The sequence below is a fragment of the Neopelma chrysocephalum genome, unplaced genomic scaffold, assembly GCF_003984885.1.
Source record: "Neopelma chrysocephalum unplaced genomic scaffold, ASM398488v2 Primary Assembly neopelma1_65, whole genome shotgun sequence".
Classification (NCBI taxonomy): Eukaryota; Metazoa; Chordata; class Aves; order Passeriformes; family Pipridae; genus Neopelma; species Neopelma chrysocephalum.
In genome coordinates this window covers 4,517,696-4,589,784 of record NW_020897722.1, presented here as the reverse complement: position 1 = coordinate 4,589,784, position 72,089 = coordinate 4,517,696, and the positions used below count along the sequence as shown (strand labels likewise).

The 72,089-nt window shown below is 42.3% G+C and overlaps 1 protein-coding gene across 5 annotated transcripts; it reads right to left on the bottom strand.

The window, feature by feature from the left end:
• Positions 1–16,336: 16,336 nt before the first annotated feature.
• Positions 16,337–61,522, bottom strand: CARD11 (caspase recruitment domain family member 11). Of its 5 annotated transcripts, none has more exons than XM_027683878.1 (24): positions 61,146–61,522; positions 40,604–40,816; positions 39,868–40,005; positions 38,901–39,226; positions 37,750–37,929; positions 35,727–35,879; positions 35,508–35,633; positions 34,822–35,019; positions 34,155–34,334; positions 33,070–33,124; positions 31,740–31,837; positions 30,473–30,576; positions 27,754–27,806; positions 27,074–27,206; positions 26,353–26,554; positions 25,794–25,920; positions 24,455–24,695; positions 23,945–24,041; positions 22,785–22,868; positions 21,694–21,826; positions 20,984–21,163; positions 19,706–19,830; positions 18,758–18,873; positions 16,337–18,207 (listed from the first exon to the last, which is right to left on the bottom strand). In XM_027683878.1, the coding sequence occupies exons 1-24, from the start codon at positions 61,156–61,158 to the stop codon at positions 18,003–18,005; spliced, it is 3,480 nt and encodes a 1,159-aa protein (XP_027539679.1). In that variant the 5' UTR covers positions 61,159–61,522; the 3' UTR covers positions 16,337–18,002. The 5 variants fall into 5 exon arrangements, with proteins under 5 accessions (XP_027539679.1, XP_027539682.1, XP_027539678.1 ...); XM_027683881.1 differs by having other exon boundaries at positions 22,785–22,880; positions 34,155–34,295; XM_027683877.1 differs by having other exon boundaries at positions 16,338–18,207; positions 22,785–22,880.
• Between the last annotated feature and the right edge of the window lie 10,567 nt (positions 61,523–72,089).

Here is a 72,089-nt window from a genome sequence, read left to right as displayed (position 1 = left end):
TTTTTTCCTGTTTCTACTCCGTTTTCCTCTTCCCCATCTCTGTTTCTTCCTATAACTCCTGTTCTTTCTGCCGAGATTAAAAATGCTTGTACAGCTCCTTCTGTTTCTCCTTCCTTCATCTCCCATAGAGAGAGGGAAAAGGAAGCTAAAAGATGGAAGAGAATAGAGAACTGAAGGATAGAAAGAAAGAGGCTGTGAGTGCAACCATTTCACTCATTGGCTACAAAGCAACTGAATTACGAAGAGAAAGACATGGAGCTCTTGAGGGAACAGGTAGGGAAAGGACTCCTGAGGCCCCGGCACTAAAACATTTCCAGATTAAAGCAGGAAAGCTGTATGGCAGTTGGAGAAGGTAGTGGACTGCTTGTACATGAAGAAGACCTGATTGCAGATGGGAGTGACATCTGGGCAACTCTGGTGAATAAAGAAGTTATGGAAAACACTGACTAATAGTGAGGCCCAGTCAGTAAACCCCAAATAAAGTACAGAAGAGGACACAGCCCCACTGTTAAATGCTGGCACAAAGTCTGTGGAATGAGAAGGGCTGAGGCGCCTGACGTTGGCTCCTCTTATCTCATTTGAGCCCCTTTTTTTTCTACCTGGGTCAAGCACAAAGCGGATATATGGATTTAACCCTTGAAAGGTTGCAGTGCTATCATTGCAGCGTCTTGATTTGTGCAGTTGACTCATTCAAAGGTCTTCCCAGGTCCCCACCTGGATGGTGATTCTTTATCCGGTGTGTCCCATAGCTTAAAGACTGTTTTTCCTCTGAAAGCATATTACCAACATCAGCAGAAGAGGCTCAGTTTAAAGGAGCTGCTACCACTTCAGCTGAAAGTGCACCTGATGGACCCTGTAAGTATTAAAAATGGACTGTTTGTCCATACCTAGGACACAGCTGTTGTTTTCCTGAGCACCACCAGTCACCAGCACTACCAGGAAGAATATTTTGCTCTGTGAAACTGGGAAGCAGATAAACCACCAGGAGGATATTCCCATGCTGCAGTACAGCACCATGCAGCAATACCAGAGCTAGTGCCAACAGAATCAAAACTTCAGAGTTTAGGCAAGAACCTGGTGATCTTAAGGCAACAGCAAGAAAAAGTGTTCACTGCTGGAGCCACCTGAGGTGATAAATCACCCACCTCATCCTGTCTGACCACTGCGCTGGATGAGCAAACTGAGCCAGAATATTGAGCTGTTGCTACCACAGGGCAGATGCACTCCTGGCTCAGCCTGGTTTATTTGAAGATGTCTGGGCCCTTGAGTTGCTCATTGTGCATTCAGGCCGCAAAGCTTGTAGATCTGAAGAACATTTATGATCTAAACTCCTTTCGCTGCTTCTCTGTTGAGACTGTGACTCTCTTTGCCTGAGGAGGTGCTGGAGTTTATGTGCACTTCAAGCCTTACCTAAGCTGGCAGTTTTGTCGTGTTAAAAGTGCCATGTTCTGCTTATTGCATTCTCGAGGTTTTATATGGCTTTTTCAATGGCCTTCTCCCTGCACACTCCCCGTGGCAGAATGAAAAAGTGGAGAGAGGCAAAGGGAATAATATTCTCCTGTGGAGGAACGAAACAAGAACAGTTCAAACAGATCAACCATTTTCTAGTAACATCATTAAGTATATGGGAACCTTCTGGTATGAATATATTAGTTTTTTGCTGTAGGTATTGAGCCCTTGGCTGGTTCTTATCTGCAAGGCTTTATGATCCCTATTGTAACATACTCTTTCTGAGAGGTCCCAATTTTTTGAAGTGATTGCAGTCTTAACTCCCATGAAGCCAAAGAAAACTGAAGTAGTTAGGCATCTCTCAAGAAAAAATCCACTTACTAGTGAATTTGTATCTCAGTATTTGCCTTGTCCCTTTTAACATCTCTGGAAAGGCTGAGAGAACTGGGTTTGTTCAGCCTTGAGAAAAGAAGGTCGACGGGAGACCTTACCACCATGTTCCAGTATTTAAAAGGTGGCTACAAAGGGAGGAGACTCGCTTTTTTACAAGGAATCACATGGAAAAGACAGGGGTAACAGGCACAAGTTATTCCTGGAGAGATTCTGATTGGACACAAAAGGAAAATTTTTCACAATGAGAACAATCTGCTCACAACTGGAATAATCTCCCCAGGGAAATGGTGGATTCCCCAACACTGGACACTTCTAAGGTTCAGCTGGACAGGGTGCTGGGCCATCTTGTCTAGACCAGGCCAAGAAAGGTTGGACTAGATGATCCTTGAGGTCCCTTCCAACCTGGGGAGGGATTCTATGATTTCAGCGTATTCTGATTTTTAATTGTGTTTTCTTTCTCCTTTGCCAGCTGTCAATACAGAGGATGCAGAACCTTTGGTTCATACTGTTTGAGAGTTCACAAATGTGGATTCTCTCACAGTGGCCCAGCCCAGCTGCCACTGAGCAGTAAAAATGGCAAATTACACCAAAGCAATGTATTCTTCCTTCTTTTATTAAATTGGTAGGCACTATTTTTTATTTTCCCTGTGATATTTTCATCTTCTGTCCCACAGAAGACACATTACTCATGTACATAAAATATGGGAGTCGTGACACTTCATGGAGTTAATTTTCACTATTTTCAGACTGCTTGACAGCAGCCTGTTCTCCTTCATTACACACCAGCCAGCGAATGAATTAGTTTACTTTCAAAACACAAAACCTCATATTAATCCCCAAACAATTAATTATTGAGAGAAGACAAGCATATTTTGAACCCAGCCTGTGACTTTTCTACTTATTTAATGCAATAAGGCATGATCTGTGTAATTCCAGGCATGTCCTGCCAAGCGTCCTGCAGTGCTTAGTGTGAAGATTGGATATTAGCAAGAAATTCTTCCCTGTGAGGGTGGTGAGGCTCTGGAACAGGTTGCCCAGAGAAGCTGTGGATTCCACATCCCTAGAAGTGTCCCAGGCCAGGTAGGACAGGGCTTGGAGCCAATTGGTCCAGTGGAAGGTGTCCCTGCCCATGGCAGAGGGGTTGGAACAAGAAGATCTTCAAGATCCCTTCCAACCCAGACCATTCTGTGATTGTATGAAGTTACTGTGATGACACAGGGGGATGATGTACCTTAGTTCTGAGAGTACAGAAAGATCAGAAATTAAGGTTCTGCTCCAAGGTGTTTCCTCAGAGGGCACAGAATCTGCACTTGTGGGACCAGAGCTGTGCTGCCTCAACAGCTCTTGCTTCCGAGTTCTAAATCTGGTGACACACTCCTATGGCACAAAGGGACAGAACAGGCTCCTGCTGCCTCGAGGACGTGTTCCTGGTGTACATAAAAAGCAGAAACAAAACCAGACATAAGTCCTGAAAGCATTCGGACCTCTGATTTTGAATACAAAAGGCTCAAGCACTAAGTAGCTCTGTCAATTTAGGTGTGTTTTGCTTAGTCATTGATGACATAAAAAGTCACCAGAAAGATGAGTGACATTAAGGGGGGAGGGAGGAAGGCACAAATCTATAAAGTGCACCAAAAAAGTCAAAGCCCTGAGAGCAGAACCTAATATATTTGCTGCCAAGCTATGTCCATTCTTTCTGTATTGTTTTTAAAATGACTTTTCAGCTGGTGATGCAGAGCCAAATATCTCCACGGGTAACATGTATCTCCCAAAACTCGTCGGAAATTAGCAAGCCTTAATAAAATTTATGCATGGCTTGCTATTGCAGTTCCACATCTAAAGGGAAAACAGATGTTCTCTTTAGTTATTCTCTTCATGTCCGAAGGAAAGCTGTTGGTTACAGTTTGTTTTTTAAAAGGCTGGTGCTGAAAAGGTTACAAATGATGCAATTTTTGCAATCCTACTCTAAGGCTCTCTGTGAACCTGAACTGCTGAGGTGACACTTGCAGATGCCTGTCACCCACTTACCAGCCTCATATTTCTTAACACCTACACTCCAGGATGAATAAATGGAAGAGAGTCGCCAGGATTTGCTGAGATCACTGGCAGGCTGGCGGGCCAGGCTCCAGCCCCTCTCTGAATCCACTGTGGAGTTCCTTGGCCCCAGTGAGTTCCAAAGGTGAGGCAGAATGGATGTGCATCTGAAAAGTGTTATTAGAGATGTCACTAAATGGGCCTCTCAAGGCTTCAGCGTGGAGAAGAAAAGCCTTGATTCCTCACCTCCTTCACCTGCCTCCCTTCACTGAGCATATGTGCATCCTGCCCACAGCATTTTCCACTCCCACTGCAGATGGGCAATCTTTCCTCTTCCCATTTTTACACAAATATTTTCAAGATGTGCAGAAACATTGGCACTTACAATGAGTGTTTGCCATCTGAAAAAGTTTGCCCTGCAAACATGGATGCATGCATGCACATATATCTGGGATTCATCCTTTACTTTGGGGGTGGGAGTCAAACACAGAGGCTTTCAAAATGCTAATATTTGTTTGTTTCGACAACATATTTATTCATTGCTCCCTGAATGGGGGATCTTAAGCCTTCTACATTCCTCTGCAGCTACCAAGTGGACATTAATACAAAAAGCTGCTCCCCATCTACAAAAAAATGCCCCAAAACAACAGCAAGTGCAATGAATTGTAGACATTGGCTTATAATAACCTTTATAAGTGTTTATCCAAACAATCCTTTTTTAGCCTGTGAATATTCATGGTCTTACAGGCAACATGAAGGGATAAACACACCACACCTAAATGGGACTACCAGCTAATTTAGGAATTATTACTCTCCAAAAAATGGAGAAGGAAGAGACTGTCATTTAAAGAAACGATAGCAAATGATGCAAACCCCAGGTGGCAGGAATGCAGAGAAGAGCTGGCAGGAGCTAACCAGATGAGTGATCAGCATTTTATTCAGACAGTGTTTCAGCGTCCACCCAGAGGAGATTAAGTATCCTGTCCTCTCAGTGCAAAAAAGGAGAAATAAATCAGGTTTTACCACAAGTAGGGTGGCAGGGAGTTAATTAGGAATGGAAAAAATATATTTCAGTTTGAAAAGGAATAAAAAATGGACAAATGAAGGAGCTAAAATACACTGAAAACATGTTGGAACACACCTGGGAAGCTGACTGAGAATCTTGCAGGGGGATCTGCAGCCCCAGGGGACTGACACAACAGGTGATGCAGACAGCTCAGCTGAAAGCTGCAGTCCAGCAGCCAAATGCTGTTGCTTTGAGTTGTTATATGAAAGCAGACATTTCCCATGGCCTGTCTCCTGTCAGAGTCTTTCCAACCACAAAGCATATAAAAAAGGCAAGGTTGCATAAAGAAATGAAAGAAGCTTAGTTTTCCTCTTAACGTAGTTTTTAAAAACCACAACCCTCATTAGAGTCCACAGGAATTGCTCCAGATCTCTTTTAATTTGCCTCCCAGGATTTGTGCAAAACTAGAAGATGACAGATTTTGCTATTAAAACAAGCAAAACTACACCAGAAAATTAGTAGAAACCACAAGCAGCAGAACAGTGGTGAAACCACCTTATTGCCCCGTGTTCAGCGATTTCCATTAATGATTTAACAGTAAAGGTCAATTAAGTGAGTAGCAGACACTGATACACGCTGGCTGTGGCTCTGCTCTGTGTTGGTGGAACACATGCATATGGATATGTTAAAGCAGGAGAAGCTTCCAAAGGCAGTGCACCATTTCTCCAGGGTCTGATCCGAGGTAGATGTGCCTGGAGCATGTTCCTCTAGTCCTAAGGAAAATCAGTTCCAACCTAAGAGCTGCCAGTCCCCGCCTCAGTCAGCTGGAGGACAGTGTTTTAAGGAGGGATGAAGGCTTCTGTATCCCACTGGATTTAAACCCTGGGTACCAGTGGCTCTGGGGGCACGTTGCCTTGCAGGAGGCAAAGTCCTGTCTGTCAGCTGATGGTGACAACATCACTTCTATGGAAAATGGCACAGGTCCTGCTGCATGCCATTCCAGATCCCTTTTTGCCAAGAATGCCATAGGCTGCAGAGCACTGCTAGAGGAAAGGCTTGGATGTGAATGAATGCATGAACATGACTCCTGGCTGAAATATTTAATCAGTGTGTGAGTGACTTTCTGCCACCAGTGAATATCAACACTCCTCATTTTGGGTAAAGGCTGGGAGTCACATTTCAACAGTGTATTCAGAAAGCACCAATATATTCAGATGGCACCTGCTGATGCAAGAGCACGGGCTGTGGTCAATCACCATTCCAGTAATTCAGGAGAGTGCAGAGGAAGGAGAGCTGGCTTTTGACTGTCTCCATGTTTGTTATTTATACACTGTCATCTGGAGCTTGTTGTTTGCTTGTAGCTTTGGGCTGACAGTTCCCTGATTCCAAAGGCAATTCAGCCCCTGACATAAAGCAGAGGAACAATGCACAGTTCCTGTAAAACAACAGTGCTCCCCCCGCCACTGTCAGAATGCAGGGATTAGATGCAGAATAATGCAGTCCCTGATCAAACCTGCAGCTGTAATTCAACCTCTGGACAGTGCTGATGCCATAAATTTGGGAAGAAAGTGCAGCTCAAGCGATTTGTGAACAAGAGCTGGTGAGTCCAATTGAATTACAGTTGTAAGAGCAGCCGGGATCCCCCTGCACCGAATCATTACTAATGAGAGCCAGAGAGTGATTACTTACAACTTTAATGAAATTGAATTTTAATTTATAACCTTGGCTAGAAGAAGGAAGAAACATACAATGAATATTTGTGGGTGACAGGGCAAAAACTACAACCAGAAACCCAAAATAAATGGATGGAGAATGCATTCTCCTGAAAGAGACAAGGTAACATTTTATCTTCAAAAATAAATTAATATTTTAGGAAACAGTTGGGATGCAGTGAGAATGGAAGAAAGCTACTCTATAACACAGTTCTGATGATGAAAGACCTCAGGAAGAAAATGTTCCAATATGTTTTCTCCAACCCATTTATGATGCTCAGAAGAAGGGGATCTGTTTAGCTGAATCTCAAGCCATCACTGCCTATTATTTTTGCATGAAATCAGCAGAATTGTAACTACAAGCACCACTGGCATATGATGATCAGATAATGCCATGGAACTCTTTCTGAGCAATTCTTCCAATTTCAGCACTGAGTGGTTATTCACTACTGGAAGGAAAAGCATAATCAACACTAAATACTGGTTTAAATAGAACAATGTTTGTTGCTGGTTCTCATGTTGGAGGCATCACTCTGCTATTTTAATATCCTTTTTGATATTTCACTGTTTCTACTGGGCTACAGTAAGGAGGTAAAGAAAAGTGGTTTATGAAGTTCATCCCAGATATGGAAATGTGAGGAGGGAGATGGAAAAACAGAGAACTTGAGTAAGGAACACAAAATGGATGAATAAGGGAGCACTTGTGGCTCACATCGCAGACCACACAAGTTTTGCCACTTAAATTGTGAATCTGCAATTTGGGGATGATTAGAAAGGTTTGGGATGTGTAGTAGAAGGTCTGAGACATGGGACTTGCAGCCAGGGTCACACCAATCAGGCAGAGTGCTGCAGAGGTGCTGAAAAACACTCAGACTTTTGACTTTACATTTATTTTACAGAAGGTAAATCAATATCTCCTCACCCCAGTGCACTTGTGTCATATGGCTTTCTGTTACAAGGTGACCAGGGCTCGGACATGTCTCTTCTGAACTGAAAACAGCTTAATCCAAAGGGATTTTTTTTTCTGAAGAATGTCTAAAGCACTGTATTACCTCATGCCACAGGGTGATGGGATCCAACCCAGTGTTTTATTGTGCAACTTGGGAATCAGCAAATAGAGACTATTACTACTCAAATAGTAAAACATGCCAATTGAGTGGGAATTCAGTGCTATTTGCACATATTAAACTATTTTGTTAAAACAAGCAGTATTAAATTGAGATTTGTTATAAAAGAGAGGATTTTCAAAGAGACTGGGTTCTACCGGGAGAAATGTTATAAAAAGAGGTCTCTAATAGTGAAGGGTCATTCCCTTCTTCAAAGAATTATTTTACATAAAAGTGTGTTGTCATGCTCACTCACCCAGACTCACATGCCCCAACTGATTTTGGGAGCCGAAGCTGATTCCCATCACCACTGGAGGGAGACATCGTTCCTTTAAAAAGCTGTAAAACTTCTGCTGTCATCACTGCACTTTGGTAAGAAAGAGTGAAAAAATAATCTGGAGAAATACAGCTGCTGAATTTGATCCAGGCTGGACACGGTAAATCACAGGTTCTAATAACAATAATAATGCAGCATGAATGAAACAGTGCCAGATTAACAGAGATACTTAATGTTTCCACTCTGATCAATACTGCTCAAGTGAGTTTGCTCCAGGTGTCTGAACTCTAGTCCTGGTTAAATCCACCACCAGTGTCTGACATATTCCCCTCCCTTCTTCCTCTCCTTCTCCCATCACTCACAATCTGTGCTTGCAGAAACCACTTGTGATGTTAAACTCTCAGGCTGATGTTTCCTAACCCTTTATCTCACTGTGACCTTAAGTGTGACCAACAAATGTTCCTGTCAATGGCGTTATTTTCATTTTCACTTAACCCCTAGTGGCCTAGTGGCCTATTTTACAATCATCCAATTACCCCCACTGCTGCTGAAAAAAACACAGGGAGAAAATAATTATTTGGTGCAGCTCAAGGTCGTCAAGCTGCAGGAGGACGGGGAGCCATGAGCTGAGCTCCAAGTCACTCAGGGACTGTTGGCCCTCTGACAACTGCATGGATGTACTTCAGAGAGGGGCCAGGGCACTACAACTCAGTTCTAAACACAAAAAGCTTCTGCTGGTAGGACAAAAGAGGCAGTTCTGCTAAAAACAAACAACGAAAAAGGAGCAATACTCTCCAAGGTCATGTGGCACATACCCAAAGAGGATGATGTTGGTCATGTATGGTGCACACAGATGTGTGTTTGCACATGCATACACGGTCATCCATTCTGCCTAAGTCACAAAACAGCATCTCAGCAAGATAAAACACGTGATAACAAAGAAATTCCTGTGTGAGGGACTCTCACATTCCCAGTAACAGTGACGGAAACTTTCAGCTCAGCTGACTGTCTGTGGTTTGTGTTTTGAGCTCCGCTGATGACACGTGATGCCACCTGTGAACTGCCTCCTCCTCACTCCTCAGCCAGGCTAATTCTAAAATTAGTACAGAAAATAAAGCTTTTGTTAAACAGATATTCTCATCACCTCCCCACGCAACTGCATCTCACACCTACAGCTGCAGCCAGCCATGAGTTTCCTGTTGTACTCACTGAATGGGGCAATTTCAGAGTAAATATAGTTCAAACGCTTATAAATCTCTAGAGTGAAATCCCTGCTGTGCTGAAAATAGGAGCTTCACCACAGATTTTGATAGTTTTTTCAGGCAGTTTTTAAGTTGCTTTTGGTTCCCAGCGAGCCTTGTTAATGGCAAGGGGATGATTAATGCAGTCTTACAGCCTGTGCCATCCTGTGTCTTTCTGTTGACCTGCACGTCAGCTTCCATAAAGCACCACGTGCCTCCTGACAGTAATCATCTGCTCTTCCCTGATGGCTTAGATGTGCTGGCTGAAGTCTGCAAGATCCAGCTTGTGATCTAAAGACATTAGAGACGAGCCAGGAAGGAGTAGGAAAAAACATCATCACCACCAGCCCCATCAATTTTACTGCAGGACAAAACCTCACCCTGACACCACCAGATTGTCCCAGCTTAACCATGAGTGTGGGGCTCTTCTCTCTGCTTGTACCTTGCAGGTGCTTCAGCTCCAGCAGTGGTTCTGGTCAGTGCTGAGGATTTGTAAGGTGTCATCTTGGAGAGCTAATCTGTGCTCAGTATCCATGATTCTCATGGATTTCCCTTGGACTCCACCTGCAGGACTTCACACACTGGTGGAGTCTCACTATCACAAAATCTCCATATGCTGTTTTAGAGCAGAGAAGGTCATGGCTTAGTTGCTGGAAGAACCCACTGTTCTGACTATCACCACAGAGAACAGCAAGAGCTAAAGAGAAGAGAAATTCAAATACATACCCCTACTGCACAGTGCAGTTCAATCTTCCCAAGGCATGCAAAGTAAATAGTGGTAATAAAATGTGATAGGAAAATCAATTGGAACAAATGAAGCACTGTCTGTGCTGTATTCCAGCTCCTCCGTCCCATTGTTACTGCTTTGATTAATAAACAGCAATCTGATAATGAGCAAATCAGCTCAGCACCAGGATACGGTGAAGGAAATGCTGCAGAGCTGCTACAGAGACAAAGCTGAGCCCCCCCAGCACCAGGTTGTGTTTGGAAGGTGCTGGACTGATCCAGCATGACCAGAGACACCATGACCAGAGACACCATGACCACTGCAGGGCTCTGAGGGTGGAGCTCCTTAGGAGAGAAGCTGCTGTAAACCTCTGGATTTGATATTTATAAATGTGCACTTTGAACCAGGCATCAATTTTTCCCGTTCATTTAATAGAAGTTTACCCCATTGGCTTTCTCAAGGGTGCAAAGACGAAGGCAAGAGCCCAAAATTGGCTCTTAAAGCAGTATTTTAACAATGCAGTAATGTTGGTATAAAGAACTCCAACTAGGTCAGAGTCGATATCCAGCTTAGTTCCTTCTGGTGCATATTTAGACAGAACTGAGGGCTAATGGAATTGTGTCCGTTCATGCCAGGAATAAATCAGTTTGATTATGAAATATTCTTTATTTCTTAGCGTATTTTTTTCTTTCCTGAACATTCTGAATGTCCCCATGAGCACAGCTAGAGATGGGCTTTGTGTAGCCCTTCCTGAGCACAGTCCTGCTGTGCCTTGGTGCCTTCCTAAGCACTATCAAGAGTTACTCTCTGAATACCAGTGTTTGAGCAGGGGGTTGAACTTCAGCAAGTGGCAGTGTCTGTTTCTGTTTCCTTGCTGTTTTGCTGATGCCTTGGTAGATGCAATCACTGCAGGCTGTGCCAGAGATCCTTGTTAGTCCCCCACCTCTGTGAGCAAAAATTATCAGATTCACTGACATTTCAGACACAAGGAGCAGCGTACATAATTGATGTGAGACCACTAGCTGCAGTGAATTTAAATCAGAAGTAGGGAAATGTTGTCCAAAGAACTGGATACACCAAACACTCGTCATCAAGAAATGGTTCCAAGAGCCAACTGCTGATCACCAGGAGGCTTTTCCACCAACTTGTGAAAAAGAAGTTAATGAGACGGGGAATAAAGAAAAAATCCTAGTCCTCAAGTGGAATTTTTCCAGATTGCCAAGGTGACAAAGTGGCTATGTTGGCAGTGCCTTGAAAACTTGGGATGGCTGCTGTACCTGAGAGAGGGACAGGGGGAGTGGTAGCTATTACTGTTCGGATTGTTTTGCAGCAAGGGAAGCAAACTGCATCCCAGGGCTCTTCCACACTCCATCCCAGTTCCACTACTTTGCACTTCTTCCCATTTCCCCTGGTGGGAGCAGCCTGGTCCTGGTCCTGGTCCCAGTTCTTCACCCCTAGGATGGTAACTCTTCATTCTGCACAAACTCCTGACAAGTCTGAAGTGGATCTACCCCATGTATCCTTCCATAACCTCTAACCTGCAGGCTGCTCGTACCACCCTGATGGAACTGGGGCCTGCAGGCACTTTACTGCTTCATCTTTGCCCAGGCATGATGGGGATCCTCTGAAAGAGCCATCTCTCTATCTTTGTCTTTCTGCATCTGCACTTTGGAAGAAAATCAATATTGCTGTTTGTTGCTAAATTGTCAGACAGCTTTTGATGCTAATATCTGATGAAGCAGACATGCTGTTGTAGATAGTTACTCTCAAACAGGTTCTCTATCATCTACCATCTGCTTTTAAAGGGTCTGTTTTTTCCCTTTTTTCTAGTGACTAATGGTGCATTTAACCCTGGAGAGTCTCTGATCTGAACATCAGACAGTTTCCACTGCAGAGAAACAGAAAAAAAGGAGGTGAGGGAGGGAGGGTGGGTGAGCTTCCTGTTGTTCTAACTTGGCTTACTGGTAGGGTTCTCAAATCAAACTAGGGATCTCACCACTTGGGGCAGGTACCACTCAAACCCTTGAGCAGCTGCCAGATGGAATCACACTCTGGTTCAGAACCTTGAGATAGAGCAGCATAGCCTGAGGGGAGCCAGGTTGTGTCACTGGCCCGTGTGGACAAGCCCCCTCAGCTCTGTCCACCTGCTCCATCTGTACCAAGACATTAACAGCACCTTCTTCATAAAGCAGAATTAGTTCTACAGATGAAAACTGCAGGGATGGGAGGCCTTCTGTTTGCTTTCACAGCCTCAGAGATGAAAATTTACAAGGCACCAAGGAAAAGTCCTGTGAAAAGGGCACAGGATCTTTCCTGAGGGACAGACAGCTTTACAGAGATATCAAGTGTGATTTCTGGGAACACAGCAGAATTCTGCAGTACCTGAAAGATATGGGAGGAAATTCCATGCCATAGTTTTTCAACACTGGGTTGGCTGAACTGGGATTTCTGTTCAGGAAAGTGTTGGACAGGATGGTTCCCCCAGTTCCTGCAGGTACTGTGTGGGCAGGACTCTGGCACAGCACTGACAGTGTAACTCCTGCTATGCCAGTGACTGTACAGCCATCCAAGGTGCCAGTGCTAAAGAGCCCTAGTCACTGTACTTGAACCAAAATGGACACTGGATTTGGTCTCCAAAGCTAAAAGGCCCACTGCCTTGATCCATGGGAGAGCCTCCTTTTCCTTCTATAGATGAGTCTGGAAAAGCCAAAGGTTTTTCTGCAATTACAGTTTCAATTTACAGACTTTCCTGAATCTTTTGGTGCACTAGACCACAGCACAGAGCAGTGCTCTGATGAAGGATCTTGGGGCTGCAAACCCTGAATCAGCCCTTGTGTTACACAGGGTGGAGGGCAAAAAACTCTGGAAAGTGAGCAAGTAGGAGAAATGGAGAAAACAAGGTAACTTATAAGAACTGAATCACAATCTCCTGGTTGAAATCGTGTATCTCTTTGTGAGGTACTATTCAATTCTCAGAACTGAATGAAAGCAAGGGAGGTGGAAAGTGCACCAAAGGGGAAGACACTTTCATGGTATAAGCTGATTAAGGCTGAATTACTTGGAGTACACAATATAAATAATTGCAAAATCCTAGAATGTTGCTCTCCCAGAAGCCCCCAACTTCTATGTCTTGCTTTTCCAGTCTCCAGGGAGCAGCATAATAATAAATGCTGTTTAGACAGCTCAGCCTGTGTGCCCATGCAGTGCTGAAACCCTCATGGCAGCTCTGAGGCTCAGCCCAAGCTGTGCCTCTGCCTCCATCCTTGCTACCGAGTTTTCCAACCCTAGGCCATGAAAATAGCTTGGCATAAAAGAAAACAGAAACCTCTAACAGGTTTATAGGCATTTTTCCAGCTTTGGCATCTATCTCCACTTAAAGTTTGTAGGCTCATGTCTGCTTTGTGTGTGTTCCTACCCCCTTGCAAATTGTGCTGCCAGAGCTGTCTGAGCTGCAGCAGGACCGATTGACAGCTTTGCCTCCAGCCAGATTTCTGATTCAAAGCAATATCCAATTCTGTGTAATAAAGTTTGCATGAAATTTTTACCTGCAACAATTCCCCAATGTGCTGAACTGCGTGATACCGACTTATATAATACATCGTTTTTGCAGCAGAGTTAAACAAAACGCAAAGCCAGACTCAGTTTGATTTTTCTCTTGTGATCACAGACATTATACCACGTCTGAGAGCTATAAGCCATTACCTCCATCATTTTTTAGTATATAAACATCACATACAACAAGTGTTTAAATCAAATCAAATGTTTAAATGTAGTCTTTTAAAAATATTTCAACTACAAAAATTAAAAATTAAAAAAAAACGCTTTCAGGTTAAAGATTGGAAGCATGTGAAATATTGAAAAGGACTCCCTCAGTATTATTGAAATACTTTAGATTTTTAGAAAACGAAATGTTAGAATGGAGAAATTTCCATAGACAATTGATTTAGATGAAAACATGTTTTCTAACAGAACAATATTCCATTGAAAAAATTTCCAATTGCATTTTCTAGTGGGCAATTTTTCAATGACATTTTCAAAAGAACAATCTACATCTGAAAAATTTTCCAACAAGCTCTTGTGAGCTCTTAAAGGCAAGAAGAAGTAGTTTTCAAATAATCCATTTTGAAAGGCAGTTATTATTCTGTGTTTTACGCCTCTTACAGCAAAAGCAGCAGACCAAGCACGGGGCAGTTTCCAGACTTTCCTTTACCTCCTTTCTGACTTAAAATACAAATTACTGAGAAATGTTCCCAGACTTTAATTAAGAACCATGAGTAATTTTAAAATGAGTTGTGCTGTAAATGTTGCTTACCTTTGGTAGAGATACACACCTGGGATCCAGAGACAGGTGTGTCAGAGCTGGGCCTGAGCTCTGGTGTCCAAGCATGGCCTCCAGTTCAAACTTGGGTCTGCAGTTTGATTTTCTTCTTTATTAGACTGATTTAGATTATAATCTGAACTTTGGTGGTACCTGCAAGTCCAGTTATTGATCCCAAATCTCATAGCAAGTGCTGTCTAACAGTACAAAATCACCCAAAGAATAACCCAACATAAAACTTGTCCCATCCTTATCCTTTGATGAGATCAGGTGAAGAATCTGCCTGGGATTCTGCTGTGACACTGTTTACAGGAAACATTTACATTTCCAATTCCCATTTTGTTTTCCTTATTATTGCTCCCAGTTTTTCAACCACACAATCCCTCCTGAAGCTGACTATGCCTGGCTGGGCATTTGTGCATTTGAGCCCAGGTTTGTGTGTATGGGATGTGTATGTGAGGAGGGAAGTGGCTGGTGGCTTCAAGTGACACCTCACAAGCGAGATTTAGCAGAATAGAAAATACCACAAGGATCTACAACCCAAGTGCCAAATTTGCACTTCAAATCCACCAGTTCAGGACTTGGAATCCATACTGATTCCAGCACTCTGACATTTAGGGAAAATCATGGCCTCTTTTCAAGATTTGAATATATTTCAAAATATGCAGAGGTTGATTTCCTCCAATTCAGAGGGACAGCACTTAGATCTAGACCAGAACCACCTCCCAGCCAGTGTAAATGAGAGAGGCCTCTTTCACTTTGTGGCTGTTCTGCAGCTCAACTCCAGGTATGGATCTGCTCTTTGAGTTCACACCCAGAAGTTAAGAGGGAATAGAGTTTTCAGTTCTTCTCCACTGTCACAGAGAGATGAGGGTTGTGCAAGCTACAGCACACAGCTGTGTCATGAACTTCACTTGACAGGGTCTGGTTGCTTTGCATCACATGAGTCGACAACCACAATGCCTTCCAGCACCTGCAGAGCTGGGAATTTACAGATGTACTCGGATACAGAGAAGAAAAGACTGTTCCATGTACTCATTCCTCTCTTGTTTCACAGAAATAATTAGATCTCTTGTTCTCTGCCACAATCTCTAGTTCCACTTTTCCCATAAGGTGGTTTAGCTGTCCTAAATTACAGATCGAAAAGCTAAATGCTAAAGGCCAGGTTAATTCTCTTGTTTCTCTGTGTAGTCTATGAAAACCCCAGACAGTTCAGAGGGCAATTCATCTCACCCTTAGATGGCCATCCCCAGTAAGTCAGAGAACCAGTTCTTTGGAGGTGTGTCTCTGTTCATTGCAGAAGGAACCTCCTCCAGAGTTTGACATATGCCTTTCCTGTACCGAAAGTGCAGTGGGATAAATCACATCCACAGCTGTTGTCCATGTATAGAGGGCTCAGACATAAAGCTGCGGTGAGATAAGATCACTGCAGAAACAACCGTGGCAGCCTGAGATACTCCATCCCCTCTGCCCCACCAGCCATCTGTTCCAGCCATTCCAGCAGATGGTACTGATCCCTGTGGCACAGCCAGTGGGACATGGACATCCTCCGGGTTCTGTCCGGTGAGCAGTCAGTTGGTTGCTCCTGGAGGCATCTGATGCTGACCTGGCTGAACTTTTTGCTGAAGCAGCTGAGAAATGTTCCTACAGTCCCTCCCATTGTTCAGCTGTGGACTCAAAAGCTTTCACAAGAGGGGCAGGAACAAACCACAGGCAGCTGTTCCGCAAGGTTGCATTATCAGGACATCAGGAATGAATGCAAAATGCTCCTGGAAGGCTTAGTTCTTCCAACTGATATTTTCTTATTTCTGCTTGAGCTACAGAGGATCTCTGAAGAATTATCCAATTTGTTCTATATATACCCCAACTGGTTGTTGTTCTTTGCCCTGGAGGGAGTTGCAAATTGTGTGTGCAGCCCGTACTTTCTGTAAGGAGATTGCACACAGAAGTATCCCCCTGCTTGCACAGTCCAAGCAGATGGCACCGGGCAGGTAAAGAGCTATTCTTTGAGAAGTGCCAGCTATGAACAGTCTTTCAAACATTAATAACCTGAGAAACACGGTAGCAGAAATTAGATGTAAAGTGACATAAATTACTTCTAGAAGGTTCCATTAGTTAAAAAATGATGTGCATAAAAGAGAAGAGCAGAAAAAGCACAATCCCACAAGCCAACAAGGACTGATCTAGTCTGAGACACACCCACAGCATCAGGAGCTCATTGCAAAGACAAGGGAGCAGCTAATCTAGTGAGGGCAACCAGGCCAGATGTTTGTTTGGATACTGATTGTATTTTCTTGCCAGCTGCTGTGCACCAGCCTGCAGCTCCAAGGTGGGGGACTTGAGATGAACAGAGAAGCAGAGGTAAATCTGTTATTAAATGCATCTTAAAAGGGAGGGGTATGGCAAGGAGTGAAGGATCTGAGGACAATGGGATGTACAACTCTTCATCTGTAGGTCAATTTTTATTGCATTTCAGATCAGCAATTGCACGGGTCGTTATTATCGGGTCAGTTTTATTGAACCAATTTGACAATCTCAATACAGCATCTAATGTAGAGAGGAAAAATGTTGAAAGACTGAAGAGATTTAGGAGTCTGAGCCCCACTCCTGATCAGTGCAACTTAAACTCTCCAAGGACTTAAGTGCTTTTGAAAATGGGACATGGTCTCCTTAGTCATGAACACACTTCTGAAAGAATTCTCCTCCTTGGCCCCAGCACAGCGTGGTGCTCGCTGGTCTCCTCGCTGTCAATCACGGCACAGAGGTCAAGGACTGAGTGGTTCACAGCAATTACTGGCTTATGAAATTCTCCTTTTCTTCCTCTCAGAACAGTCCCTCCTGTTGAGAGCAGGCATGTTGGCAGGCAATGATGGAGAGAAATATTTCAGTGGAGAAACAGAGAAACCTGTTATCTGGAGGAAGCACCATGGTATTTTCCACAAGTCAAAAAATGTTAAAAATTGAGAGATGTACAAATGAACATGATGCAGAGGCGGGGATAAACTAAATGAGACACTGGCAGATCTGGAAAGATCTGATGTGCCACTGGGATAGTGGAATCTATTTTCCTACAAGTGCCAGGACTACAAAGGAAACCTGCAAGACTGTTAAATAAAACTGGAGCTTTCATTTTAATTAATGCCAGGAAGAATAGCTATTTTCTTCTCTTCTGATTAAAATGGTTATGGAGAAACAGGGCTACAGAGCTGCTCCAGCTATCAGTAGTTGTGTTGCTGCTGCTACCAACCAACCTTCAGCTTCCTCAACTGGGTATGTTCAGAATCTCACCTCGGGGTGTGTGTGGGGCACATCTCAATTTCATATCCTGTAGCCCAATTCCCATGCTTTATTCCTCTCAGATTCCACTTATTTGGTCTCACCAGATGTTTTCACTGAGCCAAGTGAAATCTATACTTTTAACATAATAAATTACCCCCAACTCCCTCTCAGTATCTTTGTCCTCACAGGTTAAACAGCTGCTGTCCCTTAGGAGATGCTGGTGTATCAGGAGTTGTGGCTGTGGTCTGCCCCACAACCTGGATCCCAGCACCCGAGACACTGGCTCTTCAACACAGCTCCAGCTCCATTCCATACATGCATCCTGCCAGCAGAAGTCCTCAGCCAGCAAGGGTGAAACAGGAGTGAGCTCTGGGCACCTACCAGAGAATTCTGGTAGCCCCTGCTCCACCTGGATGTGTCCTTTGGTCGCCAAAGAGTTCCATTTCACCTATTGTTTTTTTTACAGCTGATCTTCATCCACCCAGATGGTTTTACGTTGCTCTTCCCCGATCCTGTCTTTTATTGTTCGGATGAGATCCTCGATGCTGCTCCAAGCATCTGCCTCCACGGAGGCATAAAGGCAGGGCAGTGCTTCCAGCTCTTTCTCCTTCAGACGGCACAGACGTAAAAACTCATCCTCAGCCTCTGGCTTTGGCAATAGTTTCCTGTATCAAATGAGCAGACCAAAAATAAATGTCTTACAGTTTAAGTTAATCCTGCAGTCCCAGCTGTCCCATCAAAAATTTATTGTCTACTAACTATGTACAAGCAATAAAAGCAGTGGAGAATGCAGCTACTCCAGGCCTACCCTCCCCTTACCTCCATGCTGCCCCAAGGAAAAATTTTTGCTTATGGGGAAACAATTTAAGAGGATTGAATGGAGGAGAGTGCAAGTGTTTACAACCTTCCCTCTTCCAGCCAGCACTGCCTTAAGAAATGCTGTGGGAGTGCTGAGCACAGAGAAAAACACATATTCTTTGGTCTCATCCTCCCACAATGCTCATTGCTACCAGTGACAGTGAAAGAGTGCTAGATTTGGGGAATTCCTGCTTTCTCCGGTTGTAAGATTTCAGGGAGGAGTCATGGGAGGAAACAGTGCACATACATTAAGAGAGATGAGGTCCTTTATTTCTCTCAGTGAGAACATTATTGGACTCAAGAGTTATTCACTGAATAAGATGGAACATCAAATATGTAAAAGGTTTGATATGTTACCTGAACCTCTTGATGTTTTTCTCTGAGACTCTGATAAAGAGAACAATAGGATATATCTTGGCTTTGATTAAATCCTTCGTGCAGCTTATTCCAGCCTCCAGGAGACAATGCTTGTTCTAAAAACAAAGTCATAACATTGTCACAAAGGAACATTCACTGCTGTGGAATCTCATGGTAAAGGTATCCAATCCTTATGGGGTCAGCTGGAAAGCTCTCTATTTAGCATTGTACTGATTTAAAACCTTTTAATCAAATATAGATTTGAAGTCCAACTCCTCCTACTAGTTTAAACTAGTCAGACAAATAACAGCTGAGCTTAACAGCTTTTTAAAAAGGTTTAAATAGAAAGGATTTGCTCTGAAGATGAAAAGTATGATAAAACACCAGTTTTACATATAGACACAAACACACAGACTTGCTCTTTGTTCAGAAAGAACATCTTACTGCAACTACTTGTGAGAGAAAAAAATATCACTTTAATTCTCCTTTTTTTCCATGCTGTGCATCAAATCTGCTCTACTTGACATCAGATCTCTGTCTTTGGCATTGTTATCTTTGTTCTGAACACCCTTGTGTCTGGGTTTCAGGCTTTCCTTTCCTTTGTCTAGGTCCTCGTATCTCTTACTCTCTCGTGTATTCATATGTGCTTATGATACGAAAAGGAAATGAATAAGGGATGGAGCACAGAAAACGAAAGGATATTTTGCTGCATCAATGTGGGTCATCACAGGGAATGAGCGAGAATATAAAAGGATATGGTTGAGGATGGAAAAGAAAAGGAGAAGCCAGAGCACAAATAAAAGCCATTGGGGGGAATAAATACAAATCTGAGACTGACGGTGGGCAAGAGAGAGAACATGCAGCTGTAAATTGGTCAGTCTCTTATTCAAAGCATTGCAGAGAGGTTCACAGCCAGCCTAGTGAAGGGACACTGAGGACTCTGCTCACCTTGGCAGTGACAGCCTCGATATTGGCAGGTACAATACATTCATACGTGTTCAGATTCTTTTCTCTGCTGAAGATGACAGCCTCTGTCCTTTGCTTCCTTAAGAACTCTTCCTTTGTTACAATATCTAGAAAGAGATGTGAATGGGGACAAAATCAAGTTTACAACAGCAGAACACGTAGAAAACTATCCAATAATACTTCACCCGGGATGCAAGGATGGTTCAAGGAAGGAAGACGAGCAATGAATTGTCTTAACAGCTGCCTCATTTCTTCCATTGAATTCAATTAAAGCCTAATCTGATCACAGTTGAGCATCTCAGCTATATCCTGCACCAATGAGTCCTTGGGCAATTACTACAGCACTATGAAGACATTAAATTAAAACAGTAAATACAATTCCAGCACCTAATGTTATATAGTAACAGTTCAGGGATGGAGGATGCTGAGAAGTGCTAAAAAAAGAAGGTCTCTTCAGCACAAGATCCTAAAGCAGGGATTTAGTGTTCCAACATTTGTGCTTAAAGTTTAAAAAAAATTTGGCTTAGGTTGCAATGTGTGATACCGGCCCCCTTGTGAATTGCAGCTCTACATCAAAGCTTTTGTTTTATGTTGCAAGACAGGGGATATTTATTATAATACTTAACTTCTCAGTTTCTGTGTCTGGATGACTGTAAGGCTGCACTCTGTGCGGTGTATTCAATATTAGTGTAAAAATGAAACGTCAGCTCGGTTTAATGCTGTGTTGTGTACAATCCTGCCCTCCAGCCATCACGGTACTGCTATTGCTTTAATAGTAAATACTTAGCATGGAAGAAAATCAGTCTTTCGAGTAGATCAAATGCACAATCTTCACAGCTTGGATGAGACAGAAACCTAAAGTCGCTCTAGGGAAGATATTCCTCATAATAGCAAATACTAGAAACAAATTAATCAAAATTTCACATTGCCTAGATATGCAGTATGCAAACAGTATGCAAACAGAAAGAGCACTCGCAGCATTTCAGTCTCTGAGGGGCAGCCTAGCAACCACACAGCATACACATGGATAATATTTATAGACACAGAATCTCATAACCATGTGCACTGGCTGTCTCAAAAACATTCAAATATCTCAGATAGTCTCAAAAAAAGCAAGATTTACAGCTACACATCACTCTGATGTGACTTGAAGTACCTCAAGCAACTCTCCCACGCTCGTGGTCCTACGTGTGTGTGCATATATATGTCCGTATTTCCAGCACTGAGGGTGGCAGTCGTGGCCCTCTTTTATCCCATTACCTGGCTTGCATATGTTGAATTCCAGGGCACCTCCAGAGTTGAGAAGCTTCTGTACCAAGGGCTTGGCAAGCATGGTGGGGGTGAAAAGCACGGGGCGCCTGCGCTCACAGTGGATGGGTCTCACCAGGCTATAGGGGATCAGACTGAGCTTCTTATTGATTTCGCTTTCAGAATCCAGGTCTGAGTAAAGAACAAGACATTCATTCTCTGGTTTCCTCTCCATCAACATTTGGAGAGAAAAAGAAGGAGAAACACATGAATCAGAGATAACATGGTCAGTCATACTGGTCCTCCTTTCCCTTTTGCCAGGGTTGTCTTTACTATGTATGCAGCAGTATGATGTCCAACCTAACACTAATTCAAGTGCCTTCCATAATCTCTTCAACACGACACTCACCTGGAGACTCTTTCTGCTTCTTAGCTTGACTTTCTTTGAGTTAAATGTTTTTGAACAAAAAGCAAGAAAGCACCTAGGAAGAACTTCCAGCCAAACAGGAAGTTTTGGTGTCCTAAACTTGCTCATGAAGGCTCTAGTGCCCCAAGCACTTTTAGCAAAATCAGTTTTGGTCACAAACGCTGTTGAATTTTTGCAGAGTGGACCACAAATGCCAGCGACAGGTGACACTTTTCGCAGCCACGCTGTTGTGTTGGATGTTTGTGTAGGCCTTTGTATCAGTGCCATGTGTGTAAAAGCTATTTTATGCCCATACCTTCTAGTTTCTCAGGCAACTGCTTCTTTGCTTCCGACGAGGTCCGTGCCAGACCGGAGGGCCAGCCGGTGACGATGCGGACGCGCTCGTTGCTGTTCATACGCTTGTATTTGTTTTCAGACCTACTGACAAACTGAAAAGGTGAACAAAAAAAAAAAAAAAAAAAGAAAGATTTGACCCTCATTTCTTGCATTGTTTATTCTCCCATGTATTCATCAGCCAACACGTGTCACCTACGAGGTCTGAATTACCAATGTCTATCAAAGACAGGACCCCATGGACCTGTTGACTGAATTGTAAGACTCTTTAAATATCATAGATCTGATTCAGAGCCTTTGCTAATCCCCTTTGGGACTTCTTGTTTTGTTCTCTGCTCTTCAGAGGCATGGTTTCCCTTCACAGAGCTCCCTGCTACCACCAGTACAAGCACTGATGTGCCCTCAGCAGAGTAACATACCCAGAGTACGTGCACAAATGTATCACAGGTTATACCCAAACTGCCTCTTCTTTGCTCTACCAGAGAGACTTAAAACCTCCCAAATGGCATCTTTTACAGTCATTTTACACGAGAAACAGGTTTCATGCTTTCCTTCCTCATCCACCCAGCTATTCCTCTATCCAAATATTAATTCCTCCTCCTGTGTATTTGCTAACCTTCACAACCACCTTCCTTCACAAGACTATCTTTCACCCACACAGTCTCTGTCACGCTCAGAGTCACTGACCCACAAATAAAGGACTATTTTCTGATGGAGCCTTATCTCACAGACTTGGAGATTTGGCCTAGCCCAATGGATTTGTCCTTATGGTTCAAGCAAAACACATTTCAGCCTCTGATGGCAGACATGTGGGATTCCTTAAGGTACATCAGTAACGGAAGGCACGCTCTTAAAAATGAACACCCCACATCACCAGAGAAAACACAACCCATCCTTCTCTTTCATGTATTAAATCTCTTTTTGATAGGAATAAATTCCGATACAGCCCCTATACCTGAGCTGGGATTTCTGGGGGAATTAGGATAGCCTGAGAATATCTGCTGTTCAGATCCACTATTTCAGACACTGCATTGAGGATTTGAACTTTATTACCTGTAAAATCTGGCCCAAAAGAAAGCTGGCTCTGGATAGGCGAGGGCTGGTTTTTGGGTCGTTCGGCTGGGCAGGCTCCTCTGGCTGCAATGTATTCTATCAAAATTAAACACAGGAATTTTTCTTCCCCACCCTCTTTTTTATGTTTTTTTTTTATCATAACAACTGAGAAAAAAAACAAGCAAAAGCAGATACTTTATATTTCCAATTAAAGGGATACTGATTGATATCTATCCCAAATACAATGTTCTAAACAAACTGCAGACGTAGCATGGCATATGCTATGTCTGCATATGCCATATGCATATGGCATTCCATTCACTGTTCTTCCACATTCCCTTTTTCACAGGAGACTGCTCTCCACACCTTTAGAAAGAGGTAATTTGTGCACCAAGACAGAGCATGCAAAGCTCTTGCTTTCACCAGCACCTCTGCCAGTGATCTCTGTCTCTCTGATCAGTGGGGACACAAGTACAGAAGGAATGTGACATTTAACCTTGACTGAAATCAAGTACAAGCACTGTCTACCTGCCTCTGCAAATGTTAGAAGCATATGTGTCTCCCAGACACTAAAAATAACTTATGGTAACTAATGCACCCAGAAGGTAGTTTTAATTATGTAAAGATGGAACTTTTGGGTCTAAAGAAAGAAAAATCAAAGTATTTTGACTGATGGAAAACGAGAAATTAGAAGGGATATTGTGTGTGAATACTTGATAATCCCAATTCTCTCCATAGCATGCAAGTTGGAAGAGACAGGTCTTCCTAATGTGGGACAACGGGCTCTGTGGGTTAGAGGTTTGTTCACAACAGGAGAGACATAATTCTGATTATTAACTCCAAGGACACAACTTCTTCCTCATGTGCATATGAAAGTGCATTAGAGGTTTACAGGCTGAGAAGAATGGAAAGGACTAACTAAAACACAGAACAGAGATGTGACTTTTAAAGTGCGCTCCCTCATAGCTGGAAGGGTTAATTGTGAGTCAGAGCTACATTCACTGCCAGGGAGAATATAAGGTACCCATTTCCTGGCACAATCAAAACCTACACAGAGTGTAAACAGGACTTTCTGCAAACTGATGATGAAAACGGAAAAATGAAAAACAAGTAGCAGGGAAGTATCAGGTGTTAAAAAGACCTTGTTTGTACATACTTACCCGGAGTGCCCGAAGGGTGTTATAGGAGTTTTCTGTCTCATCTTTGCTTCCTCTGTGCATCAACCGCTGCAGCTTCACCAAAAGAAGTTGCTGGGCTCTGAAAGAAAGAACGGAATCGCATTGATCAAGACATTTTTGAAACCACTCAAAAGAAAGCTGGATTGTAACAGCTCTGTGCCTACAGAAAGGATTGAATAGAAATAGCAGTGAGGACTGACTGAACCACGCAGTAAATGCAGGAACAAAATAATGAGCAGGACTGCAGTGCAGTTAAGGATTAAAGAATCTTCATGGCATATTTTCACATGATACTTTTTTGAGTAACCCACATTATTCTTTCAAGTAACATCTGGAGTCTCTTTTCTACAGCTTTATAGCTTGTATTACAGTTTAACATCACCAGGCCTTATGTCAAAACTAAGACTTATACCTCTTTCCTTACAGCAGTTATTCATGTCCCTGTTCACAGAGCCACTGCTCTCAGTCATGGTCACTCAGCATCACACTCACCTGCTGTAGCTGGGGATGGTCCCCATTTCCAGGTCTCTGTCTGTGAATGGATCCACCCTGGCACAGAGCCATTCACATCTGCCCTGGTACATGGTGTCCAGGATGTGGACGATCTCATCACACCTCACAGACAGGGAGCAGCAGTCCAGCTGGCTGGAGATGTTCAGGTTCAGGCGGATGTGGAACGAGTCCCCCGACGTGATGAGCCCTTCCTCCAGCTCCGACAGCAGCTTCCTATAACCTGCAGCAGTGAGGGAAGGGGTGAAGCAGGATCTCACACCACGGTGTTGCTGCATTCCCGGGAATCCTCTGTGAGAAGCCACAGCACAAACTTCTGAGGCTCCTCTGAGAGGGGGTTTGTTCTTGTACAGTGCTGGTTACACTGGTTGCAGCAAGGTCATGGGCCTGCCCCTTAGAGACACCAGTGGGGCTCAGGAACAGCTCATGCTGCTTGTGTCAGATCTGTGAGAATATTCTCATTATAATGTTACTTTTAGGGAACTCCATTTTCAGTACTCCACCCATGACCTGTGAAACAGAGAACTCTGCAAAGACACAGACACAGCCATAGCTCCATCCTTTAAGTACAGTGTGAGTTCTGCCACCAATTTAATGACAAGCTATTCTCCTTATTATTAGCTCTAATTGGCACTCCCAGAATCTATAACATGCTTTATCTGCAGTTAAGTGATGCTCAAAAAAAATTGCAATAGTCTTTCTTACGTCTGAAAACATCAAAGAAAATCAGACATCACTTTGTGCGTGATCTATGCAGCTGAAATTCTCTAACCAGCTCAAGCCCCCCCCAAAACAAAGGCCAATTTACACACACCAGTAAAAAAATGGATTTTGGAATGTAATTTTTGATCCATAACCTGAAATTATCATTATAGGCCATGAACACAAAAATCAAATTCTGTTCGCCAAACATGAACTCCAGCTGTTAAAGATAAGATAAAGCCACAAAGGTAATAAACAGGGCAACTCCATCAGGTAAATGCTAAATCGACCAGCTGGATAAAGATCACTCAGCTCACCACATTGTATTGCAGAAAACTGTACATAAAAATAAGCTTGAATGTGTTTTGTGAGTCATGTCTTCATTGGCCCACCATGTAAATTCTTCAGAATCCTGTAGTGACAAGCATATGGGCTTTTTTTGTTCTCAGTCACAAGGCTAAAAGCTGGAACAGTTCCAAAGAGGAGCTGTAATTAACACCAGTGGCATTCTCCAGATTTATCCCAATACAAAGGATGTTCTGGTTTTGTCATTCTCTTCCAGACAGGTTGCTGTAACAGACCTGGGACTATTTGAGAGAAGAAATATTTCTGCTCTTACCTTCGTGATTTGATTTATACTGGAGTGTTACTGGACCACTGCACCTCTGAATTGTCCAGTGAACTTCTTCCTTTGTGCAAGTATCCAAGGGAACACTCTGATTTTCCCCTTTAATGCAGCCCTCCAACTAGATATGAAAGAAATATTACTTTCCAGTGCAGGTTCAATCTCTAAGTCAATTATACCATTTTTTTTAAGTGCCATAATTTTTTTCTGATTAAACAATGCAGACACTTTGCTATTGGGATGTAGATTATGTTGTAATTATTTAATTTCTTTTCTCTCAAATTAGGAATGCCAGAATTCAACAGAACTGCAGCACTTTGGCAATCCTAGGCTTCTCAGGAGTAAGCAGTGCAGGAATATAAATTGTGGGGTGGGGGTTTTTTTCCTCCTTGGAGGCATTTTAATAGGAAAATGTTTTGGGAACATTGGCAATAGAGAGAAAACTGAGCAAAGAGAAACTCAGCAGGAGTACTGTTCAACTTATGTGAGACCAGGGACAGCACATGTAGGTGGCCAGACATCCAGAACCATTTGGTGATTATTTCCAGCTCACCAGGAGGATTTGGTGGCCCTCCCGAAGTCCAGCTTTCTCTGCAGGTGATCCTGTCTTGACAGAGCTGATGAAGCTCCCCCTGTCGTTGCCCCCCACCAGGGTGATCTCGGAGTTGAGGCTGTCCCCGTTCAGCGTCACGCGCTGGATCGCGTGGCACGAGTTCCTGAGGCGGCCCACGGACGTGACAGAGGGACGAAAGGGCCTGTGGTCATGAAAGGAAGTGACGGTTATCTCAGTCTGAGTTAAATGCATGATAAATGAGGGACACACAAATAAACTCTCAGTATTATCAAGCACTGAGGTCTAAGGACTCTAGCAGAAATCCTTCTCGATGCTGCACAGGTTCTGGAGAAGGGCAGCTGGACAGTTTCAAGTGCTCTGGCATGACTAACTCAGTGTATAACAGTACTCCACTCAGCAACCTCTTGCAGCAAGACAGCAAGATCACAAGGATAAATTCAAGCCTTTAGAAAATTTTGTCTGCCTTGAAGTTTTTGAAATTTTAGGATCACCTTTGTGGGTTTAGAGGACATGAAAGGGCTCCAAGATAACATATTATACTGCCACCATAAAGAAGTAAAGACTTAGCACGGTATCATAAGGTATTTGTGTCAAATAACAACTTGTGACATCATTGATGCCATATCTTCAGCAATTAATAGATAAATAGAGGACCTCTACCACAGCAGACTGTCCCCTCAGTTTCTGTCATCTCAAATACCTTTCCAGAGAGAACTTCCTAAACAGGGAGTTGACATGCTCAAGGTCATAGGCATCCAGGCCTTCTGACTGATGAGAAGAAGAGGAAGAGTGCACTGAAGGAGCTCCATGTGACTGCCTGTCATGACTGTCATCTGGAAAGAGAAACAAGAATGAAAATGAGTCCTAGATAGAGTGACAAAAATGCAAAAGGGGAAAATTAATGTTTGATTAGTCCCAGTCAAAGCTGAAGGAGGAAATTCCTAATGCAGAGGCACGATTCATATCTGCAGGACACGGCACAAGGAATGCCAGCCTTGCTTACTGGACCTTCCTGATCACTGTCACAGACCAGCAAGTGGGAAGGGGCCTCTGGAGACTGTCTTGTCTAAGTCCCCACTCAGTGCAGGGTCAGCTCAAGGAGATTGCTCAGGACTTGTCCGGTTGGGTTTTGAATATCTCCAAGGATGGAGACTAGTCAACATCTCTGGACAACCCTGTTCCAGTGTTTGACCACCCTCATGGTAAAAAAACTAACCCTCTTCCCACTCAGTTCTTCAGGAATAACTGCTTTCTCATTTTCACCGCTAGCTGACCCTTTGTTTAGAGCAGGAGTTGGTTATTTGCCAGTCTCTGATTAGCTGGGGAGCTAATCACACAGATCTCATAGTTCAGCTATACACGTGATATCCTCTTGCTTACCATCCAGCTCCAAAGCATCACATCCAAAGCTGTCATTGTCCTCTTCAACTAGGCTGGAATTAAAAACAAAGCATGAGATAATGGAAGAGAGAGAGAGAGAGAGAGAGAGAGAGGCTGAAAGCTGTTCACTTGCCAGCTTTCAGCAGATTTCCAACTTCAGCAGATTTCATTAAGTTCTGAAGGAGGAACTTCTGTGAAAAAGGAAGAAGTTGGAGGTGTTGCATCAGGCAATGGCACAGCTGCAGAAAATCAAGCCAGCAATGTACTTGTGGGTCCAGGGAAAATGAGGGAAAATGGCAGGAAGACAATATGTGTCAGCCAACATGAAGCATGGGAAGCAGCAAGAAGGTTCAGAGGGAAGAACTGCTAACAGCAGTGAGGGAATGAAGACCTTGCTGAAGCCAAAGGGAAGCTGCTGACTAATGGTCTCATGTGTGACTCACACCACATCTGCTTCAGCACCGAGATAAATGGCTGCATAATGCCTGCTGTACATACCCTGCACCATAGGCTTTTTCCAAGATACATCAAAAATGTCAGAAGCTCACTGACGGACAGAGCGAATGCAAGGGAAGTGACCAAGGTGCAGCAGTAAAGGTGCAATTCACCTGCTTGATTTAAAACCCTTGAAGCATTTTATATCAGTTTAATGGTACCTCACACGGTTACTGGGGTACCTACAGCACAGAATGAAGGTGTACCAGGCACAGAAACTGCCCCAGCTCTGCTCCCAGTCCAGCTCCCACTGGCACAGCCCTTCCTGTGAAAGATGACTAAATTGGTTGGCCTTATAAACAAACAGTCAAAATTCACCAAAATTTTTCTCTTCCAGGGATACTGGGGCTGTCCAGCCAAGTGAGTGATCTGTCTGCTTCCCTGGAAGGACTTCATTAAAGCATGTCCTTTGGTTGCAAAGCTGTTTAAATAACAGCTTGTTGTTTTTCCCATTCAGAATGATTTGTAGGTCTCCTGTGGAGCTGATATTCCTCATATTTGGCTTCAGATGAAGGGTGAATTTTTGCAGCCAGGCTGCAGAGAGTCAGCTATTTTTATACCATGCATAAGCAGAGAAATAATATACTTTTTCCAACATTAAGTGATGATCTCACTTTTTTTTTTCCCGACACAAATTAAGATCAGATGAACTTAAAAACCTGCATCTTGGCATGCTAATAGCAAGTATTTGGTGTTATGTTGACAAATAAGTTAAAAAAAATTTACCAGGCTAATTATAAAATTATAAACTACAGTGAACTTTTGGGCACATTCTTGAGAAACTTGACTTTAGTGATTATCAGCTCAACAAAGATTACATTCAGACCTTGTTCCAGGGTACCTTTTCCTTCCGCATGTTGATGGGAAAGAGTATCTAAGGGAAAATTCCAGATTCCAGTACAACTAAGTCTTCCAATGCCTTTACTTATGGAACACAATATAGTTAGAGCTACAGTGAAGTAGTCCACAAGATGAATAATCTCCATGTAATCTGTACTGCATTCTGTAATATACTGCAAATATTGAAAAGTTCAGGCTTCTCAAGCACCTGAAACATGAACCATTCAAATCATTAATAAAACAACCTTTTTTCTCCGTCTTGCATTAATACAGCACACTTGAAAAAGGGACTTGGAGGACAGTACAGGAGAAGCTAAGGGAGACTAGAATAAACACTGCCTAAATCCTCAGCAGCCTAGAAAATTATAAGGGACAACCAGCTGAGGATGCCCTCAATGGAAAGCTGTCTTGCATTAGCTGTCCAGAAAGAGAGAGGCAAGTGGCTGTCTGCCCAAAATCAGTTTTGAAAAACATAAAAATCTGAATAAAGTTCCAACAAAGATTAGATATTAAAACTAGATCTAAAAAGACTCAAACCCCTCGCATATATTGCTTTCTTCTAAATTGCTTTGCTTTGGTTTTTTCCTCCTTCTGCTTGGGACCTTTGGGGACTGCATTTGTATCTTCTGATGTTTTTGATACAAACACTGATGCCATTGACACCAACACAGTGTGGCATTGCTACAAACCCTTCAAAAAAGGAGTCAGTGCCATTTAGGGAACTGTGAGGCAGGAGAGGTCTCTCTCCTTCCTGCCACCGACTTCCCACTCACCAGCTGATCTGATTTCTATGCCAGGGGAAGTCCACAGGGCCGTGACCCCACAGAAGTGAAAGCTGCAGCAGAAGGTGAAGCCGAGGGCAATGCCTCTCTCTCCCCTCATTGCTATGCTGAGATACAGAGCCCTGAGCCTGACAAAAACCACCTCCCTCCTCCACTTCTACCCCCTGTTCTTCACAGCCGTTCAAGCAGCTCTGCTCTATTTTGGCAGCTTTACAGAGCAGAAGGAGGGGCTTTGAGAGAAGGGGAAAGGACAGGGACAGACACAGGCAGCAAAAACTGAAGCTGTATCAGTGTATAAAGGTAGAGCACTTTCTCCAATAGCACTGGTGCCATTTCAGTACTATTTCTATTTATGTACATTAAGAAGTCACTGTTGCAGGGGTATCACTATCATTCATCCCAGCTGAACTATCAGAGACCCCTGAGCGTTTTGGACAAGAGGTGGGATGAAGGACTGTAGCCTTGAGAAGTTTACGTAAGTTAATCCTGCCGCCTTATAGAAGCTCTTCAACTAGAGCCAGACACGAGGACATCTGTGGCCCTTTCTGCCTTCTCCTTGTGACAGCAGGTTCCAGACACATTTCCTCAGCATGGAGACCCACCTGCAATGAGGGGCGTCCTCTTTGCACCGTCGGACTATGGAATCATTTCCTGGAGGCTCGGGAGTGGTCGACATGATGCTGTCGTTGCGATTCCTCAGCGCTTGCTTTAAGCAAAACACCAAAAGGTGTCAGCAAGGTTATCTGCCTGAAATGTGCTCTCATTTCTAACTCACAGCTGCATTAGCCTGTGGTCCTCCGCTCCGCACACGACAGTAAGAAAAATTGATTCTGGCTGTGCAGAGTGCTGCATACAGGAGCATTCAGACATTGCAGTGTCTCAGCACTGTGCACAGCTTGGGTGCTGGCACTGTACCTTTTCCTGGGACCACAGGGTTGCCTGATTTACTAAACCATTGTAACTTTACCCTTGATGTGTGCATGTGTTGCACAGCTGATGTACAGGATGAAGAGGATGCAAAGCAGAATGTATGCGTACTTACATATATATATATAAATAAGGAAGAAAAATACAGATCTCCATACATTAAATTATTAATCTCCCAGTACACTGAAAACTAAACTTTGAATTGTAAGAGAGGGAAGACAGTGTAAATCATCTAAACATCCAATAGATATTCCAAAGAATATTCCTAACCCAGCTAAGCTTATTAAAAGTTGCAGGGAGTTCTTTCCTGGCTATTCTTGAGCATAATTTTAATTTCCTGGGGGCAGCATTTTTCACGGTGTTCTAGAAAGATGTTTTGTTCTTCGTTATTAACACTCTGCAAGAGCACTCTCTCTATCTAGTTGTCCTGCTGTGTCAGTGCTCACATATGTATAATGGAATATCTACCTTGGGAGATTATGGGGATACAGCAGGCAGGGAAGAAATGGTTTGAGTATGGTATGCAGAAATTTCCAACTGTGATCTGCACCCCTTTTCTCACTCACTGATACTTATAGACAGGAAAGGCATTAGGGAACTCAAAAAATGCTTAAAATTTTCTTAAATAAGTTACAAAGCAGCTTTGAAAGCAAATCTCTTTCTTCTAACAGTAAATGTGAAATGGCATAAGGAGACAGCGAGAGGTCATAAATACCTTTGAAACATCTTTAAATAAACATAAACCAATTCTGTTATTTTGGAAAAGGCTAATAACATGATTCTAACAAAATGCTGGTAAAAGGATTAAGGGAGCCGCTGACAAGGGCCTTGAATGTGATCACAGCTGGGATGCTGGGAAGTGCTAATGCTGGGTTGTGAGAGCTCTGAGCTACAATAGGAAGAACAGTTTAGACAGGCCAGGGACACGTGGAGGCTCCTTACAATCTTGCTGACTTCACAGCTGCTGATGGAGACAGAAGAACTCGTGTCCGTGCGGCCGTTGCTGGCGTCGGCCCCGTCCTCGTCCTGCACCCTCACTGCTGCGCTCGTGGGAGACAGGGAAACACAGACAGCACAGGAAACCAGGTCAGATCACTGCCCATACAGTCTGTCACAGATGTGCACCAACACTTTGGTTATCTTCCCATTTGATCTTGTTTCCCCCACCCTGTACTGGACACACTCTGTGCCCTCCAGCTCCGGTTCCCTTTCCTTTCCCGTCAGCTCCCAACAATGCACACAAAGGCCCAACACCCTGGACAGACTCTGTCTCTCAACTCTGTCCTGTATGTTTTTAATAGATATATGAATGCTGTCTGCAAATTGAAGAAGGATTGTTTCATCAATTTATGTTTTAACTTCATCACCTGAATCTGGCAGTCTGCAATAAGGCTGACTCACTGATCGTGCTTTTTTTCACAACAAAAAATTCACAGCAGGGACCAAGAAGCTTGAGATCCCTCAGCAGCCCCAGATAAAACAGTGTCAATGCCTTTGTGGACTCCTTCCCTTCCTTAGCACCTCTGACTTGTACTAATGACGCTCATTGCCTGATAACAAACCTACTATTTAACATGGAATATCTTGGAGCAGAAACAGTGTTTCCCACCATATTTTGTAAAAAACAGGGATCCCACTGCCACACATAACAACTAAAGGAAGTGCTGCCTACAATGGTGTTTAGTTTGAGAGCAGTTTTACGTAAATAAGCGGAATTAGGAGTAGTTCAAACATGACTATACAGCAACAAATTTGGTAACTTGGCAGCTGGCTGGTGGGTGGGTCAATCACCCTCCCCTAGCCTTTGCAATGCTTTAGATTTAAAATTAATTCCCTTTTGCTGAAGGACAAAAGAACTCATTAGACAATGACTAGATGAGGGCCTTTTCAGCTTGAATGATTTTTCCAACAGCAAAGGGAGAATGGTATAATGACTTCTAGTACAGATGTTACACAAATGACTTTAAAATTTTTGTAAACTTAAAGGGAAAATCAAGTAAACAGAAAATTTAGATAAGCTATGGGATGCAATATTTTGTGTGTCTGTGGAGTTATCTTTAGATGGAGAGGACATTCAGATAGAACACTAGACTACTTTATATTATGACATTGGTAACTATGAGAGAAACTGCCTATTTTACTGACTTGGACTTAGTTAAGACTTTCCCTTGGACTTTCCCTGGTTGGCATATTTGTTAAAACAACTTAAAGAGATTAAGTGAATGAGACAAAGCAGTGGAAAAGGAATAAGGACATGGGTGCTCTTTCTGACCTTGAAACTCTGATGTTTTGTTCATGCTGACAGGGGATTTAGCTCTTGGACTTATCTAAAAGAAAGAGGACAAAAATCAGCACAAATGCAGAATACTTGCCACACACTGTAAACCAGATATTTTCACCCTTTTTTTTTTTCTTCACTGTTATGCTGTATATATTTGCCCTCCTTTAAACAACAGGACCCCAAATTCAGAAGATATTTAGGTATTTAAATGCCACAGCAGTCATCGAGGGTTGGCTACTTGACTCTTTTGGAAAGTCTGGCCCAAATGCCTTGCAATTTCCAGATTCTGCCGAGGGAACAAAGAGACAAAAGGTGAAGTGGGTGCCTTGGGACTGGTTTCAGGCAGCTGTTAATACAATGGGCATCATTTTGGAGGGTGCAATGTGAAAAATGCAGCTCTGTTGCCATAAGTAATAATGACAGTCAGAGCTCAGAAAGGTTATGAAGGGCAGGGACAATTCAAATGCAGATAAAAGGAAAGGGAACCTCAAAACCCCGAATGTTAGATTTTTTACAATTCACAAAGGTAGCATCAGGTAATAGCTGTGTGAATGCAGCTAGTCAGGGAAATCATGAACCTAACCCATGCTGCCCCTTCCTCTTAGGGGAGAGGAAATTGCCATAATTTAATTCTAAATTAGACAGTTAATTTTGCTCTAGATTGTGTCCATTTCTTTCTATTTCTCCTTCCAGCTGATGTGAGCTTTTTCACCAATGCTTCTTTTTTCTCCTTCAGTGTGTGTTGGACCTTGGGCATTATGTAATTTTTTTCCCACTAATGTTAAGGAGGCAAGGAATCAATTTATTGACAATGCTCCAAGAATGTGAATGAACAGCAGAAGCAAGATGAAAACACAAAATGGGCAGAAGGGACAGAAAATGGCCTATGAGGCCTGATTATATCTGCTCCTCAAGATGCAAATCACCACAGGGCAAAACCCGACAGCTCACTATCATACACAAAACAATTCTTATCTTTACACCACAGCACTTTCAGAGGCACGACCACAACATGTGTTATGTCTGTTAGTTCTATCAGTATCAACATATCATTCCTGCCTCACATTCAGACACACCTGGATTCCCTTTAGATTCAGTCTTCTCTTGAGACGAGCTTGATCAGGCAAGAAGAACTTGTTGTCTTCTGGAGAGTCTTCAGAAGTGGAGGAGTCATCAGCTTCCTGACCGTTGGTTTTTGGGCTGGAATTCCCGAAGGTCTGGGAGATAATGGTAATGGGTAGATTCCGTGGCAAACTCTAAAGATCACAAGGAAACACTTTACTTCTGAGACCAGTTTGGTACAACTCATGACCTTTCTTTAGAGTGATCTGTTTGAACGTGTTGTGACTCCAGTGCCTCAGAAGCTCAAGCAGAACGCGGCGCCAGACCCAAATCAGTAATTTAGATTATTTGTGGGGATTCCTGTTCACTGGGGCATGTTCCTCAGAAGTATTTGTAGTTTCTATCCCAGTGTAGAAAGCAATTAGTTTGTTGCATTTAATTCTCTTCCGTTTAAAAATCAAGCTGCAAAATTCCAGCCTTTGGGAAACCATGTCCACGACAGACAACCTGAACCACACTACAGAGAAGAACTCACAACATTCACATTTAGTAGGAGGAGATTATTTTTTTCAGTTAATTCATGGAGAGAATTAAAAAAGCCCCCTCTCCCTTCCAACACCAAAATGTTTGTAAAAGCAAGCCTTACCCAAAGAAATCACACCTGTTGTTCCTCAGCCCTACCTGGTCGAGGAAGTTGTTGTCCTTGGAGAGCCGCCGGAGTTTGCACTCCAGGTTGACAATACACGCTTCCTTCCGAACCACCTCGATCCGGAGCTCGTCATTCCTCTCCTCCAGCTCTCGGATCTGCTTCCTGTATTTATCTTTCTCGATCAGACAGTGTGAGTACTGTGTCTGAGCCTCGTCGCGCGAGCGGAACGCCTGCGGTGGGGAGGAGAAACCTCTTGGGCACCTGGGCACCAGACAGCTCTCCTGCTGGGTTTGTTTGTGAGGTGTTTGGAACAGGGACTTCAGAACTGGCACCCAGTCACCAATTACCACAGCAGTAAGGAGCTGGATGTGCCACAGCAGAACCATTAAAAATTATGATGATGAGGGTGGTTCATTTACAGCTCCCTCTTGGCTGGTGGGAAAATGCTCCAGAGTGCAAATGGGGTGACTTAACAGTGACATAAAGCCTTGCAGTGGCTGTTGTTAAGACCTTGGTCCTGCCTGCCAGATGCTACACGGTGGAAACAACCCAATATTATCCTATGCTTAATTACTGTAATGCAAATTCCAACAAGTCATTCTTTTAACTGCTTATTTTATAACGGTATTTTGGGCCCAATTACCCACAATTCCCCAAAGCGACACAGAAGAGATGGAGGCTTTTGCTACTGATTTCCCCCACTTTAACTGTTAGATACCTGGTCTCGCTCCTTTTCCACCTCTTCCAGCTGTATCATCACAGTGTTCATACGGTGCTTGTACATCTCACAGTCTTTTCCTAGTGTTGAGCACTTCAACTCCAAATCCTCTTTCTCCTCGAGATACTGGAAATGACACACTGTTAACCACCACTGCTCTCAGAGGCCTTTCAGGCACCACCCTGAGATATTCCATCTCTCTCCCCTTCCGCTTCTCACCTTGTCTCTCAAGTCCTCCACGTGACGAATCTCCTCCTGGAGATTAAAGATCTTGTTGACCAACTCGTGACGATCTTCCAGTGCCTCCTTACGGTCGTGTTCCAGAATATCCAGAATGGCTTTGTCCGAATCTGGCAAACTCCGCTTGTCAGCCTGAGGAAAGACATTGTCATGAGCCAGGCCAGGGAAACAGAAGATACCATTGCCAGGAGAGAAGTAACAGAGACAGTAACAAGCAAGAGGAATAGAAAATGTACAAGGTATTGCAGTGGGAAAGCAGGAGAAGAGATAGATATCTGTTCATATTTTAAAACAGTGTCAGAAAAGATAAATAAAGGCTGTCTTGCTGTCAGAATAGTCCGATGAAGGCATTGTTTTACTGGTCTATTGTACTGGCTATAATTTGATCCATATTGGATGCAGTGACAATTCTTCTCTCCAAGCCCTGCATTCAAAACTTTTTTCTATTAATCAGCTCTCACTGAGCACAAAAATCACCCTTTGCCAAAGAGCAGAGCCTAAGAAAACATTCAGGGGAATTTTTAAAGCACACACAGCCTTTACAGGGCTGTGCTCAGAGAATATTAAACACGGCTGGAGTGGCTTGTACCGTTGTTTCATTTTCTATACTGTCCAGCAATATTATTTCTTTCAGATTTAAAATTAACACGATTACCAGAACATGTTCCGACACAAAGTGCCATTCACAATTAACCATAAAAGGAAGATGAAAAAAGCATAAAATTGCCAGCACGGAATATGCATATTTATTTTTGAAATACCTAGATTAAACTGGAGATTTTAGGGACATTTTTGTTATCCACTACTTCTGAGCATACCTAAGCATTTCTAAAACAAACTGCTTTGAGTTTGAAATACTCCAAAGCAAAAGTATAGACAATCCTATTTTCAGATATTTCGTGATTATTTCCCTGTTCCTTTAAGGGCTATAAGACCATTTCAATTAATATAAGAGATTCCACATGGACCAGAACTCCCAGAACCTTCTACACTACACCCTTTTTCAACCTTGGAATTGGATTTGTGTTAGAACTAGGAATCATTAGGCACTGCTAGAGGCTACAGCCCTTTCTGAAAGACATTCTATTGATAATTTTTTGAGTGTCATTTTAAAATGCCACAAGCCTTTTCCAACAAAGTGCTAAGTACTCTCACAGATACCCTAATATTTGGCTAAGCTTTTCACAGAGGAGTTCTAAGTTTGCTGCATCACATTTTTCCCTGTGCAAGTTCCAGCAGAGTTCTACAGGGCACCCTGGTACCCGCTGACCACCCAAGCACAGGGACCTTTATTACCCTCTGCTTCATTAAGACTGTTTTGCACAGATACGACAATAGACTAGAACAGGGTACACAGAGCCACCGGCAGAAATTTCTGGGCTGCATTTAGCACAGCTCTGTAGGGACAGGCTGGTACAAGGAACCACAGCAGGGCAAACCACAGAGCTGAATGCTCAGCAATTAAACAGCTGCACTCTGCACCTCAAAGGAGCCAATGTCTCCTGTACAGCTTGATTTATTAGATGACAATTTTTTTGGAGCACTCCTCCTCCTGCATGTGTCTGTGCAAAGAGCACCACAGACAGCTGGGAGCTGTAAAACCAACCTGCTGTTTATCCAAACTCTGCACTTATGCTTGTTGTAGCTTTGCAGGTGGAGGTTTCACCCAACACTTCCTGCACTATAACAGGAGTGTGTGTGAGTTTGAGGTGAGGAGCAGCAGCAGAGACCACACCACTGCCTCCTGTCCATAGGCACCAGTTTCCCTGTTAGACACTCAACTCCCTGTCTCTTACTGAAAACACACGGGAGCTGTCACCACTCTCCCAGACTCCTCCAGACATTTAGATCCCAAAGGGCAGCCTCCAAGGCAGGTTGTGAGGAGATGTGGGGGTGCCTGGAGACAAAGACTGGTTGTAACCTGCTGAATCCATCCTCAGGGTAAGCAGGAGGGGCAAGCTGAAGCGTCAGGAATTTTAAATGCAGCAACCTCCTTTTATACCTGAATGATGGACTGTAATTCCTGGATTTTGGTCTTCATCATCTCATTTTCCCGCTCCAGCTCCAGAACCTGCTCCTTTTTGGGTCGGTTTTCAATGTCATTTTTCAGCTTCAAAGACTGATTCCTCTCCAGCTTGCACTCCTCCTCCACCTTGTTCAAGCGATGCTTCAGCTGGTCAATCTGGAGCAGTGAAAAGGAGAAACAGGAAAGGAAAGGAAAAGATTGCTCTGATAACACTCCCACTTCCAGGTGAAAACATACTGTCATAGGTGGAAAAGGTATCTTACACTGTGAATGCTAACAAGGAGCAGACAATTGGGTGTATGTGAATGTGTTTAATGTCCACAACTGAACTGTTGAACTCTCAAAGCACAAACCTGCTACTTGTCAGCTACAGCTGGTATGGGCTGCTTGTGAATTTTTAGAACACCTGGACTAAAAAAAAACAAGTGGCACATCCTCAATCCTCCAATGAATAAAGAGATATGAAATAGAAATAACACTTAGGAGGCTGACTACACACTGTGCTTTTTGCACATGGACTTTTTGTATCAGGAAAAACAAAAGCTTTGAGTTCTGGATAGGAAAGAAGAGTTCCCAAAAAATAAAAAGTAATGTCTGATGTAAAATATTTGATATCATGGGTTCAAAGTTAAAATGCAGCATCCACTATGGGTAGTTCTTTGCTCCATCTCATCTGTCACACACACACACAAGCATGAATTCTATGGCACTTCAAGCACTTCTCTGTATTTCCTAAATTACCTCAACCTGTTCCAGTGCTCTATGTGAGACTTTTTGAATAGACCTCCAGCAGCTGTAGTGCAAAACTGGATAACTGATAACAGTAATACCAAGATATTACTGAGCCTCAAAAGCTAAAATTATGTTTTTAGCAAACAGTTATGTCTTTTAAATTTTATTTTTACTTCTGTTCTGCTTATCCATTGCAAGTATGTAAATTATCTGCTATTAATACACATCACTGCAGTTGGCATTTCTGTACCTGTCATGCCTCTAATCATCTGGGTGAGCACAGCAAATGAGAGCTCTGCACCTTTCTGCTGTCAGAGGAGGTCTTGTTTTGTCAGATGCCACTGGCACCCTCCATTGCTGCTCCTGACTGAAGCCCCCCAGAGCATTTCTCTCACCTCTAACTGGAGGTCTCGGCTCCTTATCACGGCCATGCTCTTCTCGTCGCTCAGCTGGGCATATCTCATGGCCAGATTGTAGTTCTCATCCTTCACCTTCACCAGCTCGTCGTTGTAGTTGTTCCTCTCCTCCTTCATCTTGTTGTACCTCTCCTGGAAGGTCAGCAGCTCGATCTTGTTCAGTTTGAGCTGCTTTCGCTCGTCCTCCAGCTGCCGAGACTTGGCCAGGAGTTCGCAGCGCTGCACGTCCTTCGTCTTCACTTGCTGCTGGAGCTTAATGATCTCGTTCATTAGGAAATGGGTAAGGCCTTCATGTCCCTCCTCCACTGAAAATGTTTGAACAGATTGTCAATGTCTAGTAAAGCGTCTTATTTAAGTTATTTTATTAATAAGGTAATAAGTAGGATCAGCAGAACTGAGAAACAAATAGCACAGACAGAGGGGCAGAATTTGCACAAATTTATACACATATATATATCTAACTGGGAACAGTACAAATATTCCACAGCACACTGCTACCAGAATCACAATATAGGCACATGCAGCTTGTCTGGATAGAAGATGAAGCCTTTACATTTGTCCTGTTTCAGCTGAGCCTGTGAAAGCAGCACAAACATTGTAAAATGAATCTATACAAGTACAATTAATGTAAATGCCTCAAATGTGCTGCACATGTGTAGATCATCAGTGTGATTTAGTCCACAGTTCCAATGTTCCTTCCTCTTGGGATTTCTGGTAATGCCTGTCATTCAATTTGAAGCTCTTCAGCTGCATTCAGACAACTGATGTGTCCCTTCTCTTTATATATTACCTGTTGCTATCATGTTTTGCTTTGAAAGGGACTGAAAAACTGCAGAATGCAAAAACAAGATTAGCTTTTATTTCCATTTCCTGCCTGAAAAAAACAAACTCAGTTTCCAAAATAGTCCTTACTTCAACAGGCTCCTCCGTGATTGATTCTACTCACCAACAATAGTGGAAAATCTCCGTGTAGGTTCTTTCCCTGTTACCAGTTTGTAGAGTTCAGGGTAGTAGAACTCCAGGCTCTCCAAGAAAACCACGTAGCCCCTTTGGCCCTTGGTGTGGAGGATGTCCAGCAGTCGGCCTAAGGACAGACAGAGAGGTGACACATCAGCACCATCAGCAAGCACCATATCCCTGAAGTCAACTCTGCTTAAGGTTCATCTCTGCCACAGCAATGGGCTGAGCAAAATCTGGCTGATTAACTGAGTTCAGCTGAACTCATAAAGCAATGGCTCCAATTCCTTATTTTTGTGGTGATGGTTATTCTGAAGGAGTGCTGGCAAACTGGTCTCTGGAACAGAGATTTCAAAAGACTCATTATTCAGTAGAGCCTTTACAGGCAAGGATGGCAGGTCCTTCAGTGACAAATCACGAGACACAGCAAGACAGCTGGAGAGCTACTCCTGGAATGGCACTGGCTGCTGCTCTGTATTAACTGAAATATTTGCCAAGGCTTTGATGGGAACATGAACCCCAAGAGCTCCAGTCTACACAGCACTGGAAAGAGTCTTTGTTATCAAAATAGCAGCAGCAGAATCCCTCCCTACATTAAATCTTCCACAAACGAGATATAGGGTTTCCATTTGATAATCTGTAACTGGACAGAGGCTCCCTCCAGGCTTAGCAAAGCAATGCCGTTCACAAAGGGATGCAGATGCAGCCATTCACCAAATAATTACCTGCTCTGTTAATTTTGGAGGGCAGCATAAGTGAGTTGAGCACCTCGTCCTCATCCTGCTCGTCAATGACCTTGCACTGCCGCAGGTAGGGGGTCAGTTTGGCTGGGTTGATGTACCGGCTCAGCATGTGCCGGTTGCACTCCACGTTCTCCCACAAAGCCTCCTCCTCATCCTTCAGTGTCTCCAGGCAGTCATCCATCTCTGGTTCTCCTCCTTAACAAGGGAAACAATTGGCAAATGAACACCAAACAGGACAACTTCAACCCCAGCACTTTTTTGTGCTTCCACGTCCCATAGGGTGAGTTTGGAACTATTTCTGACTAAGATTGAAACTGTTTGAAGTGAATTGCAGCCTGTCCACAGCTCATCTGGGGAGTGGCAGTTCACAGAAGTGCTGTCTCCAATCTATGAACTATTGCTCCTCGTTCTCCAGTGATGGATCTGCACTCAGCCAACTCCATAAAGGTCTCTACAAGTCAGAGAATCTCTCTGCTCAACGGGAGCAATGGCAAAGGGCACCATGCAAGGCAGGAAAGGAATGAACCTGCACAGCTCTGAGCAAAGACAAATACTTGCTGCAGGCAAGGAAGGCTTTCATCCTCCCCTCCTTTGCTCCTCTCAGCTGCACCCCTGTGAACCTGCATATATGTGATGAGCCAACACCTGTAAATGGCTGCACACAAGGAGAGTTAACTCATGAGCAGGCAGCTCTGCAGCCAGGTTGGGATGGTCTGAGGGGTGTGAGTGCAAGCACCTGTGAGCTCAGACCTTGCCTTTCCCCCCGCGAGTGGGTAGGTATGAGCATTGCATCACTGCAGGCTGAAAATGTTCTTGACTCATGCAAATGCTGTCACATGATTTCTGAGTGCTTGATAAGCAATTTCCTGCCAACTCCTAATTTGTACCCACCTCATTAGAGAAGGTTACAAGGCAGGCAACACTGAGGCAAGAGAACTTGTACTGAAGTTAAAACTAAAGAAACTTTGCAAAAAAAACCCCAAACAACTTTCCTTCTTTATTCTGTAATAAATATTAACCTTTAAACAAATCCTATTTTTGCATTCTAACTTTGACAGGATCTTGTGATCCAGGTGGCACACGGAACACAAGCTTCTATTTCAAGTTATCTTACCCCATCAGAGACTGTGGTGAAACAAGAATGTGCAGTTCTTGGGTCATAGGAGACGAGAGCTGTGCTTTATGAGGCTTTGCTGGTAATCAGTAACTAAAGACCTCAAAAGCAACATGTTTTTCTCAGCTTCCAGCTTCAGGAACTGCACAGCAGCCTGTGGTACACTGAGCATCCCTGGGCAAAACCGGCTTGTAAACTGTAAAGCCAAGGGCTCATTTTGAAAACTAAAGCCAAAAGTGCTAATCTGCTAAATAATGTGTTTGTCAGTGTTCTTGCATGATGAAATATAGAATATTCCTACCAAAAAAAACAAAAAAGAAAAAAAAGCACACTCTCTTTTTGATGCTTTTAAAAGCTTTCCCAATTTGTCAAAAATCATAGTTTAGGTTTCAATATCCCTGTGAGAAAAGTTTGGATGGGTTCTTAATAGTATGGACAGCTTAGAGGAGGATTGCCAGGAGCTCTGCTCTTCTCCTGTACTCCAGCAGCTTTCCCAGAGTTCTTTCTATTGCAGTTTCACATTTTGGGAACCACTTATTCTACATTTGCTCTGTAGATTCATTACTCCAGTGACTGCTATTAAATGTTCTGGGAGAGACAATGGTCCTCATAGGGTGAAGAAGACCAGGGCTGCTCAGTGGGATTCAGAACCATGGGGGCATGGCTGTAGCTGTGGGAAAAACCTCCCTGGTCTTATGAACTCCACACAAGCTGCATGAAATTCTCACTGAAAGCCACAGTATTTATGAGTGGTAAAGATGACATTGCAGGAACACTCATAATAAAGGTAAAACAACAGAAAAAAAGCTTTCTAAAGCTGGTAGCAGTGGGAGGAATGCTAAAGGTGAAAGAGCCTCATCTGAAGTCCACACACATTCTCATGAACCTCACTCTCCACCACTTATTCTGGAAGTAACTGTATTTCACTTCAAAGGTGAATTTAACAAACACCACATAATTGGAGAAGGTGAACTTTTGGGAGTAGAAGGCAGTGAAGCAGAAGGTCACACAGTACCTCAGTCATCTCACAGCCACAGCCACCTTCTGCAGCTAAAAAAAGGAGTGTGGCAGGCCCTTTAATTCTGGAGTGCAGCAGGGAGCTCACAGATGGACCTCAGAGTGCAAAGGAAGCACTTGCCTGAATTCCATAAAATGCAAGATATCCTGTAATCTGCTGCACTGAACCAGAAATTATTGCACACTGTCAGCAGTTCCCTCAGGACATTAGTAAGGGATTTCTCCATTAAATGATTCCAGGAAGAGTTCACTCATCAGCGTAATTCTCAACATGAACACGCTTTTTTTTTTTTACCTGACATTAAAAATACCTTTATCAAATAGTCCCTCGTGTATGGGCATAATACATCCATACTGTTATTTTGGGGACATAATGTTTAATGGGAAAGTAATAAGTATATTGCATGAGTGGCTAAGAATTCTAAAAGGAGATTTCTGGTAGCGAACTCCTGTTAAACACAGTCTATTACCAGGAGCAAGCCCTCAGAAATGACATTTAGTGGAGTGGTCCTTCACTGCCCTGTAGGAATGTCAGAATCTTCCTTTTACTTTCTTCTCTGGAATTCCACCTTGGAAATGCCAGAAGGACAGCTGAGCTCTGTCCTAACTCCCTGCGCTGTTCATCCCCTCCCAGGGAGGTGTAAGAGGGATCACTCCTCTCACTCCCAGAGCTTCAGGTGTTGCCTTTGTTGTGTTTCTTTGGCCAGGCTGGTGCACCACCCCCACATAACTCCACTGCCCTGTGGAGCCACTCCAGAGAAAATAGCCACGGACAGCTGATATTAGTGCAGCACCCCTCTTAATGAGCAAATAGTTATTTGATTTAGTATTTAATATAATACTGAATAGGAAACAAAATGTTTGCTATTGGTGGGAATTTTGGTGTGCTGGTCAAAAACCCACATGTAACAACTAAAACTCAGTGGGAAACCAATAAAGGTTTTTTATTACTGGCTTTAATTTCAGAAGTTTTTCAGCAGCACATGCATTTTCTAGACATTTAAAGGCCTTTATTCCCTGATTCTGTCCTTTCTTCATATGATGATATTGCAGAAAAGTTGTTTTTGCTTATAAAATTAAAAATGACAGATTTAATTTTTTTAAATGTGTAATCACTTATTTAATCTGAATTTTATCACCATTATCTACTTTCTGATTCCAACACCTCTTGAGATGTAACCTAACACATTCAGGAGTTGTGATATGTCCTAGAAATACTATGGCATCCATTACAAATCACAGGTGTGAAGTCACAGACTGGGACTGACTTCAACAGGCATTAACCAAAAAGAAATCAGAATCACCACAGCAGTTAAAAAATTGTTCTCCTGCTGCTCCTTTTGGTAGTTAGTACACAAAATTGCTTTTAACTGCAGGAGAGCTTAATCCAGTAATAATCTCAGCTAGTTCCATCTATTTCAAAGGTCTCTGTAGACACAGACAAAAGAGAGAATCCCTTTTTACATTAAAAGGAACACTCTGCTTCCTTGTCTCCTTTTCTCTCCGAGGGACTATCCCTCTCCTGTTACACACAAATGAATTGTTCTGTGTGTTTGCTATTTTTTGTGTTATATTTTTCAGCTGAACAAATCACCTTGCAGCTAAAGCTGCTCCCTGTTCTCACTCAGACTCCACACTCTCATATGTCAGTGACACTCTCCGCTGATCAAGGGAATAAAGCCTGCAGGCTTCAGACCCAGGGGTTCTATAAAGTCCTCATCATCAGGTCATATCTAAAGCTTCATTTTTTTTGTGATTCGTTTCACGATGGTGCAGAAATTAACCCTTCAGCCGTTTAATTATTTGCATCCCCGTGCTCTGAATTCCTGTCAGCCTGTCAATACTGAGGAATCCCCGGGTAGCAGACTGCACATGCAAGTTGGAGCTCGGGTTTCTGATTTCCTGATATCTCCTTTGTGGAATATGAAAAAAAAAAAGGGTTTTGTCCTCGTACTGAGAAGCAGGAGGAAGTTTATTTTGGAACAGGTAATCAGTTGGAGTGTTTTGGACTTCTGTGTCTGTCACAGATGTTCACAGACTGGCAGAAATTAAAAAGAAACCACAGCACACAAAATGTTTTGCAAATTATACATTAATAAGAACAGAAGTTTATGGTAAATACTAAATATGTGTATATAAACCAGGAAAGAATGACATATAAATCATCACACTTTAAAGCAAAAATAAAGACGAAAATAACACTCTAAACCTCAACATTTTGAGGGTGTTGTATTACATCCTCTCCCCCTGCACATCTCTACATTCTGTGGGGCAATGCCCTTTCTCCCTCAAGTTTGTACAGCACCTCACATGACAAAGTACAACAATTGGGTGATTTTCTCAAAAGCTGCTTGTGTGGATATGTGCAGATTTGCAGCATCAGAGAACCACAAAACCACAAAGGGATTTAGAGCTATTTTTACTTTTAGAGGAAAGTCACAGTTTAAAGTGTGATAAGGAAATTATATTCCTTTCCTTAAGGACAGGAGAGCTCTGTGTGCCCTGCGGGCTTTCCAAAATGCTGAATACCAGCAGTTTCCAATTATTTTGGTGGCACTGCTGGATGTTCTGTGGTACTGAAAACCACTCTTAAAAGGCTTAAACATTGATTAAAAAGACTAAATTTCCTTACCTATACTTGTGATTTTTTTCAGTGCAGGTGTCTACATCTGGGCTCCCAAAGGAGAGGAGACAGTGTCTTATCTACCTTTAGGAATTTGCACTTTATATTCAGTCTTTCTACCTCAGTGTCCTCACCTGAAAACAGGGCTGGTAATAGGTATGTTTATGACAAGGTAGGACTGGCCAATTAGTGATTGTAAAGCACGTGGAACCACCAAGATGGGAAGGCTCTAGAAAAACATTTATTGTTAGTGAAGTTTTATTACTTCAGACTTTGCAGGCCCCAGAACACTTTCTGAAGCCACAGCACTGTTGGATGAGCTGGGCTGTATTTCTGTTTTGGGTCACAGTGTATATGGAAAGAACCATTCTGTGTATCTCAGAACCTCTTTTTTATAGAAAATATTCAACCAGATTACTTATTTCAACAAAATACATAAAAGAAAAAATATAGAATAAGAGATACCAAAGTAATAGAATAGCAGGAAGCTTTAAACACGAAATAGGATTATTTTTGCACAAAAGTATCCTATTCAATTCCATTGAGTCAATCTTCCTGTTACACACGGTCTACAAAAGAAACCCCAAACACCAGCAGAGCTGCAAGGCTTCAGTGAGGTGAAGCCAGATGAGAGCCACAATAATGAACAGTACTCCCATTTTTTGAACAGAAGAGAGATAGAAGTAACCAAAACCAACTCTCTAACTGGTTCAGAGAGCTCTGGAGGCATATTCATCTGGCTTCAGAGGACAGAAGGAAAATTCCCTTTATTTTCATAACTATAAGCTCAACAACCAAGTGAGAGAAAAAAATGAAGAATTTTATCATGTTACTCTCAATCAGTATCTCTGCTCTCTGATGAAAAAAAGGAAGCAATGGAATAAATCAGAGATTTGTGTCTAATCAACTATTCCTGTCCTAACAGAAGGGGGTCAGAATAATTAATACTCTAGGAACTCTCTTTAATTATCTCTTTCTTTGTCTTTATTTACTTTCCTAGGAACAGATCCATATAAAACTCTGTCTCAGAAAAAAAAGGAAAGGGTAACACATACATAAAGCAGGGATCAGTTATTAGTATTGTTAGTCAGGACACCCAACAGTCTGCTCAGTATCACCTAAACCAGAAAACACTGTGTGCAACAAAGACAGACGAGTTCTCAATATTGCAGGCTAATACTGCCTAAGAGCTGAACAATCCTGGCACTGAATTCCACACTGACTACATTGAGCTTTTGCCTGTTCTGAAATTGCAAATTAAATTCTTTACAATACCTATCACTTTCTGGAGGAAAAAACTATTTACACATCGATAATGTTGTTCTTCCCAATGAAATATTGTCGAAAAGACCCTAATCAGTGCAGTAAAACTTATTAGGATCCTGTAATGATTTCTATTCATAAAAGGCTGAGATCTGTGCTTTCCCATTTTGCACTCCACCTGCTGAGAGTGTCTAGTCTTCGTCTTCCTCAAGTCTGGCAGCTTCAGAGTCTCAGAGTTCCTATCACCTGATCTGGGAGGAAGGAAATGACTCATTTTGCCTCAATGGTGAACCCACAGCAGGTTGTGCTGCCTCCAACACGCAGCACTCAATCAGGTGTGCTTGTAGAGCACTTATTATCAACAATAAACAAAGAGGATGGAAAAATACTCCTCTACAAATATGGTTAAATGATGTTTTGACAACTGTCACTTTTCTGTGTGTCACTATTTCCTACATACAGTGAAGCTGCTTTACCTCCAGCAATAACACCCTGTCTAAGCACCACTGATAGAGGAGCAATTTCGGGGGGTGGATCCGTCTCACCAGTTTGAATTAGGCAGGTATTTTAATTTAGAAACCTAGTTCCTCTCCAGTGAATGCCAAATGCTCTGTTCAAAACTTCCTTCCATCATTTTATACTTCCACCTTGGAATGCCCTCTGAAGGTTGGTTTCAAGCCACTCCTGGTCCCTTGGGTTCCTCCAGGGCCCATGGAGAGAGATTTGTCCCTTCTGATGTCAATACCTACACTGGTGATTAGATGGAAATTACTCTGTTTTCGCAGATTATTTGAGAATCTGACTCCCAGGTTTCAGAAACTGCCAGTGATACCATTTCAATGATAATACATGTAAAATTAAATGAGAAATGAGAGAGGTGAGCAATGAGAGATGGAGAAAAAAAAGTGAAGAGGGGAGAGAAAGACAAGATTGGAGGATGAAAAATGGTGAGGTCAATGGGAAAGGAAATATAAAAAGGGAGCAGGAAAAGAAAAAGAAAGTTAGAAAGAGGGGGACTCAGAATGAAAGTGAGGAACACAAGTGAGACAGAGATGGGAACAGGAGAGGCTTAGTAAAGGCAAAGGCAAGGAACGTGGGGTGTAAAGCAAATGAAAGAATAAGTAATGAAGGACCTGCCACAAATCCTGACACATTAGAAATCAGTGTTACTTCTGAGCATGCAAATCAAGATAACGGAAAAATAATATAAAAAAAAAATTTTAAATTAGGACTTTAGTGCATCTGTTTTAAAGGATTTGCAAAGCAGCAGTGGAGAGTGAGCACCTGACATTTAACAAATGCTGTAATCTGCACATGCTCCATCCTGCTCCGCATGATGATGAGGAGGGCAACAGAAATTGCTGTGCTGACAGTGGACAAATATGTTTATAGAGCTGGCCCTCTGTTCTGGAGCATCAGGCACTGACACAAGAACTTCCTTCCAAGTAATGTGTGCTAAAAGCCAGGATCTAAAAGAAGCTGCCATCCTCAGGCTGCAGAGGGCTCATGACAGTGCTGGCCCAACAAACGCCTCAGGAGTCATTGCCGGGTCCCAGGTTCATTTTTCCTTGAGACTGACTCACTCTGTTTTTACAACTGATAATGAGATTCTCACCAGCTCAGGAGGAGGAGGAAGAGGCACAGCTAGGGGCAAGCACACAGTCCTGGGTGCTTAGGAGGAATCTTGAATTAAAAATTTAAGTTGCCCGAAGATGCAAACAGCTTTGATGACCTTAGGTCTCGGTAAATCTGTGCTTGCACTACAAGCCCCAGCACATTCTGTGGTACAGAGAGCCAGTGTTGGGAGGGATTTCCATGGACTGAGCTATATAAGAACCTGGTGAGGACAAAGGTTCATTATTTGATATGTACCCTTGCACAGCCAGCCTGATTCTTATCAGTGTTATTAACACTTCACTTCTATTAATACAAGTAACATAAAACAGGAATAGAGAAAGGAGTGTAGCTCTGCCAAACAAACTCCTACTTAGTCCATTTCTTTAAAAAGCTGCCACTTTCTGCAAACTCCTCTATTACACAAGTTAAAAAAAAATAACAAAAAATACTCAGAGGAGAACATATTCCACATAGTCAGATAATGACTCTTTGTAGGTGATATTCTTGTCTCCAAACAGTCAAAGGATAACGCAGAACATGTTCCAGGAGAGGACTGCACTCTGGTTTAACAATCTCCAAATTCAGAAACAACTGACAGTAAATGTGTAGGCCATTCTTAAAACAGAAAAGGTCACACTCCAGTCTTGAATACTGCCAGAAAATCTCACTGTGATTCACCATGGCCCAAGAAAGTTTGAAAATAATATTTCATATAGCAAGCCTTGTAACATGGCAGGAAAATAAGATAGAACCCTACATGAAGAATCATAGAACCTCCTGAGTTGGAATGGACCCACAAGGATCATTGTGTCCAACTGCTGGCCCTGCACAGGATAACCCAAAGATCACAACATGAGCCTGAGGTCATTGTCCAAATGCTTCTTGAAATCTGTCAGGCTGTGACCACTTCCCTTGAGAGCCTGTTCCAGTGCCCAACCACCCTCTGGTGAAGAACCTTTTCCTAATAGCCAGGTAAGCCTGCCCTGTCAGTGCTTCATGCTGTTAAAGAATCCTAAAGTTAGTCAAAATATACAAAATACAAAGAAAGAACAAATAAGAAGCCAATTCTCATAACCTTCATATTAAGATCAACCTTAACAAACTACTCCAAACACATGAAAAACAACCCACATGCAAACTGTTCACTGACTTGTAAGAGCACTGATTGTGATGAGAATATGCTTCTGTTAAATATCTTAAATGCAAAGGTATAATTTTATGTAAAAGCACAGCTTCATGTACAGATAACAGATATGTCCACCTTATTCCTTTTGGTGACCCTTTTGTAACTATTACTTTGAAACAGACTCTAATTTCAAAGAACAGGCTGCTCTCTTGCACACGCAGCTCCACTGAAGCTTGAACGACAACAACATACATACCAATATAGCAAATACCTGTAGCCTTTCCACCTCAAAGTCACTGGAAGAAGTAAACTTTGCTCCTAGTCGCAGTCTGCCATAGTTCCTTGATGCTCTGCTCATTGACCAAATCCTTGCAGGTTTGCTTAAAGCTTCATGAACATCTCAGCCAGCAGTGCTCAACACACACAGAGGACAACTGGAGGCCATTTGACAAGAAAAAGTCTAAAGTAGATCACAGCAGCCTGGCCTAGGAGGGGCAAACCCTCACCAGGAATCAGAAGGAGCCCTGGAAATCAAAATTTTCCTTTCACATGGAGATGGTTGTACTTGTTTTATGAATAGGTTGTTCCCACCTATGCTTGCTGGTCACCTCTCTCACCTCTTGCTCTGTGTCCTCTCTCTTTCTGCACCGGTGTTGTGGGACTGTGTCACGTAGCCCCGGAAACACAACACCCACCATCCCCTCTCTCAAGCCTCCTGTCTATAAATAGCAGACAGAAAGGTTCTGGGGGCTGCCTTACTTCCCTTTTCTTCTGAACAGAGGGTGTGGGTAACTTTCAAACACGACACCCCCGCAGAGGAAAGTCTTAGAGGAAGTGCTGTCCCAGGCACAGAGAGCTGCGTGCTCTGCATGGAGCAGGAAGGGCCCGAGGAGCACCTCAAACAGGTCCCTTTTTCCTGCAGGTAACATGGCTGGGTTCTCTTAGCCATTCCATGTCACCAAAGAAACCTCACTGTAAGGCTGCAATTTAAGAGCAGGAAAGCAATCCCTGGAAAAAAGAGAGACAATTCCCTCTCCATCCTGCAGGAAGGCTCCTGTAAGTCCCTTCTGCAGCAATTTAAAGCAAAAATTGTCTGGTTTTACATTGTCTTCACATTATTTCTGCAGTGGTAATGTCTCCGTGACCTTGTCTTGCTGTCTTGGGGACGAGATAATACCAAATACTTGTCAATTCTATATTTTCTACCTTCAAAGCATTGCAAGGAGGAATTAAGCATCTTCTGTTGCTCTCTCCATAACTAAGCCCATTGCTCTGGTGATAGAGAATAAAATATTGTAAAGCTTTCATGTGGAAAATTTATCCCAGAAGAATTAACTAACCATGGGAAGAGACTAAACTCTGGTCTCATCAGGAAACTCTGGCCGGTTCAGTTCATGGTTAATGTGTGTTTTTTTGTAAAGGCCAAAGAAGTGAAGTACTAAAATAGCAATAAATCTGACTATCTGTCTTCACCTGGTATGGTTCTTGAGCACAAGTCAATATAAGAAGTACGAGAATTGTACTGAATTCTCTGCTGACAGTGGAAATAAATATTTGTGGAAATAACAATTGTGAAGTGGTGCCAGAATTACATTCCATCTGACCACCCCAGTCTTTAAGCATAGGCAGTTGCTGTTTAAACAGCATCTACAAGCAATATTACAAAAGCGAGATTTTCAGGATTATTTGCACCCAAACCCTGATCTTGAGGAGGTGTTTGATGTTATGAAGGGTGGTAACCAACTCAAAGTCGGGGGAAGTTGTGTTTTATTCTCCAAACTTATGCCTTGAAGCACAACAATTCCTCAGCACAAGCTGACAACAAAATCATTTGCAGAATGTGCAGAAAAGCCTTTCTTTTAAAAGCAGTGTTGCATTTGTGTCTGCAGTGAGGTTACACACGAGATGAGCACCAGCAAATGGCTCCCACGCAGGAGGATTGATTTCCCCTATTTCTCATTCCCACTCAAGGGCACAGCTCGTAATTAGGGTCAGGTTTTCAAAGAGTGCAGGTGGTATTTAGGCATCAAAATAAATGGCCAGATTTTTGTAAGATTTGCCTCAGAGTGTGGGCTAAGATAGTGCTATGAATCACAGAGCTGCTGAGCGTTAAACACTTCTTAAAATCAGGTCTTTTGTACACGCCTAAATTGAAGCTGAGCCCTTTCAAAAATCTTCTCACAACTGGAACATCCTTCAAATTCTAAGTATTGGAAAAATGGGCCTTTAAAGCTTTGTGAGGTGCTAATTTTTACATGAATAGGGAACTGCTCTATATAGTGCCTATAAATCTGGCTGGCAGCAGTATTTAGGTAGCTCTGATTCTCCGGTGTTGGATAAACTCTCCAGCAGTACACATTCCACAGGGAAGGGGGCAGATGCTCTGTGTCAGCGCTTACCTGTGTTAAGTCTAACCCTTCTGAAGCTGTGAAATAAATATTTTGCCAGCTAACAGGTGATTGTAAACACTTGCTGATGCATCAACCTCTTTTCAGCATATTGTCTACAGCCACAGCTGAGATTTTAAGAATTAAATGACATTTTAAGCTTTGAACCCTCTGAGACATAATAAAATAAGGGTTCTTTCTACATGACTAACAGTATTTATTTCAAGGAGGAACCAAAACAAATTTATTTTTCTTATGCTCAAAAGCTAATACAGTGTAGAAACTGTATGAGGTTTTAGATTAGACTCTCCTTTCATCATTAGTTGCTCTATTTATCTTTCTTTTTTTTTCCAAAGCCGGTGAGTTCAGCCTTGCAGAATCCATGCTGCTGACTCAGCTAACTGAGCCAAAACTCATAAAAATCTATTTAAAAAAGGTCCAATTATTTTATTTTCTAATCGTAAATATGAAATTTAATTAGCATCTCATTGCTAACGAAGTCACAGTGGAAGACAAGACTGAGGAATTAGGCCCAGGAATGGAACACAAAGCGTAAAACAAAACAAGTGTTAGGCAGGAGCCAGTTTAACTCCTGCTCTCCTCCACCCACGTTTCAGGTATTTTAAGAATGATGTGCTGTGTTCACAGGTTTCCTTCTCTGATAGCAAGGCCCTTCTGTCCTCTGTGGCAGTAATTACTCCAGCATCATGTGAAATACAAAATAACAACAGATAAGGTTCACTCTGGATCAGAAAAAGAAGCAAAGCAGAGCAAGTTGGATCTGAATTCAAAATCCTGTTTTGTCATAAGCTACTCAGGTCAGCAAGTGTTTCCAATCCTGTAAAAGCAATAGACTCATCAACTGAGAAGAGAACTCATTATTCTCCAGGGTACTGCAAACATCAGGAAGATTAAAGGAATTTTTTTAAAGGAAGCATATGGAGAATTTTAAAAGCCTCTTCAAATAGGAATGTGTCCAACCTTTTCATTGTTAGCACTCCTAGAAGCCACGTCCTGGCTGACATCAGCACTGAGGGTGGCGTTACTGGGTGAGGTTCTGTCACTGTGAGGTATCTCTGCCATCTTCCCTCTGCAGTTCTCAGAGGTCAGGAGCTCTTGCTCTGACTTTGCCCACCCACGTCTGTGTGAGGGGGTCACACGAGGACATTCCCCTGCACAGCAGCGCAGCTACCTGGGCTGAAGGCAGGGACAGGTGTCCTACTGCTGCTCCACGAGGAGCCTGGGAGAGGGAGCACCTCACACGGACCATCCCAGGAGACAGGACCCGCGGAGACAAGGGCAAGGACCGTGGGAGAGCTCTGCAAGGGCTGCTGAGCTGCAGTAACCACAAAAGTGTACTTTCTCCTTAGACTCACACTGAAATTGTTCATAGCAAGTCAGTGTGGGAGGAAGTGTTCACAGGACCTGTCCTGAGAGCCACTAATTACTAATAATTCCCAGATTGCTAGAAAAGCTTGAGGAGTAACTCTGTGAGTGGGCATTCCCCCTTGGCTGCTCTCAATGATAACATTCTCTGGGGTAAGAAGGGCTTTATTAGTGCTGGTCCTGGTTACTTAAATACATCAGGACAATTTTATATTGCTGTTACATGGTCGTTCACTTGCAGTAACAAACAACCACAACCCAGAGATGTCATTGCCAAGACTGACTTGGGCAACACTGGACATTTTATCAGCAATGCTGGTGATGAGGTGATTGGTAGAGCTGAGGTGAGCTGAGCAAGGACAAACAGCTTTCTTCAAACATCACAGCCCCTGGTATCTTCAGTGGAGTGGTGATGTCAGTCTCTGTAAATCAGACTTATCCCAGTCCAAATTCCTGAAATAACCCTTTGTTTCTTTCTAATATTTATGATGTCACTCACCCTAGGAAGGAAAAAAAAAGGAACTTAAACTTTCTCACTCCACAGTTTGAGAATCTGAAATGAATAATTCTGGTAAAGCATATTTTAAAAGAATTAGACAAGTTTAAAGCAATAACCATATGCTCCTTTTGGATTTTTATATGCAAGCTTTTGGCACTTAGCCAAAAATGTTGCTGTTCCTTTTCAGGACAGAATGGTCCAGCTGGTGGCTTAGAACCCACATCCAACCATCAGAAGACGTTCATTCCACTCACTGGGTTTTCCTCTGGAGGAAATAAGGATTGCTGGTTTAGGCAACAGACAGATGTACATTTTCTCTTGCACTTGCATAAGGCCAAATTTGTGGTAGAACAAATTTCTGGTCTGAGGTTACAGAGTTCATGCCTTCATGAGGGGAGGGGGAAGGTGGGCAGGAACCCATTTTTACCCACAAAGAACATAATACAGAAGGCCAGGATGTATCATTGCCCAGCCCACAGAATCTGATGCTCTGATCTGACCCTTTCCAGCAGCTCTAGGTGCACAACCACAGGGTCAGTTTTGGACCACGTTGTCTGAAACCCAGTACAACAACCTGAACAACCTGTACTGTGCAGCCAACTGTTTGTGTTAAGCATTCTCCACAGGAGAAAAGAGGTGGAAGAATATCCCAGCTGAACATATGACTCTGTCAGTGAGGTCAGAACCCTTGCCAAGGCACAATGGCCTGTCTCTGCCTTCACACAGAGTTTTTTCTTCATTTGCTGTGCTTGATGCTTTGCTTCATTTCCCTGAGGATCAGTCACAAAGGAGGTGACTGATGCCTTCAGCTCTGGAGCTTGCTGTACAGAGAGAAGTTTGGCAGTTCCCTTCTCTCACCTGATGCATCTGCCTTATATGGGCTGGGAATCAGAATCAGAGAGGAAGAGGAAAGGAGATATTAAACAAGGCAAGTGAGATGAATCAGACAAACCAGTCAGTTTGAGGGGAGAGAGGGCTTGGGATGTCCTGTGAGGACCAAAGGAGCAATAACAAACCACCCTGTTCTCATGTTCTTTCCTGGCAGTAGTTGAATGTTCAAATCATCTTTACGTTCACTCCCTTTGTGCAGAGACTCTGCTAGATCTGTGCTGACAGCATTATATTTAATAGCCAAGATTTCTAAATGCATCCAAGATTTCCAATACCATCCTGCTCAAATAGCTCTGGATTTCTGCACTATTATCGTGCTATAATGATGCAGTTGCAATGAGTTTACATTTTCCTGCATTGCAGCACATACTACAGTGTATCAGTAGCTTCTCAATAAATCCACAGCCTTCAAAGGGGCATTCAAATTCTGATCATTTCTGTCTCAGACACAGCATTTTCCCATTGTTCCTTGCAGGTGAAAAACTTCCATCCTTCCTGATACTGTATTCTCACATGGCTTCTAAGGCAAATATCAAGCCAGACACCATCCTCCCAGGTGTGCAACCCTTGTTGTTCAGTCATTCAGTGAAGGTGTTGCTGTCAATAGCGTTTAATCCAGCAAAACTGCCTGGAAGCTACTCTCAGTATGGATATGGATGAGTCACAAACCCACCATTCTATAGTGTATCACTCCATATGAAAATACCCAAGTATCACTTTTCCTTCAGGCCACGGACTTGTAGATTAAAAAACCCAACCAATTCAGTGTTTCCAGCCTTACAGGAAATGTAAAACTCCTTAATTTTTCTCAAACAACTCAAACCAAAGGAAAACACACTCTTTTCTTTCCTGACACAAAAGTTTAAATATTTTCTGTTTCATACTGCATTGATATCTTTCATGGCATAAATTACAAAAATGAGAGGAAAAAAAAGACAGAAGGAAATGAAACCTTCTACAGTAAAACCTGTTAGTCTTGGGTGTTCCTGAAAAATATGTAACTGGAAATACAAGAATCTGTTACTGAAAGGATGAAACACACCCAAAATCTTCTTAAACAATCAAATATTGAGATGTATTCTGACTTAACTTTGGCGGGAACTATGAAGGAAGACTAGCAGAGAAGAGTCTTATCTCAAGCTTGTTTATTTTCCTCAGGAGAAAATCAGCTCAGCAACAGTTAAGGTGGTGAGGAAAATTTATGGAAATGTATATTTTCAGTCAGTGGAAATAATTAGTGAAATAAATTTGATGATCTCACTAATTATCTCAAAAAACATATGGAATGGCAACTACCTTGATGTGATGCTCAGAGACACGATTTAGTGTTGGATTTGGCAGTGCTGGGTTAATGGTCTGACTTAATGATCTTAAAGGTCTTTTCCAACCCAAATAATTCTATGACTCAGAAAAAGCCAGGAAACAGAGATGCAGGAAGCAGATGCTGGAAAGACACTGTGACACTGTTCTTGTGAAAGGCTGGGATGCACCAGTAGACTTTGGGTCAAAATTGCAACCAGGGAGGAAAGTTCTTTTAAACACAGACTCTATGAATGGACCTGCTTGGTCAGTGAGTAGTGTAGATCACTGGTATTTTAATTGAGATTTAAAAGCCAAAAGCTTTCAAATGATCTTATTATGTGATAATCTCTTAGTTCATGATCAAGGAGAAAAGTTTCAATCACCATTTCCACTGTAGTTTGGAAATGTATTTGGTTTAATCTTTAGAAAACGAGTTAAAAAACCTTTGGGTGTTTTCCCAGTTTTCTCGGGAATCAAAATTTCCAGAAGGAAATATTTGAAAGGTGTCTTTATTAGTGTTTCAAACCTTGGAGGAACTTACTTTTGTGCTCAAATATATTAAGTACGTGTAACAACCTATTAAACGTACTCATCCTGATTTCAAATATGGGCACAGATAGATTGGAAATGTTTATACACATATAGAGCTATAAAAATGAAATTGAAACAATCCATTAACTGCTAATGATAACCAGATATGTACTGCTAGCACACAGCCTTTTCTGCATTCAAAAGGCAAAAAAAAGTCCTTATCCCAGTTTAAACAGAAACCTTATGTTACATTTACTCTTCAGCATCTCAATTACAACCTGAGGAGAATTTGCCAGCAAACACCCAGTGCTCAGGAGGCTGGTGGGAATCTTTTCCTTGGCTACGCTGAAGCTGATTCTCCCCTGAACTATGAAAACCAGGACTGACTTGGGCAAATAACAAGTATCTTTGTGTAAGGCCAAACTGGCCTCAGGGACCAGAACAAACATATCCCTTAACACTACCCCAAGTTACTTCACACAGACAAATTCACTGAGGCAACAATTACTGCAAATAATATCACATAGACAGTTGTATATACATTTATCCTTTTGACAAAACCAGAATGTTATAGCATTCCATTTGACATTTCTGATAGATTTCCAGAGAGATTTGACAAATTTCTTTTTCCTCTTGAGCTGCTAAACAGATTCACTGAAGTAGATGGCATCAGAAAGTAATGCCCCATCCAGCTCTGAAGATAAAATGGGTTTTGCAGGACTAACTTAACAGGAATATTCTCCTCACTCCATGTTCAGCAGCAGACAGTGCACATCAGGCTGCCAATTTTTGGTGCTGTAAGTAATGTACTTTTACAGGCTGTGAAAAAAACCCCTGGGTGTTTGCTTTTTGTATGAGAAAGTACAAAGTTCTTACCTGCTGGTGAAATGTTACATGCACCCCATGTAGATCATTAAGCATGAGAATTCATGGTACTCACAAACTATCACCATTCCTAGAGCCCAACTATTTGGCAGAAGGTTATGAAGGAAGAAAAGTGTTAGAAATCAAAGTTCAGAGAAGACCTTCATGTTTAATCCAAGTCAGTGAGCAAACCTCCAGCCAAACCCACTGCCCACAGCTGGGACACTCCATGACAGGGAATATGGCAGAGCTGCTGCTTTGTCAAACTGCACTTTAAACAGCCTGGCACTGTCTTCTCCTCTTGCCTGAGAGGAGCAGAAGTGAGAGGATGATATAGGGAGAGAATACAGACAAAAGCAGCAGAGAGAAGGAAGCTTTTATCACCAGTTGGATGTGTGCCACAGAGACCAATTATATACATTTGACAGCAACCATTATAATTCCAGAGTCCTTGAACAAATCACAAGCAGAAAGGTTACCTTCCTTGAAAATGTTCATTGCCATTAAATAACTGACCCAGACTAGAGGGTGAAGGCAGCACTTAAGAGAGAATTTGGGGGAAGGGAGGAAGTGGAGAATCTTATTACATGTACACCTGAGAAAACCCCATCGTTTGTTCTGAAAGAGGAATTGCAGATTCACTGCAGATACTGGATTTGCAGCAGAGCAGACAGTGTTCTGCAAATGCAAATCCTACAGACAGCAGGGACAAAACAGGCGAGAGAAAGAATTTCTCTCTGATACTACTGTCAAAACTTCACTAAATTTGGTGAGGTTTACAGTTTCACCCTCCAGTTTAAAAATCATAAGGCCTGGTCCCATATTCCTTGTGCTTTTAGGTTTAGATTGCTATGGAGTCTACTGACAAAGAATGCTGCCATAAGTCAGATTCCATAGTTACACAATGTAATGACCACATCTAAGTGAAGGATTTATATTTCATGAAACATGTATTTCAATATCAAAGAGAGAGTTGAGGCATCTGCTAACAAGTGGGTACCTTGTTCTCTCTCAATAATAGAGGAATAATATTGGGAGATCTAAGGATCCCTATGAATTTTATCCTCTGTGAGCAATCATTCCATATACCTGATGAAAAGATTCACCAAGCAACAGCAGATAAACCAAGGTGGTTTGGTACATAGCATTCAGATTTCTTCAGCACATCCCAGTTATTTGGGATGTATCCTTCTAGAGAAGGTTCAAATTGCCTTTCATTTTAACAGATGCATGCAATCAGATGGCTCTCTCTGTTCACACATGTTGAAAGTTTATTGTTCTCTTAATTCAGAGCTAAATCTAATTGGCAATCCCTATTTGCAAAAGAATAGGGAGTCAGACGTGATTCTGAATTTCTGTTCTGAGGTTGGCTCTTTCAATACAGGATTTGCTGGGTAGGACAGAAAGTTCCCAGGCTTTTTCCAGCTGAAATTTCTCCTCTGCCAGACACGTGATTCAAGAAACTAGACATACACACATGCAAAAAAATAAAATATCTGGCTCCAGATCCTCTTGCAAATGTCACAACCCAACTTGGACAATGCCTATTTTTAACACAACATACAGCAAACTATCATACGCAAAAGAAAAAGGAGGAAGAGAGAGAGAGAGAGAGAAGAGATGTTGGCTCAGTCAATTTATTTTTGGGAGACATCAAGCCTTTACAAAAAGAACCAGTAACGAGGGCACAAAATTCTGAAGAAAAGAAAAGCACAAAATCAACAAGTTTTGTAAAATGACTCAAAGGAACACAAGTGCTGTTCACAGCACAAGGTGACTTGTAACAGAGTAAGAAAGAGTCATGTTAGACCTCTATGTATAAAATGAGCTCTTATTTTATTGTTCTAGACTTGTGGACTTTTTGCAAGATCCAAAAGGCAAAGATATTTTAATGTACCCATTTCTGTATTCAGAAGAGAATGCTCACAGCTCAAAGGCCACAGTTTTCAGCTCTGAATCAGAAAGGATATATTATAATTGCAAACATAAAATTTAAGCTCCTTTCACTCATAAGGAGAGGGACAATTTGAGAGAGCAGGACAGATCGCTAAAGAGAATTCTCCCACATAATAATTCTCTTATTAATTCAGCTGAGTTTAATAAGTGATCCTTCCTCAGTTCCCAAAAGCCTGCACCAGAACATTCATAGAAATAAATCTTCAGTCTCAATGGTCCTGCTTAAAAAGGTGAGGATAAAATGCTTCATCAAAGAAATGTACTTATTTGTGACATCTGATTCAAAGTTTACAAAATTCAGCAAGGAATAATACCAGCTGTTGTCCTTGGATGCAGTTTGCAGCCATGCCTGATCTTGGTGACTCACCAATATTATCTGGTATAAAAGAAATGAACTGTTTCCAGATCCCAGGAGCAAAGTTACTCCCACTACAGCATTAAAGTTGAGAACCTCTACCTCTGAGACTTGGAATCCCACAAGGATTCCACAAGGAATCAACAGGACAAAAACTCCACCAAATGTCAGACCAGAAGTTCTGCTGTGGGACAGGAAGACAAAAAGTCTATTAAGTTTAGTAAAAAGGCTTATGAACCACTAGAACTATTTTTTTACAGCTTTCCAAAGACAATTTGCATTGTGCTCTCTCATTTTTCCATCTACTTTCAATCCCATCACTAAGCTCTTCCTCTGCTGCAGGTTGCATAGTCTGCAGAGGAAAGGGGAGCTGGGAGACTGCAATAGTTCCTCCAGTTTATCTGCAGGGACACAGTGGGCATGGTAAGGCAGCAGAAAGTCAGCCCTTATGCATCAGTAGTTCCTCCTAATTTGAATGCAACATCAAGATAAAAACAGATAGAGAAACCTGATGGAGAGTTGTAGTGAGGAGATAGGAAGGAGTGGGATGGTAGAAAGAGAAGGGATAGAATACACAAAGTCAGGGCAGGCTGTGCTTGGGAGTGGAGAGGAAGCCAAGGGGTTTTATAGGTGTTAGAAAAGTCTGGTTTTGAGACAGAAACAGAGACACAGGATGGCAGTGGTTATTTGCAGTGAATGACTAAATGTGAGTCTGAGAAGTGGAAGGAAGTGCAGAAGTCTTGTATTTTGGGATGCACCCCCAAAACCTGCAAATCCTGCACATGTACATGACAGACAGGACAGAGATGTGTGTGCAAGGACAACCCAGTGGAGAGACAACACCACTGTGTGTGCAAAATACACAGTGTGCACGAGAGAGGATGGAGCAGGAAGTAGGAGTGTGTGTGTGAAGCTAGAGGAGCACTGGGAAAGGGGAACACCAGAACAAGAAGGAACTGACAGAGGGGAAGGAGAGAAAGATTAGAACTTGGGGGAGGATGTACAGTCTTGCACAGGCATGAAAGAGAAGGCAGAGGGAAGGGAAAGGAGCCAACAAGGGAAAGGTTTGTCACACACACTTGATGAAAAACAGGCTTAAGAAGATGGTGAAAAAGATAATAAGAGATACATAGGGTTGAGAATAAAATAAAGGAAGTGTGAAGAACAAATTAAAAGAGAAAAAAAACAAACAAGAAAGATTTATTAGTCAACAGAAAGCACAAATCTCAGTGAAGAGATTTAAAGAAAAGGTTGAGGCACAACACACTATGGGCAGAACCAAAAAATCCCTGCAGACCAGTCCTTTCATCTGCCCTCTCCAGACCTCCATGTCAACTCTCCTTCCCAGTGGACTCCTCCTTTAAGAACACATTTGCACCTCCAGCCACAGCCTGTTTGCCTCCCTGAACCCGGGGCTCCAAAGATCGTCACTGTTGGAGGCACGGAAGGTGCGAACGCAACCACTTCCAAAGAAACACTGCCTTGAAAATTAACACAAAAACAACGAAAGGTGGAAGTGGAATTTGCAGTGGTCAGAGCCAAGTACTGTGCTGGTCAGGGAGGTGGAGCTGCTCTGACAGCTGCTTTTCTTACCTTGGGTGGTCATGAGTGACCGGGCTGTCCCGCTGCAGCTGCTGCAGGCTGAAACTCTCTACGTCGCCTCCATGCAATTGTATTTCCAGGAGTCTTGGAGAGCTTATTTGTGCTCTGCAGCGGTTGAAAAGTAAAGGAAACACAAGGAGCAAAGCACCCTCTGGCCCCTTAAGGACAAAAGTTTCGGGAGAATCTGGTGCACTGGTGTCAGAACGAGCAAAGAGCCACACAGAAAGTAAGAAAAAGTGTGTCAGAGACTGGGAGGGGCGGAGAAGGAAAATGCAAAGATCTGACAGGAAACCAGACTATAAATCTGCTTAGGGTTTGAAAAAAACACATTTCTGCTCCCCAGCGATAGAGCCTGTTTGCAAATGACTCTGCACACAGGTGACAGCAGAGCCCCAAGCACCAGGCAAGCAAATAAAGGGGCACCTTTGCCCCTTCCCTGGGAAGATCAGCGGGCAGAGGCAGCGGCAGCGCAAAGCCTGGCTCAGACAGGGAAAGCAGCCTGGCTCCACTGCCTCACTTCCAGCTCTCCAGACTTCCATGTTCCCTCAGCCAAAAGGGGACATGCGGAATGCCAGCCTTGCTGCTGCTCTGCCTCTCCCACCACAGAGCATCTCAGGGCACACGCTGGTGGAAAGCAGGAGGGAAAGGAAAAAGAAAGAAAGAACTGAAGAAAACAGTTTCAAGAACAACAGTTCCAGGCAGAAGGAGTTCTGGGTTTTCCCGAGGTTTCAAAGTTTTTTCAAGAAACCATCTATTTTATTAATAGGTGCTTCTGCTAGAAAGGTAGTCGACAGGGTTTACTTTATGCATTAGATTATTTTGCAGTTGAATGATACTTTAAACAATGCATTTTCCAAAGGAAGTTTTGCCGACACAAAGAAGCCACAGTATCTTGTATTGCTTCAGTGCTGGACGCCAGGCTCAAGGCCAACATGCAAACCCCCCTGTTGGTGGGTCTTACTGAGGACATTCACCTCTAGGCTGCAACCAGGAGTCTCCCACCACAGGCAAACCAACCGGAGCCAGTCCCTGCCCTCGCTGTGCTCCTGCTCCTGTGGGACCAGGAGTAACCATCACTTCTAGAAACATCCTTCAGCGCTGCTGCCATCCCGCTCAGGGATCCTGAGCCTGAACACCTTGCATGATGTGCTGGTTCCTGTTCTGCTGCTGCCCATTTAATCCTAAGGGGGGAAAACAAGGCACAGGTGCTGTTGTGGTCCTGGTCGCTCCCAAGGCTTTACCTTTGCACTGGGCAGACGTGCACAAGTGAAGCCTCACTGGAGTCAGCAATAGGTCCTGGATGTGTGAGGATCAGAGAAAAGACCACTTGAAGGAGGAGTTATATGAGTGTAATAAGGATGTATGTTTGTGAGGGTGATTGCAAAGCTCACCAGTCTGGAATACATTCTGCTCCCTGAATTTTTGCGAGGTTGTTTTTCTTTGAGGGTGACCAGAAGAAAGCAACTATGTATATATGGGTGTGTTTTTATTTCCTGAGAGGAAATATCAGAAATAAAAGCAGAAACACAAGGGATAATAAGCATAAGCAATGTATGATAGATAACTTAGGAATGTGGGGAGTGGAAAAGCACAATGACAGTAACGGAGTAAGAGAATGAGAAAGGAAAAAATAGTTGGTAGAGAATAAAAGAAAACACAACAAACGGAAATAAGTACAAAAGAACAGTGGAAAAACTATCAAAGGATACAGGGGCGTCAAAGACAACAGAGTGGAGGAAGTGAGATGATAAAGTGAAAAGAAGAAATGCGAGGGAGAAAATACATGGCTCAAAGTGTTGTTACAATAACATGCAGAAGTGTTCCTAGCAAACTGAAAGCCTGAATCCTGCAAAAATCATGAGGGAGCAAAATGTGGAGGGCAGCTCTGCCTCAGTTCTCTCTGATTTTTTCTCTGGTTTCACATGTTTGTACCTGTACCTGGACTGGTGAGGGTGTGTAAGTTTACCTGTAAAGTTGATGCTGAAAGGAATTCTGGAAGGAACTCCAGTTCTCTAAATCAACATTTCTCAAAGACTAAGGAAGGCAGGAATTTCTGTCCCTGGCTGAACAATAGCAGAACATGCTAAGTCCCTACCAATTTTTTTCCAGTGAGGACTATACTGTTTTGTGCTACTGATATTCACGTGCAACTTTACCAGAATTCACTGTTGAACAAACCTGGAGCTGCACGTGACAAGGTGCAGGAAAGCCTCCTGCTTTGAGCGGCCAAAAAAATCTACCCATGTGACAACAGCACAGGTGAGGTTCTGCAATTTCTGACCAGGGGAAAGTGATATTTTTGGGGAAAAAACTGTGAAACCCAGCTATAAGAATCATGGCCTACAATTATTCAGTCAAAGCCAATATATTAGTTTTGAGTCAAGCTTTCTGCTGCTTTCACAGAGGAAGCTGATTTGTGCATGCAACAGAGGAACCATTTTAAGCACAACCAGAGAAACTCTGCTGGCAGGAGGCTTTGTGGCTGCACTTCGATTTAAAACCCACAGATCTTCCACACATGGTTCCCAACCTGAAAGGAAAAACATGCTAGAAATTCAAATCAAGACTCACCAAGTCTCATTAAAGCTTTCTCCTTCTGCCCTTGGTTTCTTCGGCAAACAGGGTGTCAGACAGCACACTCTGAAATCGCCCCACGGAGCCGAGCAGGGGGTCAGGTATCATTTGTTCCTGTTTCTGCTTTTGGTTGTTTTTTTTTTTTTAATGTTGTAGATTACAAACAGCTCAAAAAGTACAACAACTGTTTTAAAGGAGATCCCACATTTCCCTGGGCCTAAGGTGGTGCCCTAGAGATGAAGCAATTATCCAGTGAAGCCTGAGCAGCTTTAAGGAATCTATCACTGAAACTCAAAGGACCTAAAATTCTCATAGTCATAAAGGCTTTACTGGCAAACTGAGATTAGCTGAGCAGGATCCAGCCATCAATCACAAAGCCACATGTAACTGAGCATCAACTTTTTCTTATAAGAATTTACAGTCTTAATCCCAGTTTTCGGTTATAAAAAACTCTCTCAAGCTATAAAAGTGTTATGGGGAGGTTACAGTTCCTTGAGGCTGGTGGACTGAAGTTATGTGTTTCACACAATGCAGAAAATAATTATGTTCTGTTTGCCAACGAGAAAATACAAGAAAATTCAGGTGCACCACCTAAAATACAGCAAAAAGCTGTAGAATTTGAATCATGGGCTTTCCTGCCTCAAATGTAGGGTGTAGGATCTTGACTAGTAGAGTTCTAAGCAGGAAAATTTCCTTTCTTTCTTGGTCAGAGAAAGGAATTTCCTCAAAAAGATACCAGTCTTTGTCATCTGTTTCTTTTTTTACAATAATAAAAAAAAAATCCACTGGAACTTTCAGTTTAACAAACTGTCCAGTTAGGGGGTAACAATTAACAATGCTTCCTTTTTTTGTTATTTTTGTTGGTTTATGGCTTCTCAAACTCCTTTTATTAAACTTGGTACAGGAAACAATAAATTTCACCTCTGCCTGCAAAGTCACCTGGAAGGACACACCTGGTATATTTGTTGTCTCCCTCTTTCACAGAGACTTCAGAAAAGAAGGGCATATTTAGTTCCTTCCAATCACTCTGATTTTGCAGGATCTGAGCCCTAATGGTATAACTTGAATAACAAATGCACATTAAGCCCTTTGGTGGTGCTGCACCTTCCCTTCCCCCAGGCTTTTATTTTGGGGTCCTTGCATAAAAAAAGCCAGCAAAATTTTGACATTATTCGATTATTCCATTAGGGTGATCAAACAGTGGAGAAGATTTGGAATCTCAGATACTCCTCCACATTGTTGCTGGCCTCCTAAGTATTTTGCTCACGGGGATGTTCATACCATGACATTGTTATTGGTATGAAATCTATGGAAAGTTTCTTTTCTTCTCATTCTTAAACTTCCTACACTGGAAGGTTCTCCTTCTACACCATGACTTCCTACAGAAGGCCTTTTTACAGAGGTGATTCATCAGCTCAGGAGAGGCTGTAAGTCAGAACTGAAGCTGCCACAGAGCTTTAAATAGCTGCAGACAGGAGAGTTAAAAAAATATCAGCATTTGGAAGTAAAGAAACACGAAACTATCCAGCTCTTAATCTGCTGCTCCTTTTCTTCTATCCCCTTCTTCTCCCCAGAGATCCATCCCAGCCCATGAGGAGACTGCCCTTGACTCCTTATCAGTGTAACAGTCCTGAAAATCCCTGGATACCAGAAACGGATTTCACAAACTAGTGATTTGAGAACTAATATATTGCATTTCTCCTGCATGCCTGGGCACAGCAGCACCCTCTATATTGTTAACACAACCCTTCCAACTCTTTAGAGCAGAGAAAGAGAAGTATTAAATATTTTCCCCATTTTACATATTTTATATTATCAGCCTTGCTCAACTATCCTCAGAGACTATCACTCTTACTTAAGGATGCTCACAATTTATCATTTTTCTCTGGAGATCTGACTTCCAGAACAGAAGTATTTCCCTATTCAATTCACCAGCCTGTGGATAAGCAGCTGTTAGTGTTCATTTGCCTTTTCTAGGCATTAACATCAAAAATGCCCCTTGATCTTAAAAAGTGACACACGGCGGGATTTCTTTAACACCTTTGGGGGTAATGGCTTAAATCCAGCAGGGAAATGTTCTTATCTATAGGTTTATGATACACATTTAAACAGTGTTTCAATTGCCTGAACTATGAAATAAGATGACAGGCAAACATATATCAGTGGGGAACAGACAGTATAAAATTCCCTCTTTCATTTGACAGGGGGGGTTATGTATTTTTGCACTAAATGTGCAGTCTCTGTTGAGTTCAACAGTATAATGGGATTTATCTGAGTCAGATAGTAGCATATGCACCCATTATGGAAAATTTGGGTTCAAATCCAATCTGGGATCTGGGTTCCCAGTCCATGGACAGGGGGTGCCAAAAGACCAGCCCTCCACTGAAGCAAAGAACCCAGATTTGGGGTTTTGACAGGACAAGGTGGAACAGCTTTAGGCTGAAAGAGGGTAGATTTAGACTAGATATTGGGAATAAATTTCTCCCAGTGAGGGTGGGGAGGCCCTGGCATAGGTTGCCCAGAGAAGCTGTGGCTGCCCCATCCCTGGAAGTGTCCAAGGCCAGGTTGGATGGGGCTTGGAGCAACCTGGGATAGTGGAAGGTGTCCCTGCCCATGGCAGGGGGTGGGACTGGATGATCTTTAAGGTCCCTTCCAACCCAAACCATTCTGGGTTTCTACAATTTTATGATTCTCTGACCTATTCTGCCCCTTCTTGGGGTCAAAGGGAGGGAAGTTCCAGACTCTGATGCTCTTTCCAGAAAAGTCAGAGTTAATTTAGTTATTACTCCAACAAGTCTCTTTTCATCACACATATATAATTCAGCAAAACTGGGTATGAGCCATAGCTCAGGTGCTTATGCTCTTCCTTCTGTTCTTAATTACATGTCCATAGGGTTTAAAATCCAAGGATCTTTAAACTTTCCAGACAAGTGATTTAGTTTCACAGCAACCAATGAGTTACATATTTATATCCATACTCAATAGATGACGAGGCAAAGTATTGGGGTGATAAGAAAGGAATATTTATTCCCCTTAAAAGTGTTAAAAATGGAGGTATTTTCACATAATTCAATTCAAAAAGACGCTGACGATCTATTTTTAAAAAAAACCCACAAAACAACATCTGGAAAAAGTTAAAAAATCAGGGCAGAAACTTATAGCATTTTTTGATAAAGTCAAGGGGCACAGGAAGGAATCCAATCACTATTACTGGGGAAAAAAAAAAAGTTCAGATCATTATCACCAGAACAAATACTGGGAAAAAATAATTTTCGTTCAAAAACTCCTGGTTAAATTTTTTCTGAATAAATTAATGAGTCCCGTATCTCATCTTTTGCTTAAAACACAAGGTCATCTTTCCCCATTTATGCAATAGCAGCATTGTCAGTATGTATTCTGATTATTAGACTGAAGGATTTAACATATCTGCAATCTGAAGGAATAATCTATCAAACTTGAAATTTAGAAGATGTATGGACAGGTTGAGTTACTCGGGTTTTTTGTTTGTTTGTTTGAAACTGGAAGGTTTCTTGTCTTCTTTATAGGTCAGCATTTATTCAAATTATAAATGTATGCAGATTTTTAATAGAGACAAATTGAAAACAATTGCAGAATGAGTCCCATCCTTCAACATTTTCTCTCTTTTTAATCTATACAAATTCTTCAAAAGGTCAGGAGGAGGAAAACTTGTGCTGAGAGCTGTGCTTTGAGGCAAAACATACCTCACAGAAACAAGAATATTAAGAATATAAATTATGTAATATCTAAAAAAGAATTTTATATTGATCCACGTAGTTTGAATGGCAAGGGTTTTTTTTTCCATAGCTTAAGTGTCCAGGGAATGCAGCACACACCTGGAAGTTAAGGAGTTTTTAACTTTCATTGCAGCTCTGATACCAACATCCGCTGTGATTCACATAATCCAGCAGAGAACCACAACACCCTTGAACCTGAAACTGTTACATAAATGAGGTGTGTCAAAACCAGACCATGGAGCCCCACGTGAGCACATCATAAGTAAGTGTTAGAAAAGCAAGAATTACTATATTGAGTCGCACCAAAGATCCATCTCTCCCAGAGAACAGAAACTGTATTTCCCCAAAGCTGGAAGCTGAACTCATCCTTATGGAAATACAGCTCCACTGCAGGAACACGAGCTGGTTCATTACAGAGGAGACAGGGATAAGGTTATGAAACAGGAATTTGCCCAAAGCAACTTGGGCTAAGTCAGTAATTTGATGGAAAAGCTATCAGAGCCCAGAGGCCAGACTGAGATATTACCATGTTATGCCTTATTTCTCCTTATTGTTTCCTTTAAACAGAACGAGCCAAACTCATATGCACAGCTCTTCTGCCACAACAGCAAGGATCACTGCTGAGAGCAGAGCTTTCCCAGGCAGGTTATGAACATATCATGCATTCCAAGCAAGGGGAAGAGGGCAGGAGCAGCAGGTATGGGGAGTTCTCAAATGGTTTTGAACAGCCTGCAAGGCTGAAGTGGCCTGTGTGACTTAGGGCCCAGCCCTGAGCTCACAGAGAGCTTGGTGTCACACTTGATCAGGATGTGTGATTTCTCTGTGACTTGCTGCTTATAAATTATTTTTTTCAGCTCTGGATGTATTTGCTCTTCCAAGCTCTCTTGTTCATTTTCTTTTCGACTGTGCAGCTCCCAAGGGAAGGACACTGAGCATTCCTGTAGAAGAGTTCCTAAGATGCATATAAATAGTGATCATATATCACAGAATATTTTACATATGTGAGATTAAACATGGCCATAAAACTATATGACTGCTATTTATTGATCCATAAATGAATACCTGGGTTTGAATTTTTAATATTTCTCTTTGAAACAATGGTATGGGTTTCTGGAAGCTGTGCTTTCTCACTGCATGACAACTCTGTGTTAGAGTATTAAATACCTTTATATCTACATATAGGACTTTCATTCCAATGCCCATATACCCACAGACATTACAGGCCATGGAATTTGTAACAAGCATTAATTCACTTGTCATTCATGGAGTTACTTCTGATGCACCTGATGTAACAGAATGCAGACACCATGTCTCAAAATATGCAGTGGAAATGAAATTAATTTAAGCTTCCACAGGCTGAGTCTAGTTTTTTTATCTGTAGATCTAAATTGCCACGATTGTAGTAACTTCTTATATTTATGACATTAATAGATAATGATCTCTAATAAAACTGAAGGCTGATTTTATGAGACATTACACTAATTACCTGGTTTGATGTGTTAATTACCTGATTCTTGTGTAAAATGCACCAGGCCACTGCAGAGCTCACTGACCCCCATCCATCCACAGAAATATGCCTACATTGTGTTTTGTATGTAGGAGGAGACATGGACACAGTCTTTTCATATTAAGACTGAAAAAAATATTTGTCCAAAATTTACAGTACTGCAAAGTGCTTTAGATTTTAAGAGTCTAAAAAGTTCTGGATAGAACAAAGAAACCATATTGTCTGTTTATGAAAAGACATCAAATTATGTATTTATCCTATTTTGGCTCACCAAAATATGAAAAACTGCTTATAAACTTGGAGGCTTAAGCTTCCAGTGAGTAAAACCTGTAAATTTTAAGAAACCCCAGTGACTCCTAAATTGGACTTTCAGTGAGACAAAGAAGCAATAATCTTAAGAGTATTGACAGAAATAGGGAACCTACCATTTTATATTAGGATTTAGGGAATTATAGATTCCCCTTGCAACTACTGCATCAAATTCTTATCCTTACATTATGAAACAAACCAAATTCTATATTCTATCGTAGATCCGTTGAGCTCTTTTTCTACACCAATATAATTGAAGAATTTAACAGTTGCTCACACTAATCCTGAATATTTATCCACAACAAAATAGTTCTTTCTCAAAACATACCACCAGTCTTTTACTAATTACATCCCTGTTGTTACCGACTTGCCTGCCTTTCTTCTGAGCAGAAGTCATGCACATCCTGTACCTCAGGTATTTCTCTCATCATTAAAAATTAATGTGTGCATGGAGTATATTTGCTTTCACTGTATTTAACAGCTCACTAATAGGTGATTAAAGGGTTTTTAGCACCATCCATTTAACAAACAAGACAGAAGGCTTCCTTCAGGAACGGTCAGCAATCCGTTTCTGGCTGTGCCAGCTTCCCAGGGAAAAAGTCAAGTGTGGTTTGGGTCTTAAGAGACTAACACATCGACAGCAGGCTGTCAGGAAGGCTGAGAGCTGCTTGGAAAACTATCAGTCTTCTACTGACACATCGGGGAATGGGTTTCCTAGGAAGCATTCTCCAAAATCTTTGTCCTATTCTGTTCTCCCAGAGCCTGACTCTGGTGACTGGTGGATGGAAGTTGCTCGTAAAATGCCAGGAAGTTGAAACAGGGAATCTGATTTTTCTCTGGCTTTTAGTTTTAGAAAGTGCCTTTTCATACCAAAACTAATTTCAGTAATAGGACATTCTTAAATTAAGTACATATTATTTCCAGTATGGGAATGAATTCAAAAGGCAGTAAATACTAACAAAAGGTGGGTGCCTGAGCCAATTAGACTGACCTGGTTCTGTGCATGTCTTTGGGGTCCAGCAGAACTCAAGCACCTCGAGGTCCACTTTCGGGAAGCACAACCACAGAGGCACATGAAGTCCTTGTCTGGCTCCGTGACCATGTGCAGGCGAGGAAGGGAAAAAGGGGAAGGAAACAAAAAGGCTTCCATTTCCTACAGGCTGCAAACCTTGCCAGTAACACTATCTTTAGTTCTGCCTGCCAGAGGCGAGTCAGACAAGCGGCAGAACCGTGACCAGCTCCTGAAACTGCAGCAAACCACACAAAGGCAGCAGCAGATGCCCTTCCCTGAGACCCCTGGACCAAACAGGGGGTTAGTGAGTGGCTGTATCTGAGTCCAGCTTTGCCCAGGGAGATATTTCTGGTCATGTCTTTAATGCGTGACTGGATGTCTCAAGCATTTGTAAATTAGTTAAAATTACTACTAACTGGACAATCTCCATACACTTCCCAAAGTTGTGTATTTACTTTCAAGTGTGCTGCAGTACAAGCAAAATTATCTTTGGTAAATAATATCCTGTTGTAACAGTGAGCATCCATAAAATATTCTCTGCACAGAGTTAATCCAGCACATGACAGTAACAAAGAGAGTGTCTGGAATCTAATGAAGGATGAGAAAGAGATGGGTAATCCACCATATAGGGATAATGCCATTTAATTTATTTCTTTATACAGAAGGTCTAGAAAATATTGCACATTTAGACACAGCCTGTGTCTGGAAATACAAGCAAAGTAACTAAGCAATCATGTAATCAAAGTAATGAGGCAAACAAACAGGATTTGGAGATGGGTATGTAAGTTACAAAAGAATTAACTCTTGAAAAGACAAGAGTACAAGCTGTTAGTAGCCAACATATGAAGATCTCAGGTACAAAAGCTGTAGCTCTCCATAGTTCTGAATGGACAAAGGAAAAAAAAACAGCTAATGGAAACAGAAGGGTAGTGAAATTGTCTTAAAAGTGATTCCATACATAAAGAACACTGTTGTGGTCCAAAATCACACAGCAGTCACTGGCCAAAGACCTGTCTGAGGAATACTCTGGTACTTGATGGCCTCAGAGAGAAGAATAGAGATGACAGCAAGGAAGAAAAAAAGCTCTAAATGTAGAATCTGCAGGGAATCAAAAAATCATACGGAAATATTGCACTTCAGATGATGGAAATGAAAGGAGAGTACAGAAAACCAAACCTTGGACATGGAGCAATGGTGGAAGGGGCCACTGAGCAGGTGTGGAAGGATCAGTAATGATGAAAACACAGATACACAGACAAAGGGAGAGCTTTTATTTTGATTTCTTGAGACAGACCAGGAATAAGTTTACATTTCTAGAGACACTGGTAGTGTTCTGCTTTCAGCAAGAGATAAGAACTGTACATTTATTATGAATACTACTGCACAGCGCTACAATACCTTCACCTGAGATTCTCAGAAGTCACTATTTTTCCCAAAGAAAGGAGCTCAGTAACATTGACCTACCCATGCAGAAAAAAACAGGACTGGAAATTTCACAGACCAGCCTCAAACATTCTCACCAGAGGCAAACAAGAAGTGGCCTCATAAGACTGAGCACAACTTGATCCTTATTACATTAAAATCAAGGTCCAACCTTTTCTCCATGTGGGAAACCATTGTGGATGCCTTAGGTATAAGAAACAAAACAAGTGTGATAGTAAGGAACAAAAGGCCTGGTAAAGATGAATTAACAAGGAAGAAAAGTGAGAAGAAAGACTAAGATGATGATCCAATGCTTTCAGCAGAGGCTTTCACTTTGCTGAGTCTGGTCTAAACTG

Bases quoted from the DNA above. Each gene is read 5' to 3' on its own strand.
- CARD11 (XM_027683877.1), bottom strand. The intron at 18,874-19,705 runs GTGAGCAGAGTC...CTTTGTTTTTAG, and splicing joins TCGAGGCTGTCACTGCCAAG to AACAAGCATTGTCTCCTGGA. The intron at 18,208-18,757 runs GTAACATATCAA...CATTTGATACAG, and splicing joins AAAAACATCAAGAGGTTCAG to GAAACTATTGCCAAAGCCAG.